The sequence below is a fragment of the Camellia sinensis genome, chromosome 7 (genome assembly GCF_055761805.1).
Source record: "Camellia sinensis isolate YWXY chromosome 7, ASM5576180v1, whole genome shotgun sequence".
Taxonomy (NCBI): Eukaryota; Viridiplantae; Streptophyta; class Magnoliopsida; order Ericales; family Theaceae; genus Camellia; species Camellia sinensis.
Window position 1 is genome coordinate 57,126,040 of NC_138967.1, and position 72,089 is coordinate 57,198,128.

General features: G+C 41.5%; 1 protein-coding gene and 1 pseudogene across 1 annotated transcript; both read right to left on the minus strand.

The window, feature by feature from the left end:
- Positions 1–28,586: 28,586 nt before the first annotated feature.
- Positions 28,587–29,838, minus strand: LOC114292454 (putative receptor-like protein kinase At5g39000 pseudogene; annotated as a pseudogene).
- Positions 29,839–45,368: 15,530 nt separating this feature from the next.
- LOC114292453 (ADP-ribosylation factor 1-like) lies at positions 45,369–47,133 on the minus strand. The gene is made up of 5 exons (XM_082880748.1): positions 47,031–47,133; positions 46,898–46,936; positions 46,588–46,650; positions 45,482–45,542; positions 45,369–45,396 (listed from the first exon to the last, which is right to left on the minus strand). Exons 1-5 carry the CDS (start codon positions 47,131–47,133, stop codon positions 45,369–45,371), a joined length of 294 nt encoding a protein of 97 aa, XP_082736874.1.
- Positions 47,134–72,089: the final 24,956 nt, after the last annotated feature.

Consider the following 72,089-nt stretch of genomic DNA (forward strand, 5'->3'; position numbering starts at 1 on the left):
ATCATGGCATAATAACCGCAAAAATGCACTGATATGATGAGCCAAAGGCTTAGGCTTAAAGGCATGCACAATGATCTATTCATGAGGCATAAAACACAAACTCTCTAAGTCATTGAAAGCATGTCAAATGCAAGTGTATGACCACAATATATGGACTGAAATAACATAACAAGTGATGCCAAATCACTGAAATAGACCAAGCAATGCATGCTAGTGGACTCAATACATAAGGCTAACAAGCTAGATTGAACCAAGGCTATACAAAGCAAGTCATGCATGACCAAAAGAATACAAATCAGACCTCTAGCATGGTAAAACAAGGCTAAAAGTTTCCTTGGGTCGAGCCAAAATCATGTTAAAAACATAGCTTAAAGCACAAAGCATGTTAAGGCAATGTAGAGGATTACACTACAAGTGCATGGAACATGCAAGAGGTGACCAAACCAAACCAAAACAGAGGTATGACATGGCAAAACATCACCAAAAACCTACTGAAATGGAAAGAAAACAAGCTAAAATGACATGTCAAAGCATGAAGCATATAGAGCCAGTTTAAGTGATTTACACTACAAGTGTATTAGGCATGCATGGAGTGACAAAATCAAACTAAAACAGATCTAAGGCATGGTAAAACATCACCAAAAACCTACTGAAATGGAGCCAACACATGCAAGAAAGACATACTACTTTGGTGAGCTACCAATGGAGATGCACTACACAAACAAGATGCATGCAAAATATGACCAAACCAGCCATGGACAGACTTAAGGCAGGTCCTAAAAGTCCCAAAAAAGTTCCTAAGCTAGGCCTTAAAAGCATAGAGATACAAGCTCCTTTGGAAGGCCAATAATGCAAGCAAACAAAAACAAAAAGAGAGGGGGTCACCCCCTCTGATTTGAGGCCTCAAAACTACACGCCTACCACTGAAAATCCACTGGATTTCAGTGGTTAGAAGGCCAAACCAAGGCTAGCTCGGAGGCCTTAAGGCATGGCTCAAAACAAGGCCAAACAAGGCAAACTAGAGGGTTGAAGACCCTTAACAACAAAAAGAACTTAAACAACCACCAAAAGCACTTAAATACAAGAATTTTTTTAGTTGAAAGAAAGGCCTAAAACAATATGCAATGATGGCCAACATGAGGTACAAAAAAAGTGCCAAAAAGGGAAAGAAACTCACCCTTGAAGATCAACTTCAAAACCAGCAACTTCAGGGGGTAAAACCTCACTTTCAGAGCTCAAGTAACCCTCCCAAGAACCTCAGTCCAATGGTGGCAGTGTATCTCTAAGTGTTGTAGTATAAAAGTACAAGGAAAATGAACTTCAAGGCACAAATCAACAACAATATAGAGAGAGAGAGATATATATATTTCTTCTCAAAATGTTGAACCTCTGCTAAGGAGAGAGGCTCTCTCCTTATATAGAAGGAAAACAATGTAAAGCTTCTTCAAGAAGCTTGGCAAGAGCTTCATCCCTCCATACACGTGTATGGAGGGGAGATAAAAGGATTCCAGCTGGCTTAAAAGATTTGGAGTGAAACCTGCTGAGACAAGGATTCTGTCGGCCATCATCAGTGGCCGACAGTGGCTCATTGATGGCCGGCAGTGGCAAAGGCATGGCCGGCAGGTCCAAAAGGTGGTCGGTAGTGCACCAAGAAACACACTCTGAAAGGACCAAGCCATGGTCCAAGAATGGGGCAGAAAGGATACAGGGTCTGGAAAGCTCGAACCTATGACGTTTCGCCGCAAAAGTAGAATACCCGACGAGCAATCGAACTTGTGGCTGGATGTACCAGCAAGCACAACGAGTCTTGAGGACGGTCAAAAATGGGGTGTCTACAGTTGCCCCTCTTTGACAGAACTCGAAAGTCACAAAGTGACGAGAGAGAGTGTCAAAGCCCAGAGACGACCCATTTTTAACAAGGCCGAAGACTCAGGTAGACATTCACTATGAGCATGTAGAGATGCGCCTGTAGGCTGGGGCAAAATGCAAATGACATGCACGATGCAATGGCATAACTTATGATTATACAAAGAAAAAAAAATTGTAATGAAGCAATTATATACAATAAATGCGACATTTTAAGCAAGTGAATAACAGTCCTACATATTTCAACTGAAAAAATGTAAGAAAATTATGCAGTTCTCACCACGTCTCACGCGGAGTGAATACAATACCGTCTGGTTCGTCTGGTCGAGTTAGCTTCAAATGAACCGTACATACAATATCGTGCCTGTAAAAGAAAGAGACTCAACAGGTACAATATCGTTAGAAACATGCATAGCAATGCAAGGGAAGGGGTGTAAGACAATGCAATCCTGAGGGTGCGAGACAACGCGGGTGGAACATGCGTGACAGTGCAAGGAAACTATGCGCAACAGCGCAAGATAGAGACAAGTAAGACATGCGTAACAGCGCAAGATAGAGACAAGTAAGACATGCGTAACAGCGCAAGTAAAACAAATAAAACATGCGTGACAGCGCAAGTTAAAACATGCGTAACAGCGCAAGTGAGACATGCGTAACAGCGCAAGTTAAAAGAGATAAAACATGCGTAACAGCGCAGGCAAAACAAGTAAACATGTGTAACAGCGCAAGTTAAAAGAGATAAAAACATGCGTAACAGCGCAGGTTAAAACATGCGTAACAGCGCAAGTAAAGAGGATAAGTGTGGAACAGCGCACATAACCTACGTAACAGTGCAAGATAGGATAATAAGTATGTAACAGCGCACATAACCTGCATAACAGTGCAAGTTTGGATAATAAGTGCGTAACAGCGCACATAACCTATGTAACAGCGCAAGTTAAGATAATAAGTGCGTAACAGCGCACATAACCTGCGTAACAGCGCAAGTTAAGATAATAAGTGCGTAACAGCGCACATAACCTGCGTAACAGCGCAAGTTAAGATAATAAATGCGTAGCAGCGCACATAACCTGCGTAACAGCGCAAGTTAGGATAATAAGTGCGTAACAGCGCACATAACCTGCGTAACAGCGCAAGTTAAGAAAATAAGTGTGTAACAGCGCACATAACCTGCGTAACAGTGCAAGTTAAAAAAATAAATACGTAACAGCACACATAACTTGTGTAACAGTGCAAGTTAAATAAGGGTGCGAAACAACGCAAAATAACAAGCGTAACAGCGCAAGTTAAATAAGGGTGCGAAACAATGCAAAATAACAATTGTAACAGCGCAAGTTAAATAAGGGGTAATGCGAGATGCAAAACAATGCAGATTTGATGAGATGCAAAACAATGCAGGTTTGAACTAGATGCAAGACAATGCAAATATAAACTAGATGCAAGACAATGCAAATATAAATTAGAATGGGTGTTTAATTTAATAAGCGAATGCTAGGTGACAACAACAAAAAACATGCTTAATGAAGACATCTTGAAAGGGGACTTCCGGTTTACTTCCCGGAAGGTTTGTGATGCGCCAAAAAGGATGCACCTTGTGCGCGTTGATGGGCGACGACCACCGTACATTGAGGACATGATTCCCAGGTTTCCACGAAGGTGTTTTGAATCAAATTTTGAGCATTCCTCAGGATTGTTGGAACCCAGGGACACATACCAAGATCGAATAGGTAGAGGAAGCTGGTGGAGGACTGCTGGCCATCAGGGAGAGCCGCCGGCTGCTGCCGGCCATTATTGACCACCACCGGCCATCGATAGAGTTGTGCCGGCCATCAATGTGCCCCTGCTGGCTATCGGTGGCAGATTCGGGCAAAATGGTCTTTTCGGCCATGGGTCTTTAAATAGGCCCAAAATTAACCCATTTCCTTACAAACCCTTGCATAGAAAACATTTTCCTTGCCCTCTAGGTGTGCCTTCTCTCTAGATTCACGCATTCTACACGTTTCCCAACACCCTAAACAATCTTGAATCATTAAAACCTCTTGGTTTTCTTCTATTTGAACCGATCAGAAATTGCATCTGAGGCATCTTTCATCATTTCCCGCATTCAAGGATCATTTCCCACGAACTTCTCTTGAGGTTAGTTCACTTTCCCCGGGTTTTCAACTTTTCTTGAATCTTCTCTCTCTTAGGTTTTGATTTGTTCAAAATTTCATCATTTGCTCATTTTGGCTCATTTTTGCATCTATCTCAGATGGCTGACGATGTCCCACATGATGAGGGCTTCCCCGTACTTCCTCCAGTAGGGTTGGCAGCAGACTTTGCGACTGAGCCAGAGGTTGAGCCTCAGCCTTTACCATTGAGCATACGTCCCTTTGACCCCGCGAGGTATCATCTGGAGACTCACATTATACCGGTGGCGGGAGGCATCCACACTTTTACTGATTTTGATGAGGACGTGCCAGACAACCTCTTGCTGAGGGAGCCGATGTCTCACTTGTCGGCTATAGCTGTGGAGGTACGAACTTTGCTTTTCTATAGTATTACTTTCAACTATTTGCATTTCTTACACTGTTTCGATCTAATCGCATCACATGCTTTGACCTAACTATATTTCATACATTATTGCTCTGCAATGAACTGTACTTCGCGTATCACTGCCCTATATGTACTGTATATGAGCGCACCTCAAGCGTCACTATTCTGAATTGAACTGTATCCTCAATTACTCACTGCTCTGGGTGCAACTGTATTTTCAATACATCACTGATTTGATCTGAACTGCATTTTTAATACATCGTTGATCTGTTTGAATTGTATTTTCAATACACTGTTGATCTGTCTTGAACTGTATTTTCAATACACTGCTCATCTGATCTGAAATGCATTTTTAATAGGATGGATCCCGCTCCTTCCGAGGTTATGGTGCTACGACTGCTCGGGATTGGTATGATGTACTTCCCATGAGGGTCCGCCGGATCATCGACGAGACCGACTTTGGCATATTTTGCTGTAGCTTGACACGGGTTATAGCGAGTCGCCCTCTCCTAGGGGCTCTTGTGGAGAGGTGGTGGGACACCACCAACTCTTTCCACTTCTCCACGGCGGGAGAGATGACCATGACTCCTTTCGACTTCGCCATGATCACTAGCCTGGGCATAGGAGGTGATCCGATTCCCCTTGATCCCGACATGGGAGAGTGGGTGGCTGCATGGGACACATTGCTTGGAGCACGTCCACCTACTCTTCGAGTAGACATGGTTAGATACACTTGGTTCGAGGAGCACTACAGAGGGGAGGATCCCGATACTGATGAGGAGGCAGAGCAGTATGCCAGGGGCTTCCTCTTGTTCCTTTTCGGTACCACCTTGTTTTCGAACAGGTGGAATACCGTAGGTTTATACTTCTTGGGCGCTCTGGTGGTACTCCAGCGGGTTCGTTTTTACGACTGGGGCGAGGCTGGCCTCACCACTCTTTATGGATACATGAGCTCCGCCTCCCGGATGTGTGGGAGGTTGATCGGCGGCTACTGGCGAGCTTGGGAAGTACACAACCTAGTTTTCCCTTTTCATTGCTTTACTCAGCATTTTTACTTTTGCTTTGTTCGACACTTGTACTCTCTACATCGTCTGTATCTGCTCTTGCACTGTATGCTTTCTGCTTTGCATTTTCTATACATCATACATGCTGTACACTACATACCATACACTGTACACACAGGATCTAATGACTGCTCTAGGCGTGCATCTGTTATGCACTGTACTGCGTTCTGCTTTCTGCTTTCTGCATGTTCAACAATTTGTTCATACACTGTACTAATCACATCTTTCTAGCAACTGTGGGTATACGCATACTTCCTGACACTTGCTCCAGAGACTGTGGAGGAGACTCCGGCGACAATCCCATTTTCTGATGTATTCGATGGCCAGCTCCGTCGTAGGACCTGAGAGAGCTTCATGTTCTTCCGGCAGCATTTTGACACGGTCATGGTGCGCGAGGTAAGTCTGCAATAAGATTATTTCAATTAACTCGATGTACCCACCTTAGTTATTTGACAACTGGTCATCTTGTTTATTCTCTTTTCTTAGATCAAGTGGCAGCCATGGGATGCGATCTCGTCAGGACTCCGAGATCAGTACCACAATGCTTGGACTATGTCTCAGTTCCACATTCTCTTCGAGGGCCCAATCTGTCGCGCCTAGTTTTTGAGTGAGCGCTTCGTGCATCAAACCTTGGGGTTGCTTGCTCCATTTGTACCGATGGCACCTCCACCATCGATGAGGGAGACACACATGTTGTCCGCCGACCAGGTGATTCAGTTCATGGTAGGGCTGGAGATAGATTTCTTCCGCGCCGAGGGTGACCACGCGACTTTTATTCAGACGCATCTGATGCCACCCTTGACTGGTGTCCGAGAAGGAGAGAGGGCGAGGGCTCCAGCTGCGAGAGGGATAGGCAGAGCGACCAGGTCTCGTAGGAGGAGAGGTCCTGAGGGGAGACAGGGGACTACATTGCTCGTGCTGCCTGCTACTATGACATGCCATGGGCGGGCTGGAGAGACTTTTCAGATTCCCTTCGCTCCTCCTCCAGCTGGTCCTGAGCTTGCTGGAGTTTACAGCTCGACCCCAGTATGTGCTATACTTTTCACTTTGCATAATCATTTCATTTTATCGGATATCCCGCAGAATACTAATGACTTCAACATTTTTGCAGGCTCCCATTGAGTACACTCGTCAGTCTCTAGAGATGACGGTTTCGGTGATGGGGATACTGTAGAGGAGGATGGACTTGCTCAGTATTTACAGTATTCCGGTGAGTTCTTTCAAACTACACTTCATGCCACACAGTCTTTTCTCGACACGCCGTCATTTGCACAGTTGCACACTACACTGATCTGATGCATTGCTCCTATACACCCCTCACAGTACACATTCACTGCAAATTATTCACTGCTCACAGCACATTATTCTTTACATCTGATACATCTTGATTACTAATGCATTTTGGTGGATTGCCCTTTTTCAGATTCCTTTCTTGACGCCAGGACCATCCAGTACCTCAACAGGAGTAGGGGCGGGTCCTTCAGCACCTCCCCGAGCAGCAGGGGGAGCGGGACGAGGGACTAGTTCACGGGGGCGTGGCCCAGATGATGATGAGTCTGATGAGGAGGTAGTGAGTCTGCGGTCAGAGTCGTCTCAGGATGGAGATGGAGCTGGGGATGGCTCGAGTTCAAAGCCAGGTGCTGACGGTGGCAATGTTCCAGAGTCTTCTCGGTCAAGGAAGAGGGCAAGAAGGACCCTTCAGCCTTGAGGCGATTGGCGCCAATCCAGACATTTTGCTGATTCAGACATTGCTCTTCTTTTTGCTTTATTTTTCTTTTTACTAGTAGTTTTGCACATTGTACTGCGTCAGGCAGATTTACTTTTTAAAACTATGCTCTTTTGTAAAAAGAATCGATGATGGAATGAAAACAGCATTTTGTTGAAAAAGTGTTACATTTGTACATTCTATGCATCGCGTTGCATTACTTTACACAACAATGTAAATGAGTTCGAACTTTTGTTTTGAAAACCAAACACTCGAATTGCACTAATCAGGTAGTGAACCAACTAACAATAAAAGAACTCGATAAGCAAAACAAAGCCTTAACAAGTTTACAACTCGATAAGCAAATTACGACAACTCGATAAATGAAAGGAAGATGATTATAACCTGACACACAAAAAAAAAAAAACTAATACATCTTAAACGAGACACGATAGAGTCCAATAGGACAAAACAAGACCTTAAATAACCTAGGTAACAGGACTTCACTGTAGAAGACAACTGGGCCTTCACCAAGATGGCCAGTGAGCATGAGGGAGAGATTGTCGGCCACATAAGAAGGCCTACCGGCCATCAGTGTGCCACTGCCGGCCATCGATGGCAGACTCTCCGAAATGTCGACATATGTCCTCCACTCACTGCCTTATCTTCTATATGAGTTCCAGCTTTGGGATTCTCTTCATTTCAGCTCAAATTTGCACCAAATGGAAACATTCCTTGCTCAAAACCTCACAAATTGGATTGCCAACTTAGATGGCTTGGAAAAGCTTAATTTTCGGGGTTTCGGCATAAGTGCACTATTCACGTTGAGTCGCACCCCGCTGCGTTTTCCGTTTCTTCATGCCGTGGCAAGGTTTTGGAATCGGGAAACACACATCTTTAGCTTTGGCAGGCAAGAGATGTGTCCCACTTTTGAAGACTTTCAAGCTTTAATGGAATCCGAGTGCGATGAAGAAATTTTGCCACAATTCCGCTTTGGCTACGTCCAACCATTGGGGCGGATGTGTGGGCTCACTTTGCATGATGCTCGATCATTGATTCATGATAGAGAGTTAGACATTCCAAGCTTGGTTTGTCGATTTTCTGATGCCAGTGACCGCGGCGACCATCATTGGCAGGGTTATCAGTGACATGCGCTTTGCTTGTGCATGTTATCTCATTTCTTAGTTGCCCCAGGCTACGGTGGGTTTAGTACTCGTTTGATTGAAGTTGCTAAGGTCTTGAGGGAGGGCAAAAGCTGCATCACCATGACGCTTGCTAAGACATTAATAGGTTTGGACGCCTTTCATCGTCGGGAGACGGCTAGCTTGGCGGGGAGTCCACTACTATTATAGGTATGTTTCCCATCCTTTCTCACATATGTTTCTCACATCACTCGGTCCTTAGGCTCAGTTTTTCTCTCAAAACCCTTTTTCTCACTTTTCTCTTAACATATACCTCTCTATTCTTTATTCTGTCATTTTTCATCCCTCCCCAGGTGTGGTTGATCGATAAACTGAAGGTTGTGGTCCCCTGCCCAACATATTCAGCTCGCAACTATTTCTTCCGGCGACGTCTAGTCAATGCTCCTAATGAGGGATGGTGGTGCAATTGGATGTGTAGCTTGTCCGCTACAGACATTGCTTGGCGTTGTCCTTGGCTCAATCTACCAGCGATGAGTTATAGCATGACCCGTCAGCCCAGGATCCAGTTGGTTGGCCTAACACACTGCGTGTTCTACTTTCCATTCCGATTCCGGCGTCAATTCGGACATGATCAAACTTGCCCGGAGGAGGGGATAGAGTACCCTGCTACATTTCCGGTCCGAGGTACGCAGCTAGCTTGGTCTGCCATAGCCTGGAGGACAAGAAAGCTTCTGGCTCCTGCTCCCGCTTTCAGTTGCACCCTTTCTAATGAGTGCCTAGATTGGCTCAATGAAGAGGCATAGGTAGGGCCCACTTTGGCATCAGAGGTTTCCACAAGCTCTGGGAGGGAAGGCAGGAACACCTGACTTATGCCCCAAATTTATTTTCTTTAATCAGAACTTTCAAGTTTTCTTTATGAATGTAATAAAAAAGTAACTCCAATTTGTACTTAAGAGTAGGAGAACTCTATTTTGAAATCAATGAAATTGAAGGTTGTGGGTACTAAAAATTTTCCGTTTTGGTCCAAAAATGGTCTAAGTTGTAAAAAGATTAATTTGAGCAAAGTCAACTTTTTTTAAAACTTTTCAAAACCATTTTCGATATGGATCAGAACTGGACACGCCTAAGATCTATCACTGAGATGTACAACCCCGGATCCTAGCAACTGGAAAGTTGCCCCTAGTCTGAATAGCACTACACTAGAGATCACAACAGAGCTCTTGAATACAGAATAGACGAAGATGACCAAACATGATCACATAGACAAAGTTGATCGGGGAAGTGTTTATGGCTGGACTTCGGGATGAAGTTGCCTACGTATCCCAAAGATGGGAATCAATCCTTACGTAGTTCGGCTTGGGTTCACTCGTGTATTTACTCTCTCCTTTTGCGCTCTAACTTTTGCCAAGGCTGCCCTTTACGGGTTTTCTACCTTGCGAGCTCAGTTTTTATAATTTCAAATTTTTTATGCTCTAACTTTTGCCTAGGTCGCCCTTTCGGGTTTTCGGCCTACCGAGCCACTAAGGGGAAGTATTTCTTCAAGTTGTCCATGTTGATCGGTGGGGAGAACTCTAGGCCATCTAGGTCCATCAGAACGACAGCTCCACTTGACCAAATAGACTTGATGATGTAAGGGCCAGTCCAATTAGGTCTGAACTTGCCCCTAGGGTCGTGAATGGGAGCTCGGTTGTCTTTGGGCACTAAATCCCTTTCTTTCAAATTCTTAGACTTAACCTCCTTGTTGAAAGCCCTGGCGATTCTTCGTTGATAACCCTGAATATGGTACAGTGCTTTCAGTCTTTTTTCATCAAACAACATTAGTTCTTCAAATCTGCTCTGCTGCCAATCTGCCTCAGCTATCTGACACTCAGCCAATACTCGCAATTACTGAACCTCAATTTCGATAAGTAGAACAGCCTCCATTCCGTAGACCAAGGAATACAGAGTCGCTCTAGTAGAAGTTCTAATTGAAGTCTGGTAGCCCCACAGAGCAAATGGCAACTTATCTGGCCAGTCCCGGTAGGTTTCCACCATCTTCTGCAAAATGTGTTTAATATTCTTGTTGGCGGCCTCAACTGCTCCGTTGGTTTGTGGCCGGTATGTAGATGACTTATGAAAATGCACGTTGTATTTCTCCAACAAGTCGATCACCTCCTTCTTGAAGTGGGAACCATTATCTGAAATGATCTCGTTCGGGACCCCATAGCGACAGATGATGTTGTTCCTGATGAACTTTGCGACATGTGAAGCCTTCAACCCACTTTGTAAAATAGTCTATCGCTACTTGAATGAACTCACGCCCATTGGACCCTTTTGGAGTGACAGCTCCGATCACGTCAATCCCCCAAACTGAAAACGGCCATGGCGAAGTCATGTTGTACAACTTAGATGGCGGAATGTTCATGCGATTTGCATGGATTTGACATTTGTGGCATCGCTGAACAAAGCCAATACAATCCTCCTCCATGGTGGACCAGTAATAACCCTGTCTGAGGATCTTCTGGGCTAGCATTACCCCATTTATGCGCGCTCCGCACTTTCTTCCATGGATGGCCTCTATCAGGCGCTTCGATTCTTCAGCATCAACACACAGCTTATGCATTCCTAAATGACCTCTCTTGTACAGTTTATCCCCGCAGATGATGAACTGAACAGCCATTCTTCTAATTGCCTTCTTATCTTTGGCATTTACCCCTAGTGGATACGCTTCTTTCTCCAAGAAATTCCAAACGTCATAATACCAGGGGTTCTCATCTTGAACCTCATCTATGGCAGCAATCAGCTCATAGGCCGGCATAAATTTCTGGTCAATGATGATCAGATGCATCCGGACTCCGAAAAGGATGTCTATCATAAAAGATAGAGTTGCTAGTGAGTCTGTGGACCTGTTGTTCTCTCTTAACAGATGAGCAAAGTTCAGCTTCTCAAACCGAGGAATGAGCATTTCCAAGGTCTAGTGACAAATTCTCATCTTTTCTTCTTTGACTTTCCAATCTCCTTTACCTTGAGATACAACAAGGTTTGAGTCCCCAATGATGTCCAACCATTTTGCCCCTAATTCTAGGGCAGCTTCTAAACCAGCAATGCATGCCTCATATTCTGCTTCGTTGTTCGAGACTTTGAACCGAAGTTTGAATGCTAGAGGGATGAGGGAATTGTCGGGCACTATCAGCAACACTCCTATCCCATGCCCGCATTTGTTTCATGCTCTATCAAAGTACATCATCCAAAATTCTTCTTCGATGTGTAGAATGGCCTCGTCTGGGAACAGGTACTCAACTGCTTCATTCCCTTCAATTGGGTGATCGGTAAGGAACTCTGCTACCGCTCTCCCCTTTACTAACTTGCACGTCACATACTTCAGATCGAATTCAAAAAGTAGAAGCAACCAACAGGCTAGCCTACCCGTAAGTATTGGTTTCTCGAACAGATATTTGATGGGATCTAATCTTGAAACCAACATTACAGAGTGGGCTAACAGGTAGTGCCGCAGCTTCCTGGTAGCCCATACCAAGGCTAAACAAGCCTTCTCCAGCGGAGTGTATCGGGTCTCGTATTCCAACATTTTCTTGCTCAAATAGTAAATAGCCCTCTCCACTTTGTCCTCAGACTCTTGTGCAAGTATGCAGCCCATTGTAGTTTCAGTCACTGAAAGATACAAAATCAACGGTTTCCCCGGCTCAGGTGGTGACAACACAGGTAGGTTTTGTAAGTACTGCTTAATTGTTCAAAAGCAGCTTGGCATCGGCTGTCCCATTGGAACTTCGTTCCTTTCTTCAGGAGACCAAAGAGTGGTACACAAGTCAAGGTTAATTTTGAGATAAACCGTCTTATGAATTGCACTTTACCCAGAAAGACTCGCACCTCCTTTTCAGTCCTTGGTGGTGGCATTTCTAAGATGGCCTTGATTTTGGAGGGGTCGACTTCGATACCTCTCTGTGTGATCAAGAACCCCAGCATTTTCCCTGCTGTAACACCAAACGTACACTTCTGAGGATTCAGCCACAACCGAAATTCTCTGATCCTTTGGAAGAACTTTTGCAAGGCGGTGTAGTGGCCCTCTCTTTCCTTGGACTTGACAATCATGTCGTCCACGTACACCTCAACCTCTTTGTGGATCATGTCATGCAATATCGTGGTCGCAGCCCGTTGATATATAGCTCCGGCATTCTTCAACCTAAATGGCATTACCCTATAACAATAAGTCCCCATGGGGTGCTAAAAGCAGTCTTCTCCCAGTCTTCGAGTGCCATTACAATCTGATTGTAGCCTGAGAAGCCATCCATGAATGAGAGCAATGCATGCCTAGCAGTAAAATCCACTAACTCATCGATATGCGCCAGAGGAAAGTCATCCTTCGGACTGGCTTTATTCAAATCCCTAAAATCCACACATACCCGAATTTTGCCGTCCTTTTTCGACACTGGAACGATATTGGCCAACCAAGTTGGGTATTCAGACACCAGCAAGAACCCTGCGTCAATTTTCTTGGTGACCTCTTCTTTGATCTTCATAGCCCAATCTCGGCGGATCCTTCTGAGCTTCTGCTTGATAGGTTGGGCCTCTGGGTCGAGAGGGATCTGGTGCTGTACAATCTCAGGATCGATTCCAGGCATGTCTTCGTAGGACCACGCGAAAACATCTTTGCAATCTTTTAATAAAGCGACTAAGCGCTCGCGCTCCTCCGAAGACAATGTGGACCCGATCTGGACCAGCTGTGGGTCCTTCTCAATACCAACATTAATTTGGGTGATTTCATCAACCAGCGGTTTTACAAACCTCTCCTGCTCTTGATCAAGCAAATATTTCAAAACCGAAGGAATTTCTTCCTCGTCGTTTTCATCGAAATTTTGAAAGTCCTGATTAATACAATAAATCAAAGTGACAGAAAAGTACTCAGAAGCCACAACTATTCTATTCTCATTAATCACTTCATCCAGTCCATCTAATTCTTCTGTTGCAACAGACTCAAAAGAGAAAGAAAAAGACGACCTAGACAGGACTGTGGCATCTGGGTTATCACCCCCAAGTATACCGGACTCAGACTCAGGCGAGGTGGAACCTGATTCCAACCCTACGGACTCAGTGGAATCAGATTCCGGCTCACTACCTGACCCAGTGTTACTTGATAGGAATCCCTCCTCGTACTGCCAGACGAGGAAGGGTGCGATAGATGCATCTAAAATGTTTGAAGGTGGGCTCGCAGCCGTTTCATTCCCAATCATAGACACTGAGAGATCATCCTCCAAGCACTCATGCACGATCGGAGGATCTAATAGTAGACAGGCCAGTGCTACCCCCATTTCAAACTCAGTGTTCTCAGAATCCACTTCCTTACACTGCCCAACCTCAGTTGATGGCTCTGTTTGCTCCTTGGCGATATTATCCTTGGATAACTGCAAGTCGAAGAAGATTTCAAATCCTGGCATGCGCCTCTTTTCTACATTCAACCATGGCTCTGGGAAACCGCAGAAGGGAAAGTCTTTCCCCTCCCGGACAAAGCGTCCGTTCAGGGTACCCTGAATAGGCCGATGCATCAAATCAAAACGCTTCCCAGTCTGCTTGGCTCTGGCACTTCCAGCCATTTCTTTGCCTTTATTTACCCAGTCCTCTTTGGTAGGCAGATAGCCTAAGCCAAAGGTATGCGGGTTGTGCGGCACTTTGGCCGATACTGCAATGCCTTTCCGGCCACTTCTTCCTAGTCCCATCCCGGGAATGTGCTGAAGCTTGTTCATGAGGTACAGAGACTGTGCGCTGACATACAATCCCTCATCAACGGCTAAAATGTTGTGAACAACCCGGGCCTCAGCTAAGGTGAATCCTGATATAAACACATCCTTTGTGCCATGCTCGATTTCAAAATCGGTGTAGACATCTCTGGCGGTAGATGAATTGAAGAATTCCATAAAACTATAGCTATCCCCTTCCCGTGAGGGTATTTTAACATCTGGTGTAGCGTGGAAGAGACTGCCTTTACCTGGTGCAGCCACGGCCGCCCTAGGAGTACATTGAAGGTTACGGGAATGTTCAAGACATGAAAGTCAACATCGTGTTGTCCTGGACCAACTTGGATCTTAATCTGCATAGTCCCCTTCACTTCTCTGCTTGTGTTGTCATACGCCCTTATCACCTGGATGGTCGGCACAAAGTCTACGGGCTTCAACCCGATTGCATATGCTGTTCTTAACGGGCACACGTTGATGGCGGATCCCGTGTCAACAAGAACCACCGGTATCCATTTGTTCCTACACACCACAGAAATGTAGAGTGGTTTATTGTGATCCGAGCCCTCAGGCGGTAGTTCCTTGTCAGAAAAGGTCAACGTCGGGAAAGCTCCTCCCGGAAAGACCAGCCCTACCAACTGTTCAGGTGTGGTATCTATTAAGAGTTTGGCCTTGTCCATTGCCGAAAGGACAGCCTGTCTATCTACTCTCGAGGCCATCAGCAGTCCCCAGATGGAGATGTCTGCTTGTATTTTCTTCGGCTGTTTTGGCACAACCTCTTCTTCGAGTAACTTTTCTTTTTGTTTCTCCACTTCCTTGTCCTTCTCGGACACTTCTGGTTGATCTAAGTGTGGGGGCTTGAAATACCGCCCACTCCTAGTCATGTGGTCTACCTCACCCACATACCAGGCATCATCTAGCTGGCTTTGTCCCCAGTCGTCATCTGTGTGGGCAAGACATAGGTCGTCATCTTCTCACCACATGCCATCGGCAACCAACAGGCACCTGTCTGGCTTCGTTACAACTATTCCTGTACCCACAGTACCTTCCGTTCCCTTGCTCACAACACGTTCTGTCCCCTCAGGGGCTTTGGCTTTCCTGACTCTTTCAGAATCCTCGGTCCTTTCACACTCGAACTGTTTTAGTGCGGCTTGCTGTTCAGTGTCCTCTATACTCGAAATGCTTTGGTCCTGAGCAAAATTATTATCACCGGTGCTCTCCGGCGGTGCATTCTAATTCCTGGCCCTTTCGGCCATCGTTGATGTCTCCGTCCCTAGCGAACTCTACTCTAACTGAGGTTGTTCCACAATATTTGGTTGGTCGTCAAGCCATTCAGTAGTTTCTGCTGACCTATCAAACCAATTGACTGTCACGTCCACTGAATCCTACTCTTCAAAGAACTGCAGATTTATAAGGTCTTCTTCCAGATCCGCTAGGTCATCTAGCCCCTGATCAGGTCCATCCTCTCGTGTTACACAAATCTCTGCCCCTACTGGCAATTCCACGTTCGGCCTAACCTGGCCTACTGATGTAATGTAACCGCTCGGGTTGTACTTGAAGCTCACAGACCCCTCAGGCTCCGTGTAATCATTCTGATCTACCTCCATAGTCAACCCAATTCTACCTCTGGCAATCACCACCACTATCTCAGGTTAGGTTTGGGAGATGTCCAACATGCACAAGTCAGTGCTGTCAGGAATGAACACCTCCGGCTTGGGTAGGTGAAAGGGGGTGATATATATGCTAGGGTCGTATGACACAACCCCAGTTTGGATTAGATTAATATGTTTGGGAGGTGGAGCTTGGTTGTGTGGTGGGAGAGGGTTGGTTGTGACATTTGGTTTTTCCGGGGGCATGATCACCCTGTTGTCGATGAGATCTTAAATCTCATGACGTAACCGAAAGCACTGGTCAGTGTCATGACCATGCTGCTGGTAATAGGGGCAGTACTTGGCCAGGTTATGGGAAGCAGGGAGTCTTTTTGGTAGTGGCCGCGGCTCTAGGGGCTTTAAGTGCCCTTTCCTAATCAAAACCCCCAGAGCTTTGGACGGGGGCATGTATAGTGGAGTGAAGGTTCTTTGGTTATAGGGGGAATACTTGGTTGTTTGTGAGCTACTTCCAGACACACCGATGAATGGCATAGCTGCAAGGGTTCTCGGGGTATTGGTGGTGGTAACCATACTCACATCTGAAGCTCTGGCAGCTGCAACACTGCTTGTGCCTACATTTGAACTGCGGTTGAATGCCCTCTTGGGCTACTCTCGGTCTTGGTCAATCAGACCCTGTTTCATAGCATCATCGATCTGCACCCCTATCTCGTGTAGGTCTGCAAAGGTGGGGAGGGGGAGAACGATCATCTTTTGCATAATCTTGGGCTGGAGGTTGCGCACAACCATCCGTATTTGATCTTTGTCAACTGGCCTGATGGTCATCATTGAGGCCTTGGCCCTCCACCGGGTTACAAAATCGGAGAAACTCTCCTTCGGTTCCTGCCTGGTTGTCTCAAGATGACAGGTCGTAATCTCAATCTTCGTATTGTATGAGTATTGAGCTATGAAGGCCTCGGCCATCTCCTCCCTACTCCTCTCGATGGAATCTTCCAATTTTGCATACCAAATGGCAGCTACACCTGACAAGGTCCGGCAAAACAAGGAAAGCTTCTGTAATCTAGAGAGGCCCATCGGCCTTAGAATGTCTGAAAACAGCCGCAAATGCACCATAGGGTCTCCCGACCCGTCAAAGCGGTCAACATGTGGCATCTTAAAACGGTCCAGCAGCGTCACGGCCGAGTCGGTGTACCCATCCTCAATATCTGGAATGGAATGAGCCCCTTGAGACTTCTTGAACAGCTTTTCAAGCTTGCTTACTTTCAGTGCTGTGGGGTCCGTCTCGAACTCAAAGGGAGAATTTGGCAGGTTGGTGGGTGTTTTGGACAGCTGGGGTAAAACCGGGGGCGGAGCCGGCCCGATTGGAATGCTCGTATCTTCCTGGACGTTAGTTGTCTCCCCGAGTGTGGGAACTCTTGGTGGGGGAGGAACCTAGTGTGAAGCAGATGCACCAGTTTGCTGATGTAGCCTAGTGATTAATTCTGCCTGTTGGGTCACGACCGCAGCCTGTTGTTTGGCAGATTCTACTTGATGGGCAGCGTCCTGTTGCATAGTTTTCATGCTTTCTTGGAGTGACGCACCATCTCCTCTAAGCTTGCCATATTGTACGGCTCTATCTGAATAACTGGTACATGTTCCCTCTCTGCGGGAAAAATAAAACTCTCATCCCTACTGTACTCAGGTGGGTAGACAAAGCCCTCTGAACTGACTGCTGAACTGATACCCTCTGCCTGACTGCCCTCTGTCTGGTAATCGAGGGTAGTGAGTAGTACACTGGTTATCCGTCTATCAGATCCCTAGATCGATTAAGTCTACGACCTCTAACCTAGAGTGCTCATGGAATATCTACCTGGTCGGATGCAATTGTGCTAAACTATCTTGCAAAAAGATAAATAAAGCATAATAAGGAAATAGTGAACAGAAAAACGGACAGCATAACAGCTTAAATAAATACAACACACAGCCGGCACACACAAGCTGAAAGAACTGTCCTCAACCACTGATCACTGTTCCCAAATCACTGCCCCAAAACTGAATCGGATACCCGCAGATATGACTGATTCTCAAAATACTAATTCCCGCAGGCCTGATACTCAGACTTGCAAACTGATATATCCGTTAACTGTAGAGATACACTCTAAAAGCACATAGCAAGCAAATGAGAGGCAAAACACCCCTATGTTGGGGTGGGGTTTCCCTGTCCTATCTTGTCAGGAGCTAGGGTTTCACTACGCACATAGCGGTTTCAACCAACCTACAATCGGGCAAGCAACCTATCCTAGTTAGGAATAGTCACTATGGATTCCGATATGCACTAGGTCGAATGGTCAAAAAAGGGTGCCCCGGTAAAAACTAGGGTTTGTGTTCCCGTCGTGGCAGAGCCCGCAACTGATCAACCTTATGGCATGTTTCTCAAAGCAAGCCTCTGGCAAACCGTTCAGGAATAGCGTACGGCAAACACGGTATCCTAGGCGCACCAATGCACATGCAATGCAAAGAAACACATAAGGGTAGTCAAAACAAGATATCATGAGTTCGAGTCATGCTCTCTAACTCCCCAACGGAGTTGCCAAAAACTGTAGACGCGCCCGTGGGCCTCATGCTACAGTTCGGACTCAAATTGTCACGGTTCTTAATCTGATCTCACAATGTGCAATGTGAGATTGATAAATCACCAAAGAGTCCAAATCCGAAAAATCGTTTTTGAAAATTGATTTTTTAGAAAGAAGTGCCAAACATTGACTGCTTTGCCAGATACAGAGTGGCCACCTAAATATTTTATTTTTGCGAAAATTTAGGAAGCCCTGACTCATGCCTAAGGCCACGTGTCCGTCATCACCAAAGTTGCCTTGGCTCGGGAACTTGGGTACGATTGGGGAAGGTCATCTATGAGCACCCCCACTCGCCCGATCAAAGATCGGCCACTACTAAACATGATATCGAGTCCCGGGCCGCTCGACGCCTAACTTAATTTTTAGGCTATTTTTGATTTTTTAAGGGAAAAAAAAACTAAAAAAGCCAAGACTGCCCTAGGCCCAATTACCCACTAGGCCAAGATTTTGCACAAATGGCTTTGCCCAATTTTTGGCAGGAGCTTGATAAGCCTGACGGCGGGCCGACCTGGGCCAGGCCGGGCGAAAATTATAACCCTAGAGAAAGGTCATTTTTATCACTTCACATTTTCTATTAACTGAGTTAACTTTTGAGGCGCATTAGGGGATGTCGGTCTCATTTCTCCATACTATTGGGCCTGTTGTTATTTGCGCAATAGTTAGGGGAGGTCCTTGTAATTTGCCCTTATTTTTTTAATGGTACTTCATTTGTTGTTTTATATATATGGCCAAATCTTGATTGAATTTTTTGCGATGTGGTTGCATCATATATATATATATATATCCACAAGGTTGCATGTGTGTCTGTTGTGCATGTTGTTAGGATCATTTGTGAGAATAAGCTATTAAGTTCAGTTGTCATAACTCCTGATTAATTGTGGCAATACTTAGCAACCATTTTGGTCCAAAATGTTGATAAAAAAATGTCTAGTTTGTAATTGTTTCAATTTGTCCCATGGTCTTTCATTGCAGCAACTGGCCCACGTTTCCACAAATATCCATCAAGGGGGAGTTTGTTGGAGGATCAAACATCATTCTCAACATGCACCAAGTATTCTCATACCAAAATTTTTATTCTTTAGCCTGGTAGACATTGCTTTAATGGTTTGGTCTGTCATGTAAACTGGTGAGTTGAAGAAAATGCTTAAAGATATTGCATCAAATGGGAGAATTAAGAGTAAGTTTATCATTACTGAACATGTAGAGTCACCAAGGAATATAGTTATCTTTGATGATGAAGAATTTTGGGATATAAGCATGTTCAGCTTTGAATGTTTGTTGACTTGATCCAATAATTTTTAGTTAAAGTACGAATCCCATTCCTTTGATGTTTGATGTTCTTGGCTACCAAAATTTTGAATGTGAGTTGTGTAGAAAACTTTGTGAATAGTTGGACCATTGAGGATAAAATAAGTTAGCCCTCTCTCTAAGCTTTTAGATGAGTTGATGGCCAATAATTCAACATGGTGTCGGAGTTCATATTGCAATCTTCTGGTGAGACAAGAGCAAGAATCATATCAACTTGTCTATTCAAGCATATAAAGACATCACGCACGTATTTTGAGGCTCCTCAGTTCTTGTTCTTTTTTTCTTTTTTATTTCCTTCCAAATTATTTCCTTTTTTTTTTTATCTTTGTTTTTGTGCTTTACTCTTGCAAGCTGGTAGGTGCCTCCTGAATACATTTGTAGTAAGCTTGTATGGTATGGGTATTGGTAAGACAATCCTCTTTCTGCAGGTGTTGTGGCAACTAGCCTTGTCTCTCAAGTCGCGGTGGTTCCTTTAATTTTTGGTCTAGAAACTTGATTTTAAGTAGATTTTGATTTACTAGTTGAAGGGTTTGTGTAGTTAGATTGTGACCTAGGTCCATAAATGAGGGTCAAGTTTGACAATGTTAGAGCACAAAATTGGTGTATGTGTCTTGAGTAGATAAAATATTGTGGTTTACTCTTGCTCTTCCGTAACACGTTTAACCTAATTCGTAGTTTGAATTTGAGGAACATGATTCATCTAGGTGAACCTAATTTTGCGATGAGTGAGGGTTTTGGAATTAGACTTTTGGTTTGTTAAACAACCTAGATTTGGAATATGTCTGTGGTTGGCATGATTCTGTTAAAAAATTGTCATAGTCTCTGGACAACAATCGCGAGGGAAACAACTGTGTGGGCATATTGTCAATAGAAGGTTTTAACCAGAATGGTCCTTCACTATTTTTTCTACTATTCTGGGTTGTATCTCATTCCAATTATTTGAAGATGTTAGGGTTGTTGAGTACCGCCAACATGTAACTTCTTAGTTTTTAATAATGCAATCTTTTTTATTTGTCAAAAAAAAAAAAAGCTATGGTTAGGTGGCGGCCTACTTGGGCATTGGTGTCAACGACAAAATTAGCATTCAGACTGTATGTTTTCAAACGTTCCAAACTCCTCAATTTCAAGCTAGTGCACGTTTGTTGCATAGCCCTATTGCAGGCTTGCAACAAAACTATTTATTGTTACCCGCGAAGAAGTAAGGCTTCATATGCTCCTAGCCCCCCAAAAAGTAAAGAACGATTGCCTTAAAAAGATATAAAATAGGAAAGAGTTGGTTTCTTCCTAAAAAATATGATTTTTTTTTTTTTTTTGTGCGGCATTGTGCAAGAATGATTATACATTTCTGACCACATCCTGGTATGAACCAATGATGGTGCCAAAGAAAAACAAATATTCAGCTTCCCTTTTAAAAAGTGTCAACGTAGGGGGTTCTAGGGAAGATGGTGAAGTCATTGTTTTGGGCCCCCTTCTTAGGTAAATGGACTGATAGTTGAAGGGATGTGATCATGATTTTGACCTCTCGGTTTGTAAGTGAAGGAAGGAACGACTGTAAGCTAAGATTTCAACGGAGTTGAACCGGCAACCAAAATAGAGAAGGAACCGAAGAAAGCTAGTAGTTTAGTTTCAATACTCAAGTTCTAGCACTCGTAGAAAGACATAGGTTTGTCAGTTTAGCCCCATTTTTTTAAAGCTTTGGGAGGGTAGCTTTGCTTAGAGAAGAAATCTACTTTGTTTTTCAGAAAAGATAGATGTCAATTTCTTTGGAAGTTATACTTCTAGGGCAATTGGTTTAGTGAATATTCCATTTCTTGCTTGGGTGCTTTAGCTCTTGGGAAAAAGAATCCATCCGCCAATACTCCTGTTTTCTTTTTGTATTAGTTGTACAAGAGAGCTATGGTTGCATATTTAGTTCAAAGGACCTTTCAAAGAGGGGCTCACTCTTTCATGAATTTAGTCTAGAGCATCTCGCTTTCTGGTACTTGTGAGGACTTTCAAGTAGGTGATGACAAGCCATCACTATCTTTAACTTGTTTATCAAAAGTATGCCCTTATCACACACATGCAAGTCAGACTATGTTTTGGATCAATTTGGTTGATCTAGCTATGGCCTAATCTAATCAAACGAAAACTAAGGATTTGTTTCTGGTTTAGAATTGATGCTGGTTCACCTCTCTAATTAAGTGTGTCAGTGTCTTGTTTCCTGCTCATTGAGTAAAGAAAGGTGATCCTCTGCCCAATAGAAGCTGGCCCAAGAGACTGAATTCTCTAGTGGGACCAAAACGGTCTCTGGAAGCCAGTCCCCAAATTGTGGACGTTCTCTAACTTGAAGAGTAGTAACCTAGGCTTCCGGGAGAAAAGGTTTATTTCATTTTTATCAATACAATTATCTAACTACGAAAGTAGTCTACTAATGTGCTCTAGCTTTGCTAATGAGATAGGGTAGTTGACTTGTTTGTTAGAGAGAAGAGGATGCTTGTGTATGGATGAAAAGAGCTTAGGATGAAGAGGTGGGACTAGACAAACAAGCCAGCCATTTGCCTTCTGTAAACTGGAATACAGAAGTGGGAGTTAGTCTAGTCTGCTCGCTCTGCCGTCATCCAACAAGCTCTTTAACACTAGCTAGCACTTAAGCCCTCTTTAGCCTATCTGTCCTCTTTTTTTAACCTCTCAACAATAAACTAGTCACTTAACTTTCTAGCAAAGCAAATAGGCGCATCTCTTCCCTCTTCGAGCCAATTATTCACTTCCTCTCTTAGCGGTAGAGGCAATTTTTATTTCCTCTAAGGAGCGAGTAAACTTTGTTCACCACTTATTATGTTCTTTCCTTAGATTTCTTGAAAGCAAGGGTGTGGAATAGCGGTAACTAACAAATAAATGAGTAAATATTGCATAAATGAATGGAATGCTGTTGGCATGTTTTAGTTTTCGGATGATGATTCAGGCGGCGTGATCTCCATGAGTTGGGAGTTGGTCGGTAGGGGTGCTTGTCCTTAACTTTGAAACAGAAGTGAAGGGAGCAAAATGACCTCTAATGTTTAGTTTAGCTAGTGCTCTACCTGCTCTATCAGGGAAGTACTCTGACTGATCGGTATTTCTTCTTTTTAACTTGCCTTGTTATTGTAGGAGGATTCATTAGCATTAGTTGTGGCATGAGTGGTTACTGATTCACCTCTCGCATCTTTGATCATGGACCTCTTCTCTTCTCTTTTGTTGATTGTTCTACTCTCCTTGCTCTGAGACCTTCACTAGCAAGCTCTTTATTACTTCGCATTGTCCTCAAAATAAGAAGGCCTTCCTCATTTTTTCTCTTTTGTCTCACCTTGCAGTGTAGGCTTAGGAAGAAGAAAAACAATTTCTAAGAAAAGTTTTGTTATCCAATTCCATGGTTCAAGCCCTCAATGGGGAATGGAAAGACAAGACATTTCCTTTTATTTGACGACATCGTGCGGGTCAAGAAAAGGGATGACGAGACTGCTAACAATCTCAAGAAGGTAGTCCATTGCTAACAGAAATGACTACTAAGGAAGAGGGCCCCCTTTAGCAGAATGTGTTCTTGAGTTAGAAAAGTAGATGCAGACAACAAGACATGTCTTCGTTTGATAACCAGGAGAAATAAAGGACACCCAACATAAAGGCATAGATTTCATTCTAGCTTGGACACAAAAAATAGGCGAGGATATAAAGGACACCCAACATAAAGGCATAAAGGCATAGATTTCATTCTAGCTTGTCTTGCTCTCGCCACCCTTTGGCCGCCAATGTTGCCATTTTATATAACAAAGCAATATGGTACATGGAATGGCCCGTATTGCACTTTATCTTATAGGTACTATTTTTTCTAGTAATGGTATTCAAACTCATCATGTGACAGGTTAAAGGAGAAAAACAGAACTGTGAATATTGATATTTTTTAATGTGTTTTTTCGGATTTTAAGCGAAGGTCTTATATAATGTACTTATATAACATTAAGGCCCTATTTGGGAACAACATTTTTGGCTAAAATAGCCAATACAAAAAAAAAAGAAAAAAAAAAAAAAAGTCTAAATAGTCAATTAGACAAAATGTTACATCCTACACATCAATCAATCAATTTTTCTCTCACAATCATCTATTCAACTACAAAAAAAAAATAATAATAAATAAATAAAAATTCCAAACTCAAATTTTTTTTTTTTTTTAGCTAAAAAGTTAACTAAAATAGTTAAGTTCCCAAATGAGGCCTAAGTTTCACCTCAAGTTTTTAGCTTTGTGAAGTCCCAAGTGTAACCAAATGACCAAAATACTCATTGGTATATCGTGTATTACCTTGTTTTGGTCCCTTCATTCCAAGTTGACAAAAGGCACTCCCTCACCTATTAAAATCTTTAGGGCCCGTTTGGTGTAGTTTATTATAAGTTAAAAGGTGATAATTAGAAAGCAGGAAGTCAAAAGCACCCTTCTCTCAACTTCTAGATAATCAACTTTTTTTTAGCTTATTCAAGTTATTTCTACCATATTAGTTGTAAGCAGAAGCTGTACCAAAAGATATAAGCAGCTTAGATAACATGCACCAAACAACCCTTAGTCACTAACAAGCTTGCTAGTTGTCTACGATAATTGGAATCTTGCAAGGTTTGCAAGATTTGTGTTGTTATGATGAACTAGCACATTGAATAACTTTCCCATCTTGTCCTAAAATGAATTGAGTTAGTTGCTGATGCTTATCGTCTGCTGCACAACTAGTACATTATGTTGTCATGATGTCCATATCACGAGAGCTGTGTTTTTCAGGTAAACTACCATATTGAATACCTTTGCCATCATATCCTAAACAAATTGTGGTAGTCAATGCATATCATATATTGCCATCCAATTGTTTTCATCACTAACCCCATACAAGAGCCTACATGTGCAACACCAAGAAAAGCCCATACATGTGTCGCCACAGGTTCTTGATAACTGACAAGCTCAAATCTAACAATCTTTACTCATAGGATAAATTTAGCAAGGCATCCGATGACATACTGGAGAGTTATTGAGTGGTGTTTGACCCATTTTTTTCTTGTCAATTGAGAAAAATTGTGAATTGGAGGAATTTTAGTAGTTTTGAGAAATTTCTCATGTTTTGCAATTGAAAAGTTTCACCGTTTTAATTTGAATTGAGAAAGTAATTTCTCAATTTTTTAATTTTATTTTACATAATTTCTTATTCAATATGAATCTTATTTGTTTGATCTTGATAAATAAATTTCACAAATATCAAATTTATAGAGATTGGATGCATAGAATGAAAGATGATGTTTTAAAAGATTGAAAGAAGAAAAAAAAAAATTACCTAACAGCTAAACACACCATTGACACCCTTGCACATCTTAAATATAAGGGTGAAGCCATCTGACGATAGTTGATAATTTTAAAAGACTTTTAATCTCCCAAATAGTTTTTAATGTGGGTTAACAAACTTATGTTAGGGCCTATCCTTCGATAAGTTCTTATGGTTAAATGTTACACTAATTATTCATATTTTTTTGGCCTTCTAATTAAGTAAAATGATGTAAAAGAATGCTAAATTTAAAATCTTCCTTTTTACTTATTTAATCTACCAAGCAACCTAAGAATACAACTAAATTGTTAAGTAACCTAACAATCAACACAAAAATCCCCATTAGATATGAATCCTAATATGAGATAAATCAAATGGTGAAAGAAGATTTTTGTAGTCGGTCGTACTTGATTGGAACATAAGACTTAATTTGATTTAGATTTAGTTTGACTTTGTATGAAGGTCTCACAACTTTCAAAATACTTAATTTTTTTATTTATTTATTTTTTTTTGTTTTATCAAATGTTTTCCAAAAGTTGAGTTACATGGTATGAACCTTCTGTCCATTTACTTGATATGAAAACTGAGATCAACTAATGTCAAAATGTCAACTTGATTAAAAAGTGGGATGCAACATGGGTAGTGCCAGCATGAGCTTTTTGGTTCCTAAGCAAACTTTTACGGTGGATTCTTCATACATATTCATAAATAATAAAAAAAAAAATTGAAAAAATTGTGAGTAAATAACAAGTACTCACATCCACATAAAATTTACTTGTATACATAATTACGTAAATTGTATGCTAAAATTTGCTTCCGGACATTAAGCTCTGAAGAAATCATCATAAGAACTCAAAAAGATAAAATCTGGTCTTGTTTCATAGTTTAGCAAAATCTAGTTTATAACGAGGAAAAAAAAAAGCCAAAAACAAAATCCAAAGTCATAATAATAACGAACTAGATCCAGTGAAAAATTACTATGAAACTTATCTATATATTTGTTCAAAAAAAAAAAAACTCATTTATATATCACTTTCAATGAATAACATGTATAATTTGTTCAATCTTGAATTTTAGATTCCATTCTTTTCTTGCTAAATGTAAATGAAATGGCTCTTTGGGTATTGGACTTGAATACAAACCCTCATTTGAATGATGATTAAAAGGATAATTTTATTCCATTTAAGAGTAAAAAATTGGCACTTTTAGTAGTGATTTTGTGCGCTTATGCACAAGGCCAACCTTGGTGGATTATGAATCACCCCTACAACGATAATATCGGGAGCAACCTCTATCATAAGGGTCAGATTGTGGTGGAAGACAACCACCAGTCTTACTGTAAGCTTCACCACTTCCACCACCATTGCACACTGATTGATCTCTCTTTAAAGCTCCTGGTGATGTGTACTTCTTCGTCTCCATAAACCTTCGGCTTACCGCTAACTCCATCACCATCTCCAAGTCGAAATTACATACTGCTATCGATCCATTGCATTGTACAATTGCATCACTGGTCATAAAGAGAGAAACATCAAGACAAAGAAGGCAAAGGAGTAAAAGAAAGTAGAGATGGGGAGGTATAATGGTAGGGCTTATTTCCATGGCTTCTATGGATTTACTTTGTTCCTTCCCACTACGAAGCACTTATAATGGAAATGGAGAATCCAAACTTGTTAAAAGTATGATAGTGGAAGCCACACTAGATGCCGATGGACCACAATCTTACCAACCTTCTGGCCTTACTTTTTAGTTACTATAATAATGCCTAAAAAAAAAGCAAGTTTTTTGTTGCGAAATATTTTTAGGTTGTGTTTGACTTTTGAATTTGTAGAAAAATTTATGAAGAACAATGAAAAATAGGGGGGGAGGGGGGGGACTTCTACTTCATTTATTTATATTGCGTTGATTAAGAGTTTTGTAAGTAAGATTAATTGTTGATTGCAAATGTAGTTTTCAAGGTGTGGTTGGTTATGAGGCTTTGTGGTATTTGGTTGTGAATTGAAGTGATTTTGATTAGGAGGCTTTGTGATGTTTTATTATGAGCTGAAATGGCATTGGTTATGAAGTTTTTGTGGTGAATTTGTAGTGAATCACTTTATGCATACCGTATGTATCTTTCCAAAGTGTGTATAGTTTCAAGAATTTTGTAGGTAGATTTTATTGGTACATTGTTTATTTATTTATTTATCTTTTAGGAGAAAATATGATTTCCATAAAATTATGGTTGTTTCTTCTCTTTAATGATTATCAATTTATCAGTGCCGTTGATGCTGACATTTTTAGCTCATCAAAACATTCAAGTATGAAAAAATTGTCCAACATAAATCCACCAGTATAAATAAACTTAACAAATATAAAAAAGACCCTAAACACACATAAGAAACAAAGACATACATATACACAAGTGAAAAGAACCAAATTCATGCTCTCTTACAAAGATGCATATACTAATCAAAACACGAGTCAAACATTGATCCTCTCCATATTACATCAGAATTTAAAGTTAGAACATCATCAATATCCAAAGGAAGATGGCTCAGTCCATCAATAGAGAAGACATTGTAAGAACTAGGTTCGGTCATAGGTAACTCAACACCAACCTCAATACGAGTCTCCCAAGTCTCCTATGATTGCAATGCTAACTAGAGATTTGTTACCACAACATCCATCGAGGGTCGTTGGATTACTTGATAAAGAATACAATTCAATGCAATCTTGAAAAACCCCTTGAAGCATTCTGGTGCCATTGTCCCAATCAGATATGGATCAATGACTTGATCCATGGTTTGTCTTTTGCAGCTACTTTTGAACCAACAGTGAAGGGACTCCTCACCTTCATTCGGGCTAGAAGTATGTAACTTCTTGGCACACAATAATACCAACAACACCATACCAAACGAGTGCACATTGGATTTTTTTTGTCAGTTCTCCATGTAGAATATACTCTGGTGCCAAATATCCATAAGTGCCACAAATCCTTGAATTGTTAATGATTCATGTGCAATGTCATTGGGTATTAGTTTAGAGATTGCACAAATAGTAACCTTGGCAACCTAATTCTAGTCCAATAGAATATTGGCTGGCTTTATGTTGTAGTGGATAACTCCATGCTTCACACTTGAATGGAGATGTTGTAGTCCTCATGCTACACCAATGCAAATCTTGAGTCGCTCTTTCCATGAAAGTGGATCGTTGTTTATTTTGAATAAATGATCTTCCAATGATCCATTTATCGTGTAATTATACATGCCAATTCACTCTGGTATTTCGTTGTAGAATCCAATTGAAGAGACTACGTGGGGGTGACTGTCGAGTATGAAGCATACCTCAATCTCAACCCTAGCTTCTTTCCAGTGTTGCAATGATTTCAACTTCTTGAACCTTTTGATTGCAACAATATCAGTTTCCCCATCCGAAAACCCATTGTACACCTTGCAAAGCTGGCCTTCTCCAATTAAACGATCGTCACTGAAATCATTTGTGGCTGCTCGAATATCAGCTAGTGAGAAGCGACGGAGTTGTCAGGTGACACTATTTGGAATTTGTTCCCAAAATGAATCATTTGATGGCCCACTCTTAAAACCATTGTCCTTTCACTCCCTCCACCAACGACTCATACCTTTAGGCACAGCTGCAATACCCTGAAGCACCTTTCCAATTATTCCCTTTGATCATCCTTTATGTTGTGACAACAATGCAAGATCAAGAGTCCCCACCACTTCAGCCATTGTAGGCCTTTCCTTTGGACGATTATGTAAACAATTGTAGGCAACTTCTACAAAGTACTTTAGACGCTATGGTGTTATTTGTCCACTTAATGAGGGATCAATGATTCGATCAACATTTCCCTTTTTAATGCATTGTTGAGCCCAAAGGATTAAACTAATTTCCTCCTCCTCGAGTCTTTTATCCACAAGTGGCCTCTCATAGAGCACTTCCAACAACACCACACCAAAGGCATACACATCAGATTTCTTGGTTAGTCTGTGGGTATAGAAATAATCTGGATCTAAATACCCAATGTACCTTTGACTCTCGTACTAACGTGGGTTGTTGAATTGCTTGTAGTGCCTTCGGACAGCCTAAAATCTAAAATCTTGGCTACCAAATTCTCCTCCAATAGAATGTTTATGGTCTTGAAATCTCGGTGTATAAAACTTTGATCGGTACCAATATGAAGGTAGTCTAACCTTCGTGCCGCACCGATGCAAATGTTGAGCCTTCGGTTCCATGTGAGATGAAAAGTACTAATTTTAGTTGGGGTTCTACTTCTTTTATAGTGATGATTGGCTAGGGTCCCATGAGCCATATATTCATAAACAAGGATCATTTATTGGTAGTCACTGCATTGGCCGATTAGAGCAACAAGATGAGTGTGTTGGAGCTTAGACAACATCTTGACCTCATTCTAGAACTCCTCTGCTCCTTGATTGGACTCTGCGTTCAACCGCTTTATGGCAACAGTCGTAGCACCGTTGTCGATGAACCCCTTACCAAATCCGCCAATCCTAATAACTAATTCTTCATTAAAATTGTCTGTCATTGATTGTATCTCAGCTAGTGAAAAGCAACAGCATGAGTACTCAGATTCAATCACAACGCTTGAAATTGCATTATCAGCACTTAAACCAGACACATCTTTGATATTTGGGAGCCTAAATATTTGAAAGAATATACTAGTAACACTAGAAGATGATAAAAAAAAGATGAGCTTTTTTAGAGATGAGAAAGAAACAAGGAGTGGTCTTTGATTGAAACAGGAGTTATTCTAGGTCACGGTCAATGTAGCACACAGACGACTTGCCGACGAACCCTTTATATACCTTACCAAATCCACCAACCCCAAGAACTAATTCTTCATTAAAGTTGTTCATTGTTAATTCTATCTCAACCAGTGAAAAGCAATGACAAGAAGCCTCTGATTCAATCACAACACTTGAAATCGCATCCTCACCGTCTACACCTGACATATCGAGAGCTTTGGGGGATATATATATATATATATATATATCAAAGAATATGGCAGTTACAATGGATTGAAATCTCTGGTGATGTTCAAAGATGAGAAAGACAAAGTGCTCTCTGGTTGAAACGATATTAGTTAATCAAATTTCTCTTTGCTTTCTTTTTGAGACATTGACTTCAATGTTTTGCCATATGATTTGTGTTGTATCCTTGGGAAAAATATCATTTCGCCTCCCAAACTTTCACGCATTTTTTGATTTGACCTCCAAACTTCGATTAATATCAATTTTACATCGAAATTTTCAAAATTTTGATCAATTTGGCCCGTCATCACATTTCGTCAATAATTAGACAGAATGTTCGGACGTGAGGGCCAAATTGATTTTTAAGGTATAGTTTTTTTTTTTTTGGGGGGGGGGACTGCAAATTGATTTTTAAGGTATAGTTTTGGGGAGGGAGGGAAATTGATTTTTAAGGTATAGCTTGGGGGACAAATTGATTTTTAAGGTATAGTTTAGGGGGTAAATGAAATTTTAAATGAACTTTGGTGCCACGTCAGCATATTCCGTCCAATTGTAGACGGAATGTGACGGCAGGAGTCAAATTTATCAAAATTTCGAAAGTCTGGGTGTAAAATTGATATTAATTGAAATCTTGAAAAATGCGTGAAAGTTTGGAGGGCAAAATGATATTTCTTTTGTATCCTTTTAGCAGTGATGTTTAATGTGGAATTAAATTATTAATGTATTATTGTTATTATTGTTATTATTATTGACAGGAAAAGGTCAAGGAGCAAAAAATAATATACAATTTGGCTTTTTTTAGTCATCTTTTTATACGGAAAATATTGGAAGTTGACTAATGAGCACCCACCATTATTCTAACTCTGCCCTTTGGACCCCCACTCCTACAACCTTCCTCTAGTAGCTCCTTCTTCAGTCACCCTCCCCTAATTCCCATACCCTACAGCAAACGTTTTCTCCATTGGTGACGCCCTCTTCCTCCTTGACAACCCTCATCTCCCTTGAAACTATAAGCGCATCTTTGATTAGTAGGATTATAGCATAGGATTGAAATTGTCAATCCATAGACTCATAATCTTATGTTTGATTGTGAATTTTCTTAATCAAATTACATGTATGATAGACATTTAATTCGACGAAATCAACGATTTTTTAACATTGAGAGGGGCTGGGGATCATAATGTCGAGTATGAAAGAAAAATAAAATAAAATGAATACATAATAAATGGTTACCTCACTAATTTTACACTAATTCATAGGATTATTAATCATTTTACTATTAATCCTGTTAATCAAACAAGGCCTAAGAGAATTCAGTTCCGATTAGGAACTTTTAATAGATTTATGGACGCCAGCAAGCATGACGAACATTGATAATAATAAAACACAACTCGCTCATATATATAAAATAAAGCTTGTGGAGATGTACGACCTAAAGGTTGTATAGATTTCCTAAGGAGACACAAATACCTTAATCAAAGCTCTATATATTCAAATTTCTTCTTTTCCTTTCTTGTTTTGACTTTATTATATTTTTACAATGATCACTAACCTCTGTTAGAAATTGGGCGACCCATGTGGCATGACCCTTTGAACCTGTTTGAACCTGAACCTGTAGACGTCCCCGGGAAAAATCTCGTTTTGTTCATTGGGCTCACTACAGCTTGGACTCAAATGTCACGGTTCTTAATCTGATCTCGTAAAGTGTAATGCGAGACTGATAAATCACCAAAGAGTCCAAATCTGGCAAATCGTTTTGAAAAATTGATTTTTAGAAAGAAGTGTCAAACATGGACTGTTTTGCCAGATACAGAGTCGCCACCCAAATATTTTATTTTGGGGGAATTTAGGAAACCCTGACTCGTGCCTAAGGCCACATGTCCGTCATCCCTAAAGTTGCCTCAGCTCGGAAACATGGGTACGATTGGGGAAGGTCATGCAATGAGCACCCCCGCTCGCCCGATCAAAGATCGGCCACTACTAAACATGATATCGAGTTTTTGAAAACACATGTGCTCTTATTCCGGTTTATTAGCCTAGAATTACTATGGGATGCGCACAACATACAAGTATAGACTGGATTGCCTAAGTTGGAACAAAGCATCGCATATCCGTTTGTTTTGAAAATGGATTCAAGTTTGCTACTCGCAAGTAGGCTAAAACACGGGTTTTGACGAATTATTCCAACTCAAGCAACCCAACCTTCACCCACAGGCATTCAAGCAGTTATATCACCTAAGCACATAGCCTCATGGTAAGCATGCTATCATGGCAGTCACTCACACACATGCAAGGATGCTAAAGCATAAACACTTACCGAGTACTCCGAGCTAAAGAAAGAAGCTAATTAGAAATCATGCATGAATCCTAACTACGCTAAGAATGCCTAATGCAACACATGCAAAAATGCAACTACAATAGGCTCGGCTATTCTAAGATGGCATGTGAGATGCTACAGGTAACACATATTCAACTCGGAATTGAAATACAATGCAGTTAGTATGATGTGCAGAGCCCGGTGCATGCAATACGTATGAATGAATGCAAACAGGCGAACATATAGATGCTAATTGAAACATGCCCTAAAACTAACCATCATAAGCTGGTAAATAAAAGGGAGAAAGACGTGGGGTTGGAAGACATGCATCACACACATGCATACTTATTACAAAGTTTGCCCTCTCGCGAAGGGTCCGAATAAATAATACAGAACCAACTAGCTAATCTAAGCTAATTAAACTAGTTATTACACAACCGAAATGAATAACGAATTACAACTAAATATTACACAACATTAATTAATTAACAAATTAAACTAAGGAAGCAAACAAATTAGCATGCAAGCTACATGAAATGGACTGCCTCAGCTCAATTCCGAATGATAAAGGATGCACGCATGCTGGAGTCGCCTTGTTGGGAAATCCATCGCGATGTCTCAACTCGCCTTGGTTTGCAATTGAACTCAGAAACTTACGCAAAGCTCCAAGGAGATGAAACTCCACCCTGGGAATCTAGGGGAAGGCTACCGACCAGCTATAGGCATTGGAGACCACCTACCAACCACTCTTGGTGGTGAAAACCAGAAAAGGTAGTTGGCTTGCCAGAAAACCTGGTCGGCCGACCAGTTTCTTCTCCTGGTTTCTACATTTTCTGCAACAAAGGCAAGAAAGAGAGAAGGCAAAGTATTTTCAACATATGTGTGCCCAACCACTCTCCCTGTCATTGCATAAGCTGTAGGGAGTGTAGTCCTCGATCCTCATGCCATCAATCACGCATCCGATGCATGGTGGCCGAGGAGTCGAATTGCACAACTCAATGTGAAATGAATGCACATGTAAACACCTAAAGCCAACAACTCTATCATGGATAGTCAAGAGTGTTGGTGACCAAGAATCGAGGAACGTTTCGTTACTTTGAGTATGAAACGTCCCTCGTTTCCCGTGCTTGGACTAAACCCTACTCCAAACACAATACAACAAACAATGTATGGACAAATGCAAATCCAGCATGCGATCTAAATGCAATGAAACTAAGTGATGCGAAGATGCACGGAATGACGTGCAAGCATGCAAATGGCATACACAATGCACATGGATTATATGGCATGCATACACAATGCACTAACATACGTAATGTTATGAACGAGGCATACGCAATGCAATGATCAAACATGCGATAACATGGACTATAGGGCATACACAATGCAAGATGGACTTAAACCAAGATGGATGGGTCTCGGCCACACCAAAATCAGTGGCCATTATGATGAAAATGAGGCAACAAGGTACATGCAAGCATGCACGAATGCAAGGGACCAAAGCTAAGGAACAAAGTGCAACTCTACCAAAGCGTGAAAAGGATGAAATATGGCTTACAATGACACATGTTCTAGCTCTGAAATGACATGCAAGATGGTCCCGAATCATGCAAACAATTCACCCGATGCGTGTTGGATGGCACAATTACCAAAACTAGTGAAGTGCATTACACTAGAGGTATGCAAAGCGATGCTCAAATGACCAAACCAACACCAAATAGTCCCTATGCAGACCCAAAACAGTGGCAAAATGGACTAAAATGATGGCTTGCAATGCACAAAAATGAAGCTCATGCAATAGCCCAAAAATGAGGCCTACAAGCAAAACTGTCAAACGCATTTAAAGAGTGGAAAACATGGGAATATGGCACAAGTATAAGCTCTGAAATAACATGTTCAATGATGCCAAAACATGAAAACAACTCAAGTTAAGCATGCAAGAGGCTTCAAAACTCGAAGCTAGGCAAGGGTATTGCACTACAAGCGTACATGGCAAGCATCATTCGACCATGGGACCTCAAAATAGAGCTAAGGCAGCCCAAACCATGAATAAAATCAGTTTAGAACATGGCCAAAATATGCTAGAATCAAGGGCCAAAACAACACGCAATGTGAGCTAGTGAACATGGATTACACTACAAGCATATGAAGCATTCAAGAGGCCACTAAACCAGAAAAAGTCAGAGACATGACATGCCAAATAAAGCCCAAAAACCCACTGAAACATGATCAATGTATGCAAGAATTTTATGCTCCTTTGATAGGCTATAAGAGGGGTTATTCTACACATGCAAGAGGCACATCCAAGGTGACAAAACCAACTCTGAACAGAGCCTAGGCAGGCCCTAAAACTCACTGAAAAGGGCCTAAAGCAAGGCTTGGAGGTGTGCAAATGAAGGCTTATTTGAAAGGCCAAAAATGCCAAGAAACAAGGCCAAAAGAGAGAGGGTCTCCCCTCTCTGATTTTGGCCCTCAAAACAGCATGCCAACCACTGAAAATCTGCTGGATTTCAGTGGCTCAAAGGCCAAACAAAGGTCAACACAAAGGCCTTAGGGCATGGCTCAAAACAAGGAAAAATGAAGCATGCAAAGGGGTAGATGACCCCAACACCAAAAGACCCTTAAATAAAAATGAAAATCACTTAAAAATGAACCTTTTTTCAATTGACAACAAAGCTCAAATATGCATGCAAGTATAGATAAGAGAAAGATCAAAACAATGCTTAAAAGAGGGAAATGTGATTACCCTGGAAGCTCAGCGAAATCAGTAACTTTTTGGACCAAAAACTCAACCTTTGAGACCTCTCAAGACCCTCCAAGAACTCGGTAACAATGGTGAAGGTGTTAGGCTATGAGGTGTGGTGCAAAGGGTTAAGAACCATACACTTTTTAGGGCAAAATGTGGAGATATATATAGAGAGATATATTTTTTCCTCCCAAGAACTTCTGAACCAGCACCAATGAAGAGGAGGTCCTCTCTTACAGAGATACAAGGCCAAAGATTCCTCAAGAAGCTAAAAACCAAGGCCAAAGATCCTCCATACACGTGTATGGAGCATGCAATCTGTGCCTTCCAGCTGGCACAGCTGGCAACAACTCACAGAGACAAAGCAGGAGGGAGTAGGCCGACCAGTTAAGGTGGTCGGCCAGCCACTTTAGGTGGTCGGCCGACCACCTTAGGTGGTCTCCCAGAAAAAAAAGTGGTCTCCAGTGGCATTGGGTGGTCTCCAGACTGAAATAAGGCTAGTGGTGTGGTGGGAGACCAGTAATTGTGGCTCAAAGATCAGGGAGACCAGTTTCCCGACAATAAAACCAGTCGACGGGGGAAAAGTGGTCTCCTAGGAGAAAAGGTGGTCTCCTAGCTTTGCACCACCTCCCAAACAATAAAAACAAGGTCCATGTCAAAAATGAACCAAGACGGATGCAAAACGAGGTTTCGGGGGTCAAAACGCGCAGCCGAGTGCCCCGAAAATAGGAAGTTAAGCATCGAAAGTGGCGTGTGACCACAAAGGTGGTCTCCCGGACCACAGTGTCCCTCTAGAGAGAGGAAGCAAGGTGTGTGCCAAAAATCGTGCCAAACGGAGAAAGTTAAGCGGTCCCGAACCGAGGCGCACGGCCGACGGCTCCGAAAATTGGAAACTGGTCTCCAAACGGGAAAAGTGGCCTATGACCACGAAAAGTAGCCTGCGGCCACTGAGAGATGGTCTACGAGACCTCTCCCTCCCTTCGGGACGAGAAAACAAGACCTCGTTCGCAGACCGAGTCAAAGCACAAAAAGTCCCGAAGCTCGAAGGCAAGGCTCTCAGCCGAAACTTTGAAACCTCAAAACGAGCACAACATGCGCAATCACCAAGCGCTCAAACGATGACGTCTGAGTTTTAGGATCGGTCAAAAATGGGGTGTCTGTAGAGCCCTTTGAACCTTATCAATGTAAGTTGGAATTTGAATTCAACACTTATATGGATAACCATTTAGGATATCTATATCTATCATATCAACAGATATGGATAGATGTATAGATAGATATTGGTTGTTATATATTTGATTATATACATCTGATATGATGGGAAGAATATTGATATCAGATATACGTTATGTGGCAGCCTTTGCACTGTGACTTGTGTAGGTGATACTCATTTTGTAGTATCACTCCACTACTGGGTTGGTTGTTCACATCTTGGAAGCACGTGATTTACCCACGAGATTCTTCACTTTAGGCTCTGCTAAAAGGTATGATTCTGAAATTTTTCCCACTACGTTATAATACTTTGATTTACATTGGTATTAGAGCCAATATGGGTATTTTCGTGCTTATTTTTATGCATTAAAATAGGTGTATATTTTTATATAAATATATATACACGGTATATGCATGAAAATTAATGAAGGAGGAAGATGAAGTGCAGGGTTTCTGCACTTCCACTCCCATTAGATTGAGAGTGTAAAATACCACATTTTTATGTTCATTAATTTTTGTTTAAGACCATAAATGTTTTTGTTGTGAAAAATGGAGTCCGGTAGTACCAAAATTAGACCAGAAAACACCCCGAAAGGCGGCGCATGTGACGCTCGCGATGTATGACGACGCCCAGCGGCTCTATGCGCATCCACGCACTGCCACGTGCTTCCATGCGCCACCGCGGGCCACCACGCGCTGAGACGCGTGCTCTGTTCGCGCTGCTCACCCGTGCGCCGGGCGCTGAGCCGCTCGTCGAGCCGAGCCGCGCCGGCTTGACTGGTTTGACGGCTGGGGTTAAGGGTCTATTTGTTTTCTTTAAAATTCAGAATTACATTAAATGGTCATAAGTAATTCGTTATAGCTTTGTTTTAAGCATGGTTAGTGCTGTTAGACTCAGAATTAAATTTTTTATCTTCTATAAATTTTTCAAAATTTTATGAAAATAAAAAATATTTTTCCTGAAATAATAATTCATTGTTTCTACTTTAAAGTGCATATGATGTTGCATGATTAAGTTTTAGGGGCTCCATTTTTTATTGTAGACTACTGTTATGGTTTACTATTTACTGGTATGGTTGCTGCATTTTCTCAGATTCTTGAATATTTATTTTTGATTTCATGTGTGTTCATTAATTATTTAAAATTCCAAAAAATACCAAAAATTTCTAGAAAATTTTGGAAGTGATATACTTTCTGTTATGGCATAATTTAAATATTTTATACAGCATGTTAAGTTCTTTTATATGATTAGAACTTATAGTATTTTTTTATAGCATGATTTATTTATATTGGTGTATTTTAATTTCATGATTAAATATTCTAACATATACATTGAGATATTTTCATGTGGATTTAAAGATTTATCATGCTTTTAGACTTGATGGCTATAAGCCCTTGAAATGTGGTGGCACGAGGCCCTTGAAACATTGGCATAAAGCCCTTGAAACTTGTTTGACCTTGTAGTATATTCAAACTTGTAACATATACTTGAAACATACCTCAGCATACTTGAACTTGTAACATACTGGAAACATATCTGAGACATACTTGAACATCATTCATTAATTCAAACGGAACATATTATAACTGGAGCGTTTCTTGTTGTATCATGTCATTATCATACGCTTAACAATAAGAGACTAATTCACATTCTCATAAGAGTCACATAATAATGCTAAACTTTGCACTTATGTCGTAGATTCTGAATAACTTCCAATTCATAAGCAACATAGCAACATAACTTCAAATTAATATGGATACACATAGCTACTCTTATATTTACTCAGAATCTATTCTTCAAGAATGAACATAAATTCTTTTGGGTAAATGACTTAATTCACGTGCTCTATTAATCAATAGTGTACACCGTTGTTTAATCGTTCTTATATGTAACATAGTTGCCTTGCCTTGTAATTAATAGAGTCCTAATGGTAACCGTTACATCATTCCCACGAGTTGACATAATTAACATAAAGTTAACAGGACAAAGTAAGCACATTTTCAATAGATTACAGATGACTTTATCGGTTTCACAATTCCACAGTTCGGCCCTTGGCCTGAGGGGTTCACACATTCACAATAGCCTTTAGGTTTCATAGATTCACAACTTATCACATCGGCCTTCGGCCGTTTGGATTCACAAGTTCACAAGTTTGGCCCTTGGCCTCATAGCTTCATAATTTCACAAATGGCCCCTGGCCACATAGGTTCATAGTTCACAAATGGCCCCTGGCCACATAAATTCACAAGTCGGCCCTTGGCCTCATAAATTCACATATACATAAATTAGCTTTTGGGTTTCATAGGTTCACAATTCGGCTCTTGGCTTCATAGTTTCACAATTCACAATTCGGAAATTCATACTTCACAAATTCGAGATGCATATTTCACAAATCCTTTTTGATGTTTCCATAATTTCACAATGTTCCTCATATAGCATACACCTTTGATGTTTCCATAATTTCACAATATTTACATAGCATACATAACATACATGTCAACATAATTCTTATGACAAATATCATAACGTCGATAACAATAATCATTAATGGTTAAAGATACATTGAAGTACTACTACTCACAGTGCTACAACGGAGTGCTTGGCCCTCATGAAGTATGCCCTGTACACATATATAACTTAGTCATTAGTTCTTTTTCCTTCCTTCATTATTCTTCACAAGCCTACCATTATCCATCCATTATACCACAATTTCCTCCATCTCAATATATCTATATATAGAAATAGAAGATCACCATTCTTGCAAACACAATATGGAATTTTTAATCAATCACTTCGATTTCAAGATAGGAAGGAATTGTATGGACATCTTCCACATTTTTTCAAAAATAAATCATTCTCTTGATTTTAACAACTAAGCAAGCCCACAAGTATTTAGCAAAATAATTTGGGATTAACCCATTTTGGAAAACTCTACATTTTAAGTCACAAAAATCAAAGTCAACATAGTCAATACCATCTCACATAATCACTACAATTCAACATAAACAACATGATTCAACTCAACATCATTAAATATAATTCAACATAATTCAAGAGAAATTCTTAAATTCCATTTCAACATTCCATAACCGAGTTTATGTCATCTATATCATTTATATATCCTTTCCTCCAATTTCCTTCTCATTATAACATGATTTACATTGCTCATAACAAAATTCATTCGCAAATTTTAAACATAATTTTCAAACATAACCAAATTCCAATTAAACTTGTACATAGATAATTCAACCTACCAATTTCATGATTCATCTTTCAATTTGGGCCAAATAATTGATTATCATCAAAAATCAACCTAGGGTTTCTAGAAAAACCTAGAAATTTCAAGAAAAATTCAAACTTCTTAACCCATTATTTTTTCTTCCAATTTTCCCCTTGATTATATATCCTAGGTTCATAATCCATAATCTAAACCCAACAATAAAACCCCAAATTCTTCAAATCCGAAATCCCCAAATTTCCATAATATAACCCTATATGCTCAACATGTAGATTTTGCATTTATATACTCCAAAATACCAAAAATCTATCTATTTATGTAAGCATTGAAGGAGAACTAGGACCCCTACCTCGAGATTGAAAGCAAGGAAGCTAGGTCAAGAGCATAACTTCGAAATTTCAAAATCCCATCGGTTAAAAATGTTGATCTTCACTTGTTCTTCATCGTTAATGCAAAATCCATGGTTGATTTGTTGATAAAAGTGGAGGAAATCAAAGTTTTTAGGGCTAAGTTTTCGGACATGGAAGAGGGGAGAAGAAGAGAGGAAAAGAAAATGTAAGAAATGGTCCAAAAATCACGTTTTTTTAGCTGCTGTCCCGCACAGCCCGCACGTGCGGCGCTATTCCCCGCACGTGCGGCTCTGCTTCCAGTACAGATGTGGAAACTTCAAACGGGTATAACTCTCTCATCGGGACTCCTTTCTAGGCGGTTCTTGTGTTCAAATTGAAGCCCCGGAAACAAGCTTTCCAATGGTTCCAACCTCACATTCAAATTCTAAGTATGGAAGGAGAAAAGGGCAAAAGAGGGACGGCTGGTCAAAAATTCAAACTCAAATTTGGGACTTTTTATCTAATCTTATCTATATATCTTGTTAATGCTTCGATCAAGGTTCCAAACATCATCCAAAGGTCCTCAATTATAATATTTATAGTTCACTTGCCAACCCATCAATATCAAGAGTCCGACAACCATACAAATTTTAAGGTGACAGGCACCACTATATATCAATCCAATGTGAATTTAAAATCCGAGTTGTTACATAAACCCTATGAGTCATATGCATATAGGTAAGCAGCTTTGTGGTAGTGTAACTAAGTCACATAAAGTTTTCTTAGTCAAGGTGATGTAAATAGAGTTTTAGAACTCTATAAGATAGAGAATTCTAAGCATAGCGCTTTTATGTAGCCTAGTTGAGAATGGAAAGAAATTTCCAATATCCTAGGGAAGTGGGAGCGATGTGCCTACTAATGGATTACTCCATTAGAGAAGAATACTCTACATTCTTAGTTGTGTGGTAGCGAATGTGAAAATTTTCCACGTCATCACTACGTGATTGAGAAGGAAACATTCATGATTGCTCTGCAAGATGATAAAGAGCCTAGGATAATGCCAAAGGCTCTAGTCCCCTGTTTTTAGAAAGTGGATCAATGTTGCATAGTTTAAGACAAAGTCTTTAAGGATTAACCATTTCTATAATTTGGTTGACTTTCCATTATGACGCGAAATTGTTCTAAAGTTATGCGTAATTTGGATAGTCATTGTTAAGCCATAAGGCTCACTAGATGCCGAAAAGTCGCACCATTGAGGAAAGTGTAGACTATGAGAACATTCCTTCTGGGGAGTGAGGTTATTTTGACTTAGGCTATGATTGACATAAGTTTGGAACATTGATTTGTGGACATTGTGACCCAACTTTCTTGTTGGAGAATTGGATAAGTAGATCCGTAGGGATTTACCTTCTGCTTTTATGGTGAAAAGTTAGGAGTACAAAAAGGTTGCTAGTTCCAATAAATCTTTTACAGTCTAAAACAATTATCCAAATAGTGGTTCTTAGATTTCGTCAAGCCATGATAGGCAAACGATGATCGATGAAGACCACTGAGGCATGATCAATGGTTCAAAAAGAAGTTTTTCCTTACTTAGTCATTATGAGCCAGGAATTTATAAGGTTGTCGCCACCTAGGGTGGGCAGTCCTCTATTTAGATATGATGGACATGGGTGATGTAATTTATATGCTCAGATATACGATCCTTAGGGATTGTTTTGGGAGAATTCCCGGTTTGTCTTCGATGACTTACATAAGGAATATCCTAGAACGATTCTAGATGCAAAATTGCAAACCCATTGACTTACCTATTGGTAAACGCCAGAGCCTTAGCTATTGAGTGAATCCTTGGATTGTCTTTGAGAGAAACAGATGACTTATATTCCTTGATTTTTTTTGTGGTGGGAGCTTGAAGTACGCTATGTGGGCGTATTCAGCATGATAAGTGTTATCTTTGGTAAATGTCAACTGAGTAGTTTAGACATTGACCTTACTCATTAGACTGTGGATAGAATACTTTACTAGTAGTATATTAATTTGCTCCTTGTACGATTCAATGCGCTAGTTGGGCGCATTTTGAATGGAAGCAGATTGGCTGCGAAAATATCTTTAGAGAGGTAATTGCGAAAGAAGTAGTGATCTTGAACCACTTCATGTGAGGCGCAAATGGTGGATTCCGTTGTATATGCTTATCGCAAAACGTACTGATAAGGCTTATGCTTGGAATCTAGAATTGCGTAGACTATGGTCGTGTTTTTTTTAAAAAAATCGATCACTTATTTGTTATGAGATGATGAGATGTTGACACTATTATGGTTTGTGCCACAATGATTAGCAGATGATGATGTCAGTAGGCAAGATTGGTTCACTCACACGAGCAATCGCCCTTGGCGCTTGGGAGCGAGCAAGGATGAGACTAGTGGTTTATTTTTATTTGGAGCCAAGAGAGGCTTAAATTATCCACTGTTTATGTCGTATTGGTTACAACCAAGATGAGGTCGTGTTAAGGATCAAACATGGATGTCAGTACCACTTTCCATGTTGTGCCTGTTATGATTAGCCAGATGCGAGATCTCATTTGGCGCCAGTAAGGCAAGCAAATAGAGAATTCAAGTTAGGCGCTAGAAAGCGACTAGACTAAGATCTGTACGGTGTATCGAGTATGACGTCACTCTTTTGGAAGAGTTACTCCACCGTAACTTGTATTCATAGTATATGTGCTTGGCGACCGAGTAATGAGGTGAGAGAATGGATCCTTGTTTCTTCACCGTGTGAGTCTTATCTGTCATTATTGATATGACTTTCATTTATGTACCCTTTTGTGACTTCTGACTATGTCATAAGGTAAGGGGTTGATGTTCTGCTACTTTGGTATGTTGCATGCGGTCATGCATGATTCGGCCTTAAGGGACATCACTGGGAAAGCGGTCAATCCTAAACTAAATGGCATGAGAGCAAAGGGAAGATCATCCAGTATTATACCGCTGTTGTATATTCACTGCCGGCAACTCACATCGCTCTGTATGAGAGGCAGATTGAGTGTGAATATATTGCAAGAACTGAGAGGGTCAAACATGCTCTTTTGAGGGATTAGAGATGTTTTTTTTTTTTGGACTAGTGTAATTAGATGGGTCTGGGGTATATGAGACACTATTTTTATTCTTTTTGGGGTTGATGTCTCTATGCTGGCTCATTTTGAGTTTCTAGTATAGAGCTCCCACATGCAGGTGTTCTCAGCAGTCGCACGGTGCATTGGCTAGTATGAGATTGTTCATTTTTGGAGAGATTGAGATAGAGATGTGGCAGTGTCATGCCAACTCATGTGCGAGTGAGAGATGTTAGAAATTGGGTGCCCATTTGGCATGACCCTTTGAACCTGTTTGAACCTGAACCTTTTGAACCTTATCCATGTAAGTTTGAATTTGAATTCAAAACTTATATGGATATCCATTTAAGATATCTATATCTATTATATCAATAGATATGGATAGATGTATAGATAGATATTGGTTGTTATATATTTGATTATATATATCTGATATGATGGGAAGAATATTGATATCAGATATACGTTATGTGGTTTTTACCCATAACCTTTTTTCCAGACTCTCTCTCCAACTCTCTCCCATATGAGAACGATCCAGCCTCTGCACTGTGACTTGTGTAGGTGATACTCATTTTGTGGCATCACTCCACTACTGGGTTGGTTGTTCACATCCTTGAAGCATGTGATTTACCCACGACATTCTTCGTTTCAGGCTCTGCTAAAAGGTATGATTCCGAAATTTTTCCTGTTGCGTTATAATACTTTGAGTTACAACCTCTTTATAGAGAGGACTTGTTACATTCACCAAATACATTCATGTACTTTCCTAAATACATTCACCAAAACACATTGAAGTTAACCAAATGACACTTCAAACTTTAAGATTCTAATACATAAACTAAACATTTTAATGTATCTAACATCAATTCTAAATTAAATTCCAACAAATTGCTCCATAATTTTGAATTTCATCATTCCATGTTTTCTCAAAATGATTCTTCACTCGGATCAAATGCATCTTTTAGCTGCTTCTTCAAGTCTTCATTTTCAGCAAAAAAAATTTATGTACGAGTCACATCTGCATACGAACTCGTTAAAGTTGATCTCGAGAATCTAAATTCCATAATGACTTTTCAATTTTCAATTGATTGAAATGCAGCTTGTAGCTTCTTTATTTGCTGTTTCTTTATTCCATAAATCCCGTTTTTCTTGTAACCATCTTCAACATTTGTTATGAAAGATGGTTTATGATCTGGTCCATACCTCTCAACTACATAACTTGCTTGTCGGGGAAGGTATTGGCAACTAAATATTTTTTAGTCACCAAAAGTCCTATAAACAGCGACTAATATTTTTAGTCACCAAAAATAAAATTTTAGTCCCCAAAAATCTTATTTTCCGCTACTAAAACTTTGGTTGCCAAAACTTGAAGTATCTATGGTGACCAAAGTTTTAGTCACCAAAGGATTTTTTCATCTTTTCATCTTTTAATTTATTTTATTTTATTTTTTTTAGCTACTAAATTCTTAGTCGCCTAAAGTCTGCTTTTATTTTAACTACTAAATATTTAGTAGCCGAAAGTTTTTCTCCATTTTATTTTTATTTTTAGCTACTAAATATTTAGTAGCCAAAATTTTTTTCCATTTTATAAATAAAATTATCTATATACGAATAAAACTAGCAACCATTCCACAACATACACACATTTCACTTTCAACCATAAAAAAAAAACAAATCATATTTAACATCAAATTAATATTTCCAAAAAAAAATTCTATACAAATCAAGTATAATACAATCTCAAAAATATAATTTCATACATAATAGAGGATTAAACAAAATTAATATCTAATTGTTAATTTGGCAAGAAACCAACTAACAAAAACACCAAAAACATAAAAAAAGTAAAGGCCGTGAAAATAAAATAAAAAAAAAAAAAACTAGTGATGAAGCCAGCTGCAGTCCAACCCCCAAAGCAGTTACTGAAGCAAAGTCGAAAGCTGCATACATAAATTAATATAGATCGGTAACATAGATCACAAACAGTTGCTAACAAAAGATAGCACAAACAGATACCTAATTTTTATCCATCATCAATTCACTGATCAACGTTTCTCATTTTATTCTCAAACCAAGTAGAAAATAATTATATAGAGCAGAAATGAGAAGGCATACCAGAGTAATGACCATTCAAAAAATATATAGCATAATCAATAAGTTTCACCATTTACATTCTCTTGCATAAAGCCATATGTATATTGTGCACATTGAGTTAATCTTCTGGGAAACTGTTGACAGTTTCGAACATGCTTGAAGAATTAAAATATAGGTACATAAATTTTACCCATATGTATATTTAATTTAGGTGATTAAGACAGATACTAGAGCCAAACAAATACTAGAGCCAAGTAGGTGATTAATCCAACATGTATCATCATATTTGACCTTGCTAGTAAAATAACTAGAGCAAGGAGCCATGCCTGCATAATCAAGACAGTTAACTATGTCAAAATTAAAACACTGTGAAATAAAAATTAAATAAGAAAAAAGATAATAGCATTTAAAGAATAAAAGAACCAACTCAATTGCGGTAAAAACCACACTGCAAATGTTCGTAAACAGTAGTTCAAGACTGAAGGTTAACTAATGCAGTGCTGATACCAGGACCCATATAAATTTACAAATTCAGATTTATAATGTATTTAATTAAAAAAAAAAGGATTATCATCCATTAAATGCCCCATGCTTGGATCATCCAATAATAGATCCCCATAAACTACCCAATGATTTTGAGCATTTCCTGCATAATATTTTTAGAGCATTTCTTGCAAAATATAGGAGTTTTATGTATAGTTTTATGGTGAACTCAAATTACTAAATATGCTTGATGGGTGAATGTCCAATTACATATGTTGGATATATATTCGATACCCTTCTTCAAGTTTCGAGACACTTAGACACAAACCCGCACTTAACACCCATAATCAAGTCCATGTAACATAGACAAAAGCAAACCTTAAACAATTCTTTTACATTTACAATAAGTGCCTTTGTTTGAAGAACAACCATTGGGCCATTTTGATCATTTTTAGTGGAGACTGAGTGGACACCAAAAGTTGTCCATGCCTTTTTTTTTTTTTTTTGGGATTAGTTAAAGTTGTCCAGGTTTAATATGTAGTAATAGTGGATAGACAACAAAGTTTCAATGAAACAAGGATTACTAGTTTCTAGAAAAAATTTCAACCATTGTGCACCCAGAAACATAGTGACTCATGTGCTTTCCATTAAGGGTTATAGTTCCTTAAGGCATCTAGAAAACAACTATCCTCCAACAAACAATGGCAACCCCCAAAACATAACATATTCTTAAACAAGTTAGGTAACTAATTTCTCAAGCGTATGATTCAATTTTTTTTTTAGCAGTACCTGCATAGTGTCTCTTCTTTTAAGCAAATATTCCCAGATTTGATCACAATGGCCAAGTGCATATGAAAACATGAAAATATATCTAATGCATATGAATAGCAGCTCCAAGGTTCAAATAAGTCAGGATCTGCTAATCCTTAAGAAAATATCAACAACCCAACACCTGAGTCATATGCATATGAAATGCATCCACTTGCCCACCCATCAAGCATCCAATGCACTAACATGCATGAATCTCAACCCATTTTCATCCAGTTAAATTGATTATTACAAATTGCAATTAATTATTAAAACCCAATACAAAGCACGTAGGACATAATGCACAATAACTATTTTGGGACAAACAATGATATATTTATAGTAATGATCTGGCAACAGATAAGATAACACAGATAGTCAAAAGTAATAAGCTGGCATACCTAGATCCCAAACTTGAAACTTTATGTTGTTATATTGAACTGTTTCCACATTAAACCCAATTGCTGCATCAAATATATACACACAGAAATTAATCCACAAGTTCCAAAAGAAGAAAATATGACACTTTAGAGTGAAGTATCAAACTTTCCACTTTTGAAAAAAAAAATGCAGTAAATCAGCACTATAATTTTTAAATTAAAAATTTTATCAATTTGTAAATCATGAATCCGATGGTCTCCAATCCCCTGATCTTCTTGGCAAACAAAGAAATATTATGCAAACAAAAAGAAACCAAGAAAGAGTACCAACTTGGAATTGTGAAGACAACTTCACCCATCTGAAGCTGATCTGCACAAAAAAATGAAATCGAGTTACTCAATTATCAAAATTGGGGAGAACCCAGTTGACAGAAAAAGGTAAGGGCAGAATCAAAGAATCATACAGAGAATTGTGGTTTTTCCAGCATTGTCAAGACCAAGAACGAGGATCCGAGCTTCTTTGTTACCAAAAAGCGAAGAGAACAATCGAGTAAACACAATCCCCATTTTTCTTCTCCCTTAGATGGAGAATCAAAAGGACCAATCAGATCTTTAAGATCCCCACAGGAAACCTCTGAATATTTTGAGAGAGAGAGAGAGAAAGAGAGCATGCGCGAGACGGAGCATCAATGGCATAGAGTTCATCTCAGCGATGAAGCCTCTGGATCTCGCGGCAGTGGCAATGGATCTGTGAAGATCGGCGGAGGAGGAGGCGACGGCGTGAAAAGATCGGCAGTACTCACAATGACGATGGCAGTGGCGAAGGAGGAGGAGGTGCTCCGGTTTCCAGCGAAGGCGAGGAAGAGCGGCAGTTAGAGAGGGAGGGAAGACGAGTAGCGGAGACGAGGAGGGAGAGGGACGCCGAAAATATATATATAGAGAGAGAGAGGCGCTGATTATTTTAGGGTTTGGTTTGGTACAATATATATATATATATATCATTTTACACAATTGACGACTAAAATACCTAATGGTCGCCAATTAATTTTTTAAATCCATTCAAAATTTGAAAGGTCTCTAAAATATATCATCTTTGACGACTAAAGTATGTTTTGGTTGCCAAAGATAAAAGTAATTATTTTCTTTCATTCGGTGACTAAATAATTTTACTAGCCAAACCTAACTCTACAGCGACTAAAAAAAATTTTGTTGCTGAAAATAAATTTTTGGCGACCAAATTTTTAGCCGCCAAAGATAAAAATAATTTTTTTTTCAATTCGGCGATGAAATCATTTTGGTAGCCAAAAAGACTCTACAGCGACTAAAAAAAAATTTTGTCGCTGAAAATATATTTTTAGCGACCAAAGTTTGATCACCAAAGATAAAAAAAATAATTTTTTACTTTCCAATCGGCGACTAAATGCTTTTAGTAGCCAAAACTCAATATGCGGCGACTAAATTTTTTTTAGTTGCCAATTTTGGAATTTTTAGCAACTAATATTTTTTTAGTCACCAATAATCAATATATGCCAACTAAAAAAAATTAGTAGCTAAATATTTTACTTTTGCCAACTAAAAAAATTATTAGTCGCGAATTCCCCAACTTTTGGCGGCTAAATTTTTTTTAGTCGCCAATTTTAGTCGCCAAATGTGCATTTGTTGTAGTGGAAACACTTGCTCAACGGGTCAAATCCTTATGAATTTGTAGGCACACGCATGTAGAGAGTATTAGACAACAAAAAAACCTAATTTTTGTTTTTTTCTTTTTCTTTTGGACCATCCGATCATATACTCTTAACTCGCAGAAATTGGAAAAAAACAAAGACTTAGTTTTATATATATATCAAATCCTAAATGTCGATAAGAAAAACTCAACTCAAACCCATTTGCAATCAACCTCACTTTGATACCATGTTGAAACTATAAGAGAATTCGGTTCCGATTAGGAACTCTCAATAGATTTATGGACGCTAGCAAGCATGGCGGACATTAAAAATAATAAGACATAACTCACTCATATGTTGAACATAGGCTTCTAAATTGCTATGTGTAGGAAGGTTTGATGTGAGCAGTGATTAAGAGAATAATTAGAGAGGCAAAACTATGTTAATGGTCTAATAAAGATGGAATGGTTGGAGGATGAGTTAACAAAACTCTAGGGAAGTTGGAGAATGAGCAGTTAGGTGAAGGTGGAGCAAGTGGCTCAAGAAGAAGATAATGTCCCCCAAATTCCCAGGAAATCCACTTTTGGACATTGGGAAATGGCTCCTATTTATAGGCTTTCCTTGGTACCAAAGGATGCGAAGTGGCAAAATAAAATAAGGACATGTGTCCTTAAGAATCACATGGAATATTCTACCTTGGGCCACTAGGCTGAAGGTGCCATGTGTCCCTCTGCATGTACTATGTACTATCTATTTGGCATAAATGCCTTAGCAAGTGCACTTGCGGTGGGAGTGTTTGCCGCTACAACTTGCCTCCTTGGCCTGAACCTCAGAGAATGCACTTGTGATGGTAATGTTTGTCACTGCACTAGCCTTTTTAGTTTAGTTTAGCCAAGACATGCATTCTTAGGATTTTATAGCCTGTTATCAGTCGTGTTTTCGTGTTCACTTCAACGAAGCCTCCACTCTTAGCCACCTAACCACAAACTCCCCAGCTTCCGAGGGCAAAGGCCACAACCAATCGTACTATCAACCATGTTGTGCCTTAGTACCAACCCCAAAGGGGCTTCCTTGGTCCTGCCTATGTGACCAAGGCAAGTCTATGACTTTGGTGGATGGAAAGTGAGTCCCTTGTACTCGGGCTGCCCTGCTCCCATCTTCGCAGAGTCACCGTGGTATACTGGTATCTCTGGGCCAGCTATCAGCTCTAACTAGTAAGCTTTGGGGCTTGCTATCAGCGCTAGGCTAGTAATACTTTGGGGCCTGTTACCAACGCCAAGCATTAGCCTCTATTTATGGAGGGGGAGCTTCTTTCAAAGGCTACTATGACCTTGGTGGGGTGTTCCCTTCGCAAGTTATGTAGTTGTCGCGGTGGCTATTTCCCGTGGCAAGTTCAAATGGTGGTGTCGACAATACTAAAGATGGTGGCTATTTCAGTCCTGCTATGCTTAAGCACTCGTGGAGACCACCCCTTCGACCCTGCATCTTTAACTATCACAGAGCAGACTGCTGTCACCGCCCTTCAAAGTGCTTTTCACAAAGCATGAAAATATGGTTCTTGGTATGATCTAAAAATCGGAGAGGTACTTCTACAGAGGCCGAAGAGGAACAAGACAACATACCTTTCTTGGTTAATTATGACACCTTACCCATTCCAAAGTGATGTCAGACAACATCACCTTGGGTATGCCAAACCTACAAATGATGTTTTCCTTGATGAAGTTGGCCACTCCCTCACTGTCTGCTTTTCTTATTGGCATAACTTCTACCCATTTGGTACTGACTTCGGTCACTGCAAGTATCCATATATGGCCTTTAGACTGTTGTGCTATAGGGCCTATTAAATCAAATACCCAAGTGTGAAATGGATAAGGTGTCTTGATATTGTATAGCTTGACTGTTGGCGCATGTATTAGATTCCCAAACTTCTGGCAAGATTGGCATCTTCTTACAAAGGTCTTGGTATCCTCCTTCATCGTCGGCCAATAATAGCTGAGGTGAATAAGGTGCTCGTACAGTCGCTGTCCTTCTTGATACGCTATCTTGTGGGCTTCCTTCAACACTTAATTTGCCTCATCTTTGATAAACATGCCAAAGGTACCCCTTCGAAGTTTCTCTAGTACAGCTTTCTTCTGTCAAGAAAGAAACGGGAGCCCTGCCTCTTAGCTCTAATTGCATCGGCTTTGTTCTCAGGCATTGTGCCATTTTCAAGATAGTCAATGTATGGCTGTTTCCATCCTTCACTGCTTAAGAAATGGCTTCTTATTCTTTAGGATGAGATTGGCATTTCACACATTGCCTCTGCAACTCAGTGCTTTTATTTTCCATCCCTACCCAGTAATACCCATGCCTTTGTATCCGTCGGTATAGGTTGATATCTCTGTCTCCGCAAGACTTAGCATGGATCTACTAGAGTCTATAAGTTGCCTCTTGTCCACCGACACACCTTGCTAACAGATTGTTACGGCCACGAAAATATAACTCTCCTCTGAAGAGCAAGACTGATGCAAGTTCTGTCAGTCTGATAGTTCTTTGGCCTGTTTTCAGTTGTTGGATTATGTCCTCTTTGCATCTCTCAACATCTTGCTCTGTACGTATCTCAGCTAATACTACTGGTGTTGTTCTTTTCTCGATGACGATGGCTATACTATCGTTTGGTATATCCACCTTTGCCCCAAGTGTAGCTAAGGCATTGGGAAAACACTTATGTGTTCAGGGGGTATGTTGCATCTGGACATCATCGAACTGAGTAAGTAACTTTTGAACTACGGTGCAGTATGGAGCCAAAAGAGGTTCCTTTAAGGCAAAATCACCAAGTGTTTGCTTTACGACCAACTTAAAGTCACCCTAGATTTTCAGTTTGCGGAGGCCTTTCTTTTGAGTGGCAATTAGGCCTAATATCAATGCCTCATATTCAGTCTCATTATTCGAACATTCAAAGTCAAGCTTGTATGATAAGTGGAATTTCTCTCCACTTTGAATTGTTAGTGTTACGCCAGCTCCACCTTTCTCGGTCCCAGAGGCTCCATTAAATTTTAGGTCCTAATAAGCCTCGATTGCTGCTGGTGATATCTGGACCACACTAAGTAGAGATATCTTTGCGAGTTCATGTTCGCTAGACAGGAATTGTGCTAGCAGGCCAACAAGCGCTTGGCTCTTGATAGCCCTTGGTGTAATTTACATGATGTCATACTTTGCTAAGGCCAACATCTATCTCGTCATTCATCCGGTCAGAGCAGGCTTGCTCAGTAAGTTATAGATTGGGTCACTCCTGGTCACAACCTCAATCAAGTGTGCCAAAAAATAATGGCATAACTTTTGCGCTGTGAAGATTAAGGCCAAACAATGTGTTTCAATTGGGATATATCGTGATTCAGCACCATTGACTTTGCGACAGATGTAATAGACTGGCTTCTTAACGCTATTTATGTCTTAGAAAAGTAAAACTCCAATAGACCAACGTGTAGAGTTAAGGTAAAGTGGCAGAGTCTTTTCAGGTTGTGGGTCAATCATTGTTAGTGGTGGGGCAAGTGCTTTCTTCAGCATATAAAAGGCCTGTTGTTGTTTTTGTCACCATTCAAACTTGTGATTTCCTTTCAGCAGTGTCCCAAAGGAAAAGGCTATCGTAGCAAGGGCTGAAATGAACCACCTGAGGTATGACGCTTTGCCTAGGAATTTCTTCAAGGCTTTTTGAGAGTGTAGCAGTGGCATCTCTATGATTGATTTGATCTTATCTCCGTCTACGTCAATCCCACATTAGTGTACCAAGAACCATGGAACTTTCCTGCGGTAACTCTGAAAGCACATTTGAGAGGGTTCATTTAAGCAGAATTTCTAACAACATTGAATTTTTTTCCTCAAGTCGAGGAGGTACCAGTTCATTTCAGTAGATTTTACCATTAGATCATCCATATACACTTCTATTTCATGATGTAACATATCATGGAATATTGCAGTCATAGCTCGTTGGTAGGTTGCCCCCGCCTTCTTCAAACCAAAGGGCTTCATCATGTAAAAAAAATTTCCCAAGGGCCTTCTGAAAGCTGTCTTTTCTGCATCTTCTGGTGCTATCTTTATCTGATTATAGCCACTGAATCTGTCTAGAAAGGACAACATTTGATGGCTTACAGCAGAGTTGACAAGGGTGTCGACATGGGGCAACGGGAACTCCTCTTTTGGGTAAGCCTTATTCAAGTCACGAAAATCTACGCAGATCCTGATCTAGCCATTCTTTTTCTTCACAAGCACAATATTTGCTAACCAAGTTGCGTACTATGTGGGCTCGATGAACTTGGCCCTCTGCAACTTCTTGACCCCTTCCTTAACCTTTGTTTCAAGATCAGGATGGTATTTTCTGGCATGCTGTGTTTTAGGCCTGGAGTTAAGAAAAGTGTCAAGGTGATGGGTGACAAGAGATGGGTCAAAGCCAGGCATCTCATCATATGTCCAAGCAAAGACATCATTGTACCGCTTCAGCTATGCTACAAACTCTAACTTAGCTGTTGGAGTCATTGTACTACTGATTAACAGAGGCTTGCTCTACCCTGGTAAGTCGCTGAGGTTTACCTTAGCAAGTACCTCTTGTTGCGGCTTAAGCCTATCTTGCATGCACTCTGGAGTTGCTTTAGACGTCTTAACCAACCCTTGTTGAGACTCGTCGCCATCACATTGAATTGTCTCGGGGCTATCCTCCCAAGGTATGAAGTTTGGCCCTTAAGACTGTCATAACTAATAGACTGTTTTGCCACCATCGCGAACTTTAACAATCTTTGGCAAGGTTTTTGTAGACTTGCTACTCATCTTTTGCCCACTACTTGCTGGGGTAGCCTCTTCATCTCGAATGTTTTCCCACTTTGGCAATTTTACACCTGTAACTTTGGCAGTCCTTGGGATTGCATATGTCGACAGTTCAGTAAAGAAGACTGCATCAAAATAGTGTGCCACCTCTACTCCGAATGGCTTTTCAAACGTATTTATGGTCACTGTTCGCTTTCCCAGTTTTGTCTTCACACATTGGTGATAACTCAACACGATAGCTCCATATCGGTGCATCCAAGTTCTACCAAGTATCATGTGTTAATTTGTATCTGCTTCAATCACATGGAACTTAGTTACGGCGCGGATCTCACCAACTACTAAGTCCACTACAACGTAGCCCTTAGTAACTTTTTTCTCACCATCAAAGCCCGTTATAGTAATGGGTTGGCAAACCACCCTAGACTCTGGAATACTAGTGTTTGCAAAAGTGTTGGTACTGATGTTGTTTATGGATGCTCCGCTATCAAGGAAAGCACGCTTGAACTCTACATCATTGATGTAAGTTGTGACGAAAGGGGACAATTATGGGGGAACGGATATGCTCTGTCCACTTTTGAAAAAGTAATGGATTGATAGTCTTCTGGGATATGCTGAGGCGCATGCTCCTTAGCCTCAACAACTTCAGCATGATGCACTTTAGAGATGTTGATGAGGGCCTTTGTCGCCTCCAACCTGGCGGCCTGGCTCAGCCCCAGTTGATCAAAGAAGCTACGAAACCTAACAGAGTTTCGTAAGGCCTGGGCATGAGTATCCGTTGTTAGTTTTCTCTCCATAGGTACTGTTTCAGGGAGCTGGCTCATTGCAATTTCTTCTAACTCATCATAGTAGGACGCCATGTGCACTTGATCACACACAGGCCTAAGATACCCAATTATATGTGCATTCTTCCCCTTCTCCTTGTGGTTAGGGTAGGGGTCATTTCTTACATCATGGTTACCCTTATCTTTGAATTTCAACTCATTTGCAGCAACTTTCTTCTTGAAGATACTTTTGAAAGTCTATCAATCCCTAGTGGGGTGTCTGGTGGCTCTATGATAGATGCAATAATCTGGCTTTCTTTGTCCTTCTTAGTTGGGGGTACATTAATCGGAGGTAAAGTGAGTTCATCGTCGGCTACCCATTCTTTAACCAATGCCTTGACATTCTCGAGGTTGCAAGGGTATGGGTTTCTATCCTCGTAACTCTTCCTTTTTTGAGAAAACGATGCTTCTCATTGCCAGCAGCTGCCTCCTACAGAGGTTACTGGAGCAACTCTGCTACTGTGAGGGTAATGGTGACTTTCGCGAGATCGGTGCAAGGGGCCTGTGGTACTAAGTTTTCTAGCAGCTTTGATCAAGGTTGAAAATGTGGGCAGATTATGGTTTACCAAGAAGATTTTGTAGTTGCGTATGGCACCTTCCACACATTTGTTGACTAAGTAGGCATCATCCATTGGTTCATAACAGTTAATGGCCTTATCTTGGAACTATTTGACATAGTCTAATATATCTTCACCTTGTTTTTGGACATCTCGCCCAAGTGTGAGGGTTGTGACTTTTTTTCGGACTTGAAAGAACTTTGTGTGAAACTTGTTCACCATCCCTTTCCAACTCTTGATCGAGTGAGGGGCCAAGTTCACATACCAGTTGTAAGCTGTTTCGGTGAGTGATTGGAAAACTCCTAGAGGCGTAGAGGGTGGTCACTACCATGGACGCCAAAGGTCGTAATGAACCCTTCATTGCCACCACCACCGTCACTTAACAGAGTTTTGTAAGGCTTGGGCATGAGTATCCTTTGCTAGTTTTTCCTCCGTAGGTACTATTTCAGGGAGTTAGCCCGTTGCAATTTCTTCTAACTCATCATAGTAGGATGCAATGTGCACTTGATCATGCATTGGCCTAAGATACCCAATCATATGTACATTCTTTCCTTTCTCCTTGTGGTTTGGATAAGGATCCTTTCTTACATTGCGGTTACCCTCATCTTTGAATTTCAACTCATTTGCAGCAACTTTCTTCTTGAAGATACTTTTTAAAGTCCAGCAGTCCCTAGTGGGGTGTCTGATGGCTCTATGATAGACTCAATAATCAGGGCATTCTTTATCCTTCTTGGTTAGAGGTACATCAACCGGAGGTAAAGTGAGTTCACCGTCGGTTACCCATTCTCTAACCAATGCCTTGGCATTCTCAAGGCTGCAAAGGTATGGTTTTCTATCCTCGTAACTCATTTTCTGAGAGGACAATGCATCTCCTTATGAGCGGCTTCCTCCTACGAAGGTTACTGCAATAACTCTACTACTGCGAAGGTAGTGGTGACTTTCTCGAGATTGGTGCAAGGGGCCTGTGGTGCTATGTTTTCTAGCTGCTTCGATCAATGTTGAAAAGGTAGGCAGATTATGGTTTACCAAGAAAATTTATAGTCATGTATGGAACCTTCCACACATATGCTAACTAAGTGGGCGTCATCCACTGGTTCATGACAGTCAATAGCCTTATCCTGGAACCGTTTGACATAGTCTAATATATATCTTTACCTTCTTTTTGGACATCTCGCCCAAGTGTGAGGGTTGTGACTTTTTCTTGGACTTGAAAGAACTTCGTGTGAAACTTGTTCACCATCTCTTCCCAACTCTTGATCAAGCTAGGGGCCAAGTTTACATAACAACTGTATGCCTTTTTTGTAACGCCCCAAAAATTGGGCAGGGTATATCTATTTATGCTACAAAACCCACCAGGTAGACAAACACATAGATATAGCTAACTATTCCATACATCCATTTCCATTAAATCCCAAATGCCAAATACATGCTATTCACATCTCAATGCCCCAGTTCCAATCCCAAGCATAGATTTTACAACAAGTATGAAATGGAAGCCAAACAGATAATAAGTGCCCTACAGGCATACAAATTTATCCAAGAACATTCTTGGTTACAAAAAATGGAGTTTCAACTCAACGTAAATATAGCCCTGGGCATACATTCAACAAATAACAATAAAACAAAAATGAAACCTCAGCTCCGAGTCCTCCCAAGTCAATGCCTTGGCGGTGGCATAGCACCTGTACCTGAAAATGGTTCCCCTTATAAGCCACAGCCCAGTAGAGATATACTACACAACATATGAACCATGACAAGACAAAAAAGGTGTATGCTCATGCCATGCTCATGATAAAACAATTTATCTCTCTTTTTACAAAGAATACAATGCTGAGATGCAACAACAGATATAAAATCATTTCCATTTTAAACCATATTTGTTACATGAATACAGGCTCTGTGAATCTCTAGGTGAGTGTCTGCAAGTAGGCCCTAATGCACTACCACTGTCATTTTTACCAGTAAACTGGAAGGCTCAATACCTAACCGCGCGGTTCTTTTCGCAAACAAATACATTTCCAAACATTTCTCAAAAACAGATACATTTCCAATGAAATGAATGTAATGCAATGTCCAATGCAACAAATGAAGAATGTGGTTCAATTTACCTAAGTCTCATGCATTTCTATAACAATCATGGCTATCCTCCACCGATAGCCCAAAACCGATGTTTCTAAATGGATATTTAAACAATTAAATTCCAAAAAACAATTGATAAATACAATCTATTCCACATCTCATCAAATATGAATAACTACTAGTTTTCATATCACAATCACGTCCGGTAACCTCTCAAGGTCCATTCCTAATCGTGTCAGTTTTATTCCAACCAATACATTAAACAAAATAATATCGTTAATGCCCAAGAAAACATCATTTTCTTTCCAAACTCATTCTCCAAGAATTATTCAACTATGACATCCTATTTTGATCAAAAGCCCCAAAAGTTAAACGTAATTCCTTTGTTTTCTTTAAAAATGCTCTTTTGGTCGTAAACTGGTAAAAATTTCAAAATCGATCGAGTCAAAGTCCGTTTTTGTTCAAATTAAAAACATAGCTCTTTCATAACCTTACAAACATATTCCAAGTTTACGCTTTCACAATTTGGGCATCAGCTCTTTATTTTTCCCAAAATTCCCCTTTTAAGCAAATAAATCACAAATTTTTCAAAAAATTCTAATTGAATTATATACAACTCTAAGCTCCATATAATCAAGTAAAAGTGCATAAATAAGTGTAGGAAAAATCCCTACCTTAAGCTAGAAGAGGAAACAAGCAAAAACCCCAAATTTTTGACTTTGTTGGATTTCGATCTCCACCGGTCAAAACATTGCTCTTACCAAGCTCTTCACTTTGGTTTCAAGAACAAGGGTTTAAAACCTAATAGATTTTGGTGGATCAAAAAGGTCTTGTGATAAACCTAAAAGAAATTTGAGAGAGAGAGAGAGAGACACAGAGAGAGAGAGGACGAAGCTCTGCTTCTCCAAAACAAAGAGAAAGGAAATCAAAGTAAAGGGAAAAAGAGAGAAGGGAGGCAACCCATGTGCTGCCTCTCTTGATTAAATATATTTTATTTTTATTATTATTATTATCTTTTCTTACACATTCATATATTGTGGAGAAGTGGTTCGGAAATACTCTTCAGATCCTGGGGGACGCTCGTGATCTTCAGCTAGTCACCTGAAAAGGAATGAACACTCCGGTCGGGGTACCAGAATTAGCACTCCGACGGAAAAGTTAGTGTATGCTCTCTAGATTGCTTATGTCTTAAGTTAAGCATACAAATTCTCACATACCTCTCTTTGGTTATTGTTCTTCTATTTATATACGCGCCTGGTCTTCTAGGTAGGGCTCGCTCTTGATTTGTCATGTACTTACTCACTCAGCCCTCCCCATTTAATCGGCCCCCCTGCTTGGCTTATTTGGCATCTGAAACAGCAAGGGCGGGGCCGAATGCATACTATACACCGATTGGGAATTTATACATTGCCTATCCGCGTCTGCAATTATTCGGCCACCACAATTGCCCCCCGAACACCCCACTAACTCTGTTTAGTTGGCGTGTTTGGTTTCGATCTTGAAAAGTCAAAAATTCTGCGGTTCACCTCATTCCAAAGCGTGTCAGAACGCACAAGTTTTCTAGTCATCATTACGAGTTCCCGCCTCTTCGTACACTTCCTCCATTTAATGTGATTTAAAACTTTGTCTCTTCGAATGTATACTTTGAATACTCAAGATTTTTTGGTTCACCTTCTAGTACAACTCCTCCATCTCGCATCCTCTGCAGCTCTCTTCTGTCTCTCATTATCCCTTTCGTTCCCTGCAAGTTCTCTTCTCTTTCACTCCCAATATCATTTTCTCGTTTACTATTAGTTTTGTATAACCCTTAGGCTGAATACGATGGCAAGAAATTTGAAAGCACTTCTCTCTCCAGACCGAATTTCCAGCTTCTGACGCCATTGTTCCATCCCTGATGACGTTCACCTGTCACTCATGGAAGATAGCACCACCGATATGCAGACGACCGATGAGAGCACAATCATTTTTCCTCTCCTACCAATTATTGAAGGCGGCGTCCGTTTTCCCCTTCATTCGTTTTTGAGAGCCGTTTTTTTACATTGGGGCCTAATCCCTTCCCAGCCTAACATGAATTTCTTTCGCATCGTAATGGGGATCACAGAGTTAAACCGTCATCTTAGGATTAACCTAGGCATTCCTGCGATTTGGTATTGCTATGTCATAGCTAAGTCCACTGGCCGTCTAGGACGCTATTTTCTTAGGGCCAAGGGCACCGATCATCATTTAGTGAGCATGCTTGCCAACTCTAGCAAGCGTGTTGATGACGTGATGGTCGTTGTTCGAGGCAACTGGGAATTCAACGAGGGTGAAGATCGCCTGGATTCCGTGCCAAGGCAAAAAGGCGATCCAGGTGGCCATATAGCTTATTCTAGTTGCTTATATTTTCGCATGTGCATTCGGCTCTCCTTTCATGTACTTACCATTTTGTTTGCGCAGGCAACGCGTTGAAGAAAGTGTTGGTTTCGGCCGACGACGCTGTTCTTGCAGATATTGAAACCGCTCTGCAATTCGTTGGCCGTCCAAATCTTCAGAAGCAAGGAAGGGCGGCCCATATTCTCTTGCGCTACGCACTGTCCTATGCAACATTTTCGGCAGCAGACCATATACCAGTTCTAAAAGTTAAAGATCATCTTACAGCCCTTATCTTCCCCAGCTTTAAACACTTGAAGAAGATCGGTTTAGAAGCCTCTGATTCGGAACAGACAGAAGAATAGGTAACTGATTAGATCGTCGAGGACCCGGACCAATTGGGAATCGAGGTAGACGAAGCATTCAATTCAGTATTTAAGGAGGCTAGACTAAATTTGTCCGACCCTTCATCCACATCCGGTCGAGGGGACGTCTTTGAGGACATTTTTACAAACTTAGGAGATCTCCCCGGCACTTACCCAGAGGATATGGCTGGGGTATCACTTTAGCAACTTGCACGGAAGAGGAACACCGAGAGGATGGCCGCCAGGCGGAGGGCCGAGGCAGTCCGGTTGAAAACTCCACCCGTCGCGGTTGCTCAGTCCACACCGGCAATGGAGGTTGAATTTACTCCTCCAAGTATTGCGGAAGACACGGCTCACCTTGAAAGGGTCGAGATGGTGGAGGTGGGGCAGGCCAATGAAGGTGAACAAAGGGGCGAGAAGCGCCCAACCAATCGAGAGGCTGAGTGCGAAGAAGACCAAAGCGATAAACGGCCTCGAGCTGAGGAGTCGAATTTGGTCATTCCATTCATGATTCAACCAAGGATTAGAAATATGTCGATCTCTTCAGACTCCTTAACTTTGAGGGACCTGGCTGTGGCCTTGAGCATGGCCTCCTCGATATCTTTGCCAGTCGACAGAGCTGTATTTCGAGCGGAGCCAGACCTGATGCTAATTGTTTCGGCCGCTCAGTCGGCCCTTTCGGTATGTTACTTGTCTTATCTACAATCTTTCGTCTTTACGCATGCACGTTTGTAGATCTCTAATTATTTGTTTACCGTTTCTTTGCTTTGTAGGCAACGGGCAGGATAGCCGAGATCGGCTGCCGTCAGCACGACGCCATAGAACAGATCGGCCTATTGAAAGCCAAAATTGAAAATGAATAGAAAAGGGTTGTGGCGGTCTCTTAAAGGGCCGATTCTGAGGCAGCGCAGGCAACAACTGAATGTGCTAGAGCTAAGTCTAAGGCCGAGTGGGCCAGAAACTTCGATCAATTGAGGCTTGCCACCGAGGAAAAGGCAAAGGCCAGTGAGGAGGCGCTTAAGTTAGCCCAAGAGGCAATCACCAAGCTGGAAGCCAACTTGGAGGAATCGAAGAAGGCTAGGGAAAAGACCGACTCCGAGACTTCTAAAGCGTTCCAAGCTGGGCAAGAGGCCACCTTAGAAAGCTACGCAGAAGAAGTACCGAAGTTTAAGAATCGGGGCTTCAAACACGGCTCGGTCAAAGCCCTCGCTGTTGCGAATGTGGCATTAGCACAGCCGATTCTGTATGAGTAGGTGGACGTTGACCCACTAGCGTCTGACCCTGAGGAATGATTAAGGCGTTTTTTTCATTTTTTGTAGGCATCTTAGATGTACAGTTTTTGGTTAGTTGATTTTCATCTTTTTTGGATTTTCATGTGTAAAATGTTCGTTGTTAGTGCCCAATTTATGAATGAAAATTTTCTATGCTCATCTTTTTTGTTATATGAGTACATATTTAAAAGAATCAGTAACTAGAACAAAATGTCAAGAGTACGTGAGATGGCAAACTTATTAGCCAATTAAATTAATGAAGTTGATTGATGACTGAATAAAATGAATTCATAAGGTGCTGATTGATCAGCTCATAAGGTAGCTAGGGTACATAAGCCGATTAGCTTGACGAATCTGCCCTTGCCTTAGCTGGTTCATGAACTAGAATGCCGAATAGCGGAGGTTCACGAACTAGAATGCCGAATTAAATAAACTTATGAATATTGTACTGATAAATCGATTCATGGAGCGACTGGGGCACTAAAGCCGACTAGATTGATGAATCTGCCCTTGCCCCAGCTGGTTCATGAACTAGAATTAAATAAACTACTGATAAATCGATTCATGAAGCGACTGGGGCACTAAAGCCGACTGGATTGATGAATCTGCCCTTGCCCCAGCTGGTTCATGAACTAGAATTAAATGAACTTATGAATATTGTACTGATAAATCGATTCATGGAGCGGCTGGGGCACTAAAGCCGACTAGATTAATGAATCTGCCCTTGCCCCAGCTGGTTCATGAACTAGAACACCGAATAACGGAGGTTTGTGGGGCGGCTGGGGCAAATACGCCGATTATATTGATGAAACTACCCTTTCTCCAGCTGGTTCATGAACTAGAAAGCCGAATTAAATAAACTTAAGAATATTGTACTGATAAATCGATTCATAGAGAGGTTGGGCACTTATGCCGACTAAATTGATGAATCTGCCCTTGCCCCAGTTGGTTTATGAACTAGAACACCGAATAATGGAGGTTCGTGGGGCGGCTGGGGCAAATATGCCGATTATATTGATGAATCTGTCCTTGCCCCAGCTGGTTCATCAACTAGATCGCCGAATAACAAAGGTTCGTGGGGCGATTGGGGCACATGACTCAATTCGCGCCGGGCTGTTGAGGTTTTAATATTAATGAGATCGGCTCAGAGGTGCTGCCCCTGTAGAGAATAAATGGGCGTGTACTTCATGCATGAAGGTCCTATTTATATGCTCAGAGTCAGTAACTCAGTCTAGTTCTTGGAGGAAGGTTAAACAAGTGTGAATGTCAAATAGACTTTTCTTCAACAGTAGAGGAGAAACGAGGACATTAGCTGAGCTGGGAGGAGATATAAGTCGAAGTGGTGAACCTTCGCGCACGGGAAGTAGGACTTCAAGGGATCGGGAGAGACACCAATCTCCTTGCTGTCGAAGTAGGTCGCCCAGGAGGGACAAGCAGGCACAGGGCAGATATCCTCAACCCCGTTCTGGAAGGGAATTCGATGCGACTCCACGCCTATTGAGTTTTGCGGACTTTGTAGGGAATAGACCAATGACAGAGGCGGATTCGATCGTTCGAGATCCAAATGTGGCAGTCGAGTTCGCTCGATAGATTTTTCCACCCGAAGTCCAGCAGTCGATGGTAGGTCGGCAGGATTTCGAAGTGTTTCGTGAAGGCGTTCATGGGGCGGTGAAGGGGCTGTACACCGCTTATGAAATCGGCATGCGTCTTCACGCCGCTCGGCGGGATATAGAGCAGGGAGATGAATGTATTCAGAAGTTAGAAGCTCACGCGGAGAAGGCCGAGCATGAGCTAAGGAAAATCAAGTCTACCGAGTCTCAATCGGCCAGCTATCCCAACACGGTTGTGGAAGAGAGGGTGACTCAAAGGCTGATAAGTAATGCTATTGCCGATCGGAACACGGCTAGCATGTTTGCGATTGAGACTGCGAGGACCACGGCCTATGAAAAAGGCTTCCATGACGGCCGAAAGGTCGAAATATAGAAGACCATGGAGAAACTCGCCAAAGAAGTTTGCCGATGTGAAAATCGTGGGTTTAAGCACGGTTGGATCAAGGCACTTCAGCAAGCTGAGGCTCTCCAGGCAACAAGTGTGAATTCTGCGCTGCCGCTGTACCAACAAAATGATTTCCCCTTTTCCGTTTTCGAAGTTAAGAAGAGTGATGATGAGGGAGACGCCGAATAAAAGTAGACCTTGTAATGCTCATGTAAATTGAATATGAAATTATGTATTTATTGGCTAATTTTAATAAAACACTTTGTTTTCAATTTGTGGCATACTTTCTATTTATATTAGTACACTTAATGCCAATTGATTTATCTAAAGACACATTTTATTTTGAATGTTCGCACGTTTTAGCCTACGTTTATACGACTTGTCCTATTCCATTTTGAATATTTACATGTTTCAGCCTTTGTTTATATTGCTTGTCCCATTTCATGTTGAATGTTTGCATGTTTCAACCTATGTTTATATGTCATGCACTAATGGGGCTCCGAATTCGGAGACTTGGCCAATCGTGATATCTACGAAGAACGCTCCAAATCCGGAGGCTTATTCGGCCCAAACGTGACCTGCACAGATGGGGCTCCGAATTCGGAGACTAATCTCGGCCAATCATGATATCCACGAAGGGCGCTCCGAATCTAGAGGCTTAATCAGCCCAAAAGTGTCCGACAGTAATGAGGCTTCGAATTCAGAGACTTGGCCAATCATGATATCAATGAAGGGCGCTCCAAATCCAGAGGCTTATTCGGCCCAAACGTGACGTGCACAGATGGGGCTCCGAATTCGGAGGCTTTTTCTCTTGGCCAATCGTGATATCCATGAAGGGCGCTCTGAATCTAGAGGCTTAATCGGCTCAAAAGTGTCATACACTAATGGGGCTTCGAATTCGGAGACTTGGCCAATCGTGATATCAACGAAGGGCGCTCCGAATCTGGAGGCTTATTCGGCCCAAACGTGACATGCACGGATGGGGCTCTGAATTCGGAGGCTTTTTCTCTTGGCCAATCGTGATATCCACGAAGGGCGCTCCGAATCCGGAGGCTTAATTGGCCTAAAAGTGTCGTGCACTAATGGGGCTCCGAATTCAGAAACTTATCTTGGCCAATCGTGATAGCCACGAAGGGCGCTCTGAATCCGTAGGCTTAATCGGCCCATAAGTGTCGTGCACTAATGGGGCTCCGAATTTGGAGATTTATCTTGGCCAATCGTGATATCCCAAACGTGACCTGCACGAATGGGGCTCCAAATTCGAAGGCTTTTTCTCTTGGCCAGTCGTGATATCCATGAAGGGCGCTCCGAATCTGGAGGCTTATTCGGCCCAAACGTGACTTGCACGGATAGGGCTCCGAATTCGGAGACTTATCTTGGCCAATCGTGATATCCACGAAGGGCGCTCTGAATCTTGGGGCTTAATCAGCCCAAAAGTGTTGTCCACTAATGGGGCTCCGAATTCGGAGACTTATCTTGGCCAATCGTGATATCCATGAAGAGCGCTCCAAATCCGGAGGCTCAGTCGGGCCAAATATGACCTGCACGGATGGGGCTCCGAATTCAGAGGCTTTTTCTCTTGGCCAATCATGATATCCACGAAGGGCGCTTCGAATCCGGAGGCTTTTATCGGAACACTTTTGAACTGGGATCTTTGCATTACAAAAGTGGAATGTGTACATGTTGAACCATTCAAAACTAGTATCGTTCCCCACAAGTTGGGTTTAATGATAGAATTTACGCAAGTGCATTGAATTCCAAGGTCGTGGTACACTCCTTCCAGACATGTCTCTGAGCCGATATGCCCCTACTCCTGCGATCGAATAGACCTAATAGGGGCCGTCCCAGTTAGGACCCAATTTTCCATCAGCTGGTTTCCTAGCAGCTGGAAGTACTTTCTTCAGGACCAACTCTCCTGGTGTATAGCGGCGTAGCTGAACACGTTGATTGTACGACTTAGCAAGTTGCTGCTGGTACCGTGCCATGGATACAAGGGCACAGTCTCTTCGTTCCTCAATCAGAATCAAATCCAAGGCTAGCATCATGTCATTTCGGCCTATATCAAAAACTTTCGATTTCAAGGTTGGGAGGCCGATTTCCAAGGGTATGATTGCCTGGTGTAGACACCCCATTTTTGACCGACCTTAAGACTCAGACGTCACCAGTTGAGCACTCGGTGATTTTGCATATCGTGCTCGTTCAGAAGTTGCAGAGTCCTGGCTGCGAGCCCTGCCTCCGGACTTCCGAACCCTCTTCTGTGCCTTGCCTCGGTTTGCGAACCAGACTCGGTTTTCTCTGTTTCTTTTCCTGAGGGGAGGAAGAGGTCCTGTAGACCATCTCTTAGTGGCCGTGGGCTACATTTTGTGGCCGCGGGCCAGTTTGCCCATTTCGGAGTCCGGTTCCCGATTTTCGGAGCCGTCAGGCCGTGTGCCTCGGTTCGGGACCGCTTAACCATCTCCTATTGCTCCAGTTTTTGGCATACTTCTTATTTGCTCCCTTTTGAGGGACACTGAGGTCTGAGAGACCCACTTCGTGGTCGAACACCACTCCCGGTGCCTAACAGCCAGTTTTCGGGGCCTCGGGCTGCGCGTTTTGGCCCCCGAACTTTCATTTTGCATCGGTTTGGACTCATTTTTGGTGGAGACCTTATTTTCACTGTTAGAAATCTTGTAGGAGGGTGGGAGGCCAGCAATTTTTCTGAAAAGCCAACTTCTTTTTGGTCAAAAGTGGTTCAGCATGAATCCGGGAAGGAGAAAAATCTGCGCGGCTTCACCGAAACGGGCGTAACTCTTTGCACAAGAGGAATTGAGATATGAGGCCACCACCATTCGAAAGCTTACTTCCAGGGCTTCATTTTCCATTCAAGAATATCCCAAGTCCAAGTCCGGGGGGGAGAGATGTGGTTGGTTGAAGTCCGCTTGGACCGAATCTGCGCGGCTTCACAGAAAAGGGCATAACTTTTTCTACACTAGGAATTTTAATGCAAGGTTTGCGCCATTGGAAAGCTAACTTCTGGGGCTTCATTCTAGGGGTGTCTGGCCACTTTTTCTGGCCGAACGGCCACTTTTTTCCTTTGACCTAGCCGGCCGGCTAGGAGAAGTGGCCGGCCGGCCACCTGCAGCCAAAATGTCAGGCCGGCCTGCTTCTTCAGGTTGAGTACATTCCAGCTGTGCCTTGGTTATCCCCCAAAAATATCTACATCTGGGGGACCCTTTTGGAGGGAAAAAAGGCCTCATTTTCCCTCCACTTTGGCTAGACTCTTCTCTCCATCTCTTATCCATATAGAGAGCCTCCCAACTCTAGAAAAAGGGTTACAAGAGTTGCTTGGAGGAGATAGATACATATCACCCCATTTCCTTCAAGTTTTGGGCTCCATTTCTTCATCATCTTCAAGCTCTACCATCACCACTCCATTCCAGCAGCAAAGGAGGGGATTCCAGCAGCTTAGAGTCACCAAATCTGGTCCAAGAAGCAACAAAAGTGTTGGTCTTCAAAGGTAAGTCCAATTGCCCTCTTTTCTAGCTCATTTTGGCACCATCTTTAAGCCATACATGCTTGCTGAGTTGAGCTCCGACCAAAAATGGAAGTGGCCTTCTTTTAAACTCATTTTCTTGTTTCATTAAGGGCTCAACCCTGTTTGAGGCCCCCATATTGCACTTGCTTCAATATCCCCTTGTTTGTCAATTTTCTTGCATGCTTTGGCAACCCATTATGCTTCCATTTTTGGGCATTTTACAGTTCTGTAAATAGGATTCTTTTGAGCCCCTCTTCAACATTGAAGAAGGGCTCATCACTGTTTGGGACCTCCATATGTCACTTCATGTTATATCTCTCTTTTGGTCCCCATTTTTGCATGCTTTGGCAGCCTATCATGCTTCTGTTTTTGGTCTTTTTACAGGCCTAGAAATAGTCTTATTTTGACCTTCTTAACATGTTTCATTAAGGGTCTTTGGCTGTTTGGTGAATCCTTTGCATACTTTGTGTTATAGCCTCTTTTGAGCCTCATTTTTCATTGCATTTCTAGCATGTTTGTATACTGTTTTGGAGTTTTTACAGTTCTGTAAATATGCTTATTTTTGGTCCCTCTTCAATATTGTAGAAGGGAATTTTTCAGTTTGGGCTGTGCATATACCACTTGCCTCTTTGGCCACCTTTTGGCCCTTTTTCTTGCATAAAAGCTTAGCCATGTCTATGTTTGTTTTTGGGTTTTTTACAGTTCTGTAAATGTGCTTATTTTTGGTCCCTCTTCAATGTTGTAGAAGGGAATTTTTTAGTTTGAGTTTTACATATACCACTTGCTTCATAACCTCATGTTTAGGGCCATTTTTGCATGCCATTGTTGCCCTATCTTTGCTTGCTGTTTGGCCATGCTCTGTACTAGTAAAATGCTAATTTTTGGGCTGCCTTGCTTCTGTCTATTCATTGCATATCCATATTGTGCATGTTTGGTATAGCTATAGGCCATTTCGGGTCCTAAAATTCATGCTTCGGGACTATTCCATGCATCGGGTGTGTTTTCGCCTCACTTCGGGGCTGTTTTCCCCCACATTTCATTGATGAAAATCCATTAGCATGCTTGCATATCATTTTCCATGCCATTGCATTGCGTATGCCATTGTCTCGGTTTGCGTACCCGCGTGCACGCATTTCGAGGCACTTCATTTTCATCCATCGGCCTCTTATGTGAGTGTGGCTGAGGCTCTCTCATGTTAGTATAAGTCCATGTTGCATTCTATATGCCATTTTAGCCATATTGCATTGCATATGCCATTGCCTCGGTTTGCGTGCCCGTGTGCACGCATTTCAAGGCATCTCATTTTCATGGCATTGTGCATACTAGGTTGTATCTTAGATTGCATTCATGCATTTCCTCGGTTTGCGTGCCCGTGTGCATGCATTTCGAGGCATCTCATTTTCATAGCATTGTGCATGCTAGGCTGTATCTTAGTTGCATTCATGCATGTCATGCATATTGCATTGTGTTCGGAATAGGAGTTAGCCCGGGCACGGGAAACGAGGTGCGTTTCGTACTCCGAGTGACGGAACGCGTCTCAATTCCCCAGTCACCGACACTCCGGATCATCCATGATGGAGTTAGGTTTTGTTGTGTTTTCATGTACATTCATTCTACATTGAATTGCGCAATTCGGCTCCTCGGCCATCATGCATCGATATGTGTGATTGGTGGCACGAGGATCAAGGCATGCATATATTTGTGAAATACATTGCTATGCCCCTTTCCTGCTCTCTGTTGCAGCAAAAATCAAGAATCAGCAACTTTCCGGAGTTTGGCACGCATTTCAAGAAAAAGTGCAAACAGAGGCTAATCGGGGCATCGCCATGGATTTCCGCGCAAAGGTAACCCGCACATGCATCATTCATCACCCGGAGAAGAGTCAAGGCAGTCCTTGGCTTGCATGCCAGTTTATTTATTTTTTTTAGTTAATTCGTTAATTAATTAGGAATTTGTACATTATTTGGACTGTATTATTTGGACTGTACTATTCTTTTATTCAGGACTGTATATTTATTCGGACCCTCTGCGCGAGGGCACAACTGTAATAAGTGTGCGTGAGTGTGATGAATGTCTTCCAACCCCACGTCTTTCTTCCCTTTTATTTACTAGCTTATGATGGTTAGATTAGGGCATATTTCAATTAGCATACAGTATGATAGCATGTTTGCATCCATTCATCTGTTTTGCATGCACCGGGCTCGGCGCACCATACTAACTGCATTGTACTTTCAATTCCAAATTGAATACATGCTAGTTGTAGCATTTCATATGCCATGTTTAGAATAGCCGAGCCTGCTATAGTTTGCATTTTTGCATGTGTTGCATTAGGCATTTCTGTATATTTAGGATCATGCATGATTTCTAATAAACTTCTTGTTTTGGCTTGGAGTACTCAGTGAGTTTTATGCTTTAGCATCCTTGCATGCGTGTGAGTGATTGCCATAAATAGCATGCTTACCATGTGGCTATATGCTTATGTGATATATCTGCCTGAATGCCTGTGGGTGAAGGTTGGGTTATTTGGATTGGAACAATTCATTCACTGTGTGTTTTAAGCCCACTAGATAGTGGCAAAAACATCTTTTTTAAGCCCACCTGCGGGTGGCAAAATCTGCATTTTAAGCCTACTTGCGAGTAGCAAACCATCTTTCAAAAACAAACATGAAATGTTTTGTTCCAATTCAGGCGACCCAGTCTATACTTATATGCTGTGTGCATCACATAGTAACCTAGGCTAATAACCGGAATAAGAACACACAAAGTTTTCAAAAATAGATATCATGGTTAGTAGAGGCCGATCTTTGATCGGGCGAGCGGGGGTGCTCACGAAGTGACCTTCCCCAATCGTACCCAAGTTCCCGAGCCGAGGAAACTTTGGTGATGACGGACACGTGGCCTTTGGCACCGAGTCAGGGTTTCCTAAATTTCTCATTAAAAAATATTTAGGTGGCGACTCTGTATCTGGCAAAGCAGTCCATGTTTGGCACTTCTTTCAAAAAATTTGTTTTTTCTCAAAACGATTTGCCGGATTTGGACTCTTTGGTTCAGACTTAGAACCGTGACAAATTTGAGAGTCCTGAGCTGTAGTGACCCCAAATGAACAGAACGGGAGCTCGTTCCTCCCGGGGCGTTCGGGGGACGTCTACACCTGGGTTCCAAAGCATAAAGCAAATGGCGTTTCCCTAGTGGATCGCCTCGGCGTAGTTCGATGAGCCCACAACACACTCGGCAATTCTTCTACCCATTTGCCTTTAGCTTTCTCCAGCCTCTTCTTGATGCCATCCAAGATGGATCTGTTAGGGGCTTCAGCTTGACCATTGCTTTGTGGGTAAGCCAGCATGGAAAAGTAAGACTGGATACCATACTTGCTGCACAACTCTCGGTACATGTCACAATCAAACTGGGTGCCGTTGTCTGAGATAAGTGCTCTTGGAATGCCGAATCGTGTTATGATATTTCTCCATACAAAGCGCTTAACATCAGCATCTCGAATGTGCGTTAATGCCTCCGCTTCGACCCATTTTGTGAAGTAATCTGTCGCGACGATCAAGTACCGCTTGTTCCCTGGGGCCCTCGGTAATAGTACGACGATATCAAGTCCCCACTGGGCGAACGGCCAGGGACTGGTGATAGAGCTTAACTCTTCAGCAGGCAGATGGGTTAAGGGGGAGAACTTTTGGCATTGTTCACATTTTTTCACATAACATTCGACATCTGCTCTCATTGTCGGCCAATAATACCCCTATGTTATAGCTCGATGAGCCAAGGAGCGCCCGCCAGAATGTGCGCCACAACTGCCTTCATGTATTTTAATCAGAAGTTCTTCGACTTTGTTCGCATGCATGCATTCCAGGTATGGGCCAGAAAGGGATTTCTTATAAAGCTTTCTTTGTGGATCCAAGTAGTATCGTAGGGCTTTGTTTTGAAGCTTGTGCGCTTCTTTCTTGTCTGCTGGGAGCTATTCAGAAGACAGGAATGCAGCAATAGGGTCCATCCAACTCGGTCCTGACTCTATGATATTGACCTGGACTTCCTCCTCAGGGCCAATTCTCGGCTCCGGGATGAAACCTATTTCAACGGTCCGTTTAATCTCTGAGTTAATGGGCGAGGCTAGGCAAGCCAGGGCATCTGCATGTGTGTTCTGATCACGTGTTATTTGATTCAATTCGGTATGGTCAAACTTTGCCAGGAAGGAGTTAGTCATTTTCATGTAAGCCGTCATACGGTCATTTTTGGCCGCGTACTCGCCCTTTAGCTGATTAATCACCAATTTTGAATCGCAAAATACAATCAAATGCCGAGCACCCAGAAGGTGTGCATTCCACAAACTGGTCACAAGGGCTTCGTATTCGGCCTCGCTATTTCATGCTTCGAAGCTGAGTTTGACGGCCTGCTCAATTATTGCGCCGTCAGGAGCCATGATTACTACCCCGGCTCCACTGCCCCGTTGATTGGACCATCCATCATAGTATAGGTGCCAAATGTCCCCAACATAAATTCTCCAGTTCGGCTTAGGTCGAATTTCATCAGATTTGAAGTCGGCAAGACCCCCAGTGAATTCGGCCACAAAGTCGGCAAGCACCTGTCCCTTGATTGAGGTTCTAGGCAGGAACTGAATATCATACTGGCTGAGTTCAAGAGCCCACTTTGAAATGCGCGCTGATGCTTCTGCACTACGGAGTACCGACCGAAGGGGGTGGTCTATTAGTACCCCGATGGTATGCCCCTGAAAGCAATGCATCAACTTTCTAGCCGCCATGACGAGGGCCCGAATGAGTTTTTCCAATGGAAGGTAGCGTGTTTCGGTGTCAACCATTGCCTTGCTCACATAATATATTGGCCGCTGCTTCCGCAGCTCTTCCTTTATCAGTACAACGTTGACGGCCTGGTCAGAAACTGCCAGATACAAAATGAGGAGGTCACCTACCGAAGGTGTTGTCAAGAGTGGAACTGATCGAAGGTAGGTCTTGAGGCCGTTGAAAGCGGCTTCGCACTCAACGGACCATTCAAAAGCTTTGCCCTGCTGTAGTGTATGAAAGAATTGTCTGCAGCGATTCGTGGAACGACTGAGAAACCTGTTGAGTGCGGCAGCCATCCCCATTAACTTCTAAACCTCCTTGACCGATCGAGGGGAGTGGAGTTCCAAGATTACTGTGATTTGCCATGGGTTGGCTTCGACTCCTTGGTGGTTGACAATGTAACCCAAGAATTTGCCAGAGCCGATCCTGAACGCATATTTGGAAGCATTCAGCTTCATTCTATATTTGCATAGAATGCTGAATGTCTCTTCCAGATCGGCTATATGATTCTGCTCTTCCTTGGACTTGACCACCATATCGTCAATTTACACTTCCATAGTGTGGCCGAGTTGCTTCTTGAACATGGTGGTGACTAGTCTCTGGTATGTTGCCCCTGCATTCTTCAGTCCAAAAGGCATAACCCTATAGCAATAGTTTCCTCTTGGGGTGAGGAATGCAGTTTTGTCTTTGTCCTCCAGGTGCATGGCAATTTGATGGTAGCCTCTGTAGGCATCGAGAAAGCTCATACGCTGATGACGTACCGTAGCATCTACAAGTTAGTCTATTCTGGGGAGAGGAAAACAATCTTTGGGGCAGGCTTTGTTTAGGTCTGTGAAATCAACGCAGACTCACCAAGTCCCGTTTTTTGTTTTTCTCGACCACAGTATTCGAGAGGCACGTAGGTGTAGACACCCCATTTTTGACCGTCCTCAAGACTTGGACGTCATCGTTTGAACACTCGATGATCATCCATGCTCGTGTTCGTTTTCAGTTCTCGAAGGTCTCGGCAGCGTGCCTTGCCTCAAGATCTCTAAATTTGACTATTTTGTGCTTGGTTGTGAACGAAACACTTGCGTTTTTGCTTCTGAGGGAAGAGGGTTACTTGTTTGCCATCCCCTCAACCCACCGGCCAAGGCTTGAAGCCATCGACCTTGTTTTCTTTCCATCGGCCAAAAGTGTTGGCCGATCGGCACTATTTTTGGTCGGCCGGCCCTTATGTTGGTCGATCGGCCATTTTTGGTGGCCGAACCCTGTTCATCTGCTTTATGCAGATATTTTATGCCAGCTGGCACAGCTGGCATCCACAATT

Excerpts from the sequence above, each read along its gene's own strand:
- LOC114292453 (XM_082880748.1), bottom strand. The coding sequence starts at position 47,133 with ATGGGGATTGTGTTTACTCGATTGTTCTCTTCGCTTTTTGGTAACAAA. Across the intron at positions 46,937-47,030 it reads TGGAAAAACCACAATTCTCT|ATCAGCTTCAGATGGGTGAA; the intron begins GTATGATTCTTT and ends TTTTTTGTGCAG. Across the intron at positions 45,397-45,481 it reads TTGGATGATCCAAGCATGGG|CACTGCATTAGTTAACCTTC; the intron begins GCATTTAATGGA and ends TCCTGGTATCAG.